This window comes from Schistocerca gregaria, chromosome 3, assembly GCF_023897955.1.
Source record: "Schistocerca gregaria isolate iqSchGreg1 chromosome 3, iqSchGreg1.2, whole genome shotgun sequence".
Lineage (NCBI taxonomy): Eukaryota > Metazoa > Arthropoda > Insecta > Orthoptera > Acrididae > Schistocerca > Schistocerca gregaria.
This window is the reverse complement of record NC_064922.1, coordinates 535,314,514-535,373,076: the sequence shown is the minus strand read 5'-3', so window position 1 is coordinate 535,373,076 and position 58,563 is coordinate 535,314,514. Positions and strand designations below refer to the sequence as shown.

At 39.1% G+C, this 58,563-nt stretch overlaps 1 protein-coding gene across 1 annotated transcript; it reads left to right on the top strand.

Annotated features, from left to right (window-relative positions):
- The first annotated feature begins 22,435 nt into the window (after positions 1 to 22,435).
- Positions 22,436 to 58,191, top strand: LOC126356136 (uncharacterized). The gene is made up of 12 exons (XM_050006845.1): positions 22,436 to 22,591; positions 39,446 to 39,577; positions 43,625 to 43,756; positions 45,017 to 45,205; positions 46,757 to 46,905; positions 47,591 to 47,817; positions 47,914 to 48,124; positions 49,922 to 50,063; positions 52,165 to 52,359; positions 53,480 to 53,669; positions 55,476 to 55,652; positions 57,658 to 58,191. The coding sequence occupies exons 2-12, from the start codon at positions 39,446 to 39,448 to the stop codon at positions 58,038 to 58,040; spliced, it is 2,127 nt and encodes a 708-aa protein (XP_049862802.1). The 5' UTR covers positions 22,436 to 22,591; the 3' UTR covers positions 58,041 to 58,191.
- The last annotated feature ends 372 nt before the right edge of the window (positions 58,192 to 58,563 follow it).

The window sequence follows — 58,563 nt, the reverse complement described above, 5'->3', positions numbered from 1 at the left end:
CATCGAGTATAGATTTATGTATCAGGAAGTCATTTTTGAATGTATTTGTTTGGAGTGTAGCCATGTATGGAAGTGAAACGTGGACGATAACTAGTTTGGACAAGAAGAGAATAGAAGCTTTCGAAATGTGGTGCTACAGAAGAATACTGAATATAAGGTGGATAGATAGATCACGTAACTAATGAGGAGGTATTGAATAGGGTTGGGGAGAAGAGACGTTTGTGGCACAACTTGACTAGAAGAAGGGATCGGTTGGTAGGACATGTTTTGAGGCATCAAGGGATCACAAATTTAGCATTGGAGGTCAGTGTGGAGGATAAGAATCGTAGAGGGAGACCGAGAGATGAGTACACTAAGCAGATTCAGAAGGATGTAGGTTGCAGTAGGTACCTTGAGATGAAGAAGCTTGCACAGGATAGAGTAGCATGGAGAGCTGCATCAAACCAGTCTCAGGACTGAAGACAACAACAACAACAACAACAACAAAAATGCTGATACATGGTGCAACAACGCTACGGTGGGCGGTTTACGGCTTTATATTACATCGGGGTATGACAATGCAGTGCACTGACCTGCGGTCGTCGCACGGTAGCGCTGGCAGCAGTCCACATACACAGAGGTGAGTTGGTGCATGTCAGAGTACAGTGCAGCGAGTAAGTGTGCAGACGTTTTCAGACGTGCTAATGGTGACTGTGTGTTGAAAATGGCTCAAAGAACACATATTGTAGACAACAGTTCCTGCAGATGACCACAGAGTACTGCAGGTAGCCATGCCTGGGACCTTATCGCAGCCACTGGAACAGTTATCTCCAGACACACAGTCCCATAAAGCCTGGTGTCAAGAACACAGTACATGATCATTGGAACAGTGGCCCAGGTTATGTCCATGGACGAGTCCAGGTATAGTATGAACAGTAATTCTCGCCAGGTTTTCATCCAGCGTGAACCAGGAACCACATACCAACGCCTTAATGTCCTTGAAAGGGACCTATATGGAGGTCGTGGTTTGATGGTATGGGGTGGGATTATGATTGGTGCACGTACACCCCTGCATGTCCTTGACATAGGAACTGAAACAGATCAGGTGGACCAGGGCGTCATTTTCCACCAGTATGTCCACAATTTCAGGGGTGCAGTGAGTCCTACCTTCCTCCTGATGGATGATAACACAAGGCCCCACCAAGCTGCCATCGTGGAGGAGTACCTTGAAACAGAAGATATGAGGTGAATGGAGTGGTCTGCCTGTTCTCCAGATCTAAATCCGATCGAGCACGTCTGGGATGCTCTCAGTTGACGTATCGCTCCATGTCTTTAAACCCCTACGGCACTTCAGGAGCTCCGACAGGCTCTGGTGTTTCTTTAGGATCCATAAAGAAATTTTGTGGGAAGGGGATCTTACTCCAATTTTTACTTCTAGTTCCAGTGCTGGAAATGCTGTTCTTAGATGGCCTGACTATAACAATGCTGGAGTTGAAATAACAGATACACTTCCAAAAGAATGTAAAATTGTAGTATAATCTGTGGAAATTCGTGTACTTATTGTTAAATGTTTACCAAATTATGAGCTTTAACAATGAGAAAATATACTGAAAAATCCTAAAATTCTAATATCTTTCTATGAACTACAAACAGTTGAGGTAGCAGGATTATGTGGGAAGAACAATTTCTAGTTAGATACCACTAATTACTACAATTCAGTAGAGTTTGATATGCCTAATTTTATTTTTTTGTGTTTGAAGCCAGCCAAAAAAATAATCAGTTGATTTATTCTTCATTATATGGTCACATTAACTTGAGAACATGTATATTAAAAATGAAACAAATGAAAGATATCCTTAAGAAATTAGTAATTTGTATCCACCAAATAGTTGTCTGAAGGCATAAGATGCATTTCTTGATTTTAAATGAGTTAGCATTGTAGATATAAGGCCATTCAATTCTGTAACAAACTATCATAGATATTTGATTAACATGACTTGCAGAAAGAAGATCGTTACAACTCAGAGGACTACTATGAAATTATCTGCAACATTCAATGATATAATACCAAAGAACACAACCGACTACTTCATCATATATGGGAAGAAAAATCTGACATTTGATGCACATCACAGAAATTAATTCAGAATTTTTAAACTGAAAAATTTAGTATGTAACGATTTTCGATTTTATGTGTTAGTATTTTTGTGGATAGCCCCTTTTCATATAGATTATGTTAGCATTTCGAATTTTTCAAACTGGTTAATATTTGGCTGAGAAATTAACAACAGTGAAGATTCTTTTTAACTCTTAATCTGAGGAGAGTCCAGCACCAGAAAGAAAGTGTAGTACCTTCGTCTTCAAGACCGCTAACTAGAATGGTTTCCACAGGAAGTATATGCAAGATATATAGCCACAAGCGCCCATCTCTCGTTATCTAGCGTCGCCACCTTATCACGATCTCTCTCGCGTAGTAGATGTCGCACTTGCATAGTGGTGGCACACAAGGAAGTGTATGAAATTTTGATTATTTGATGTCACCAGCGTAGTGAAGTTTAATATGAAGCTTTTACATATATTGTGCCTATTTTTTAGCCCACATCAATGTTTTAAACCTTGAATTACTACTTAAGTGGTTTACTGTCATTGTCTTAATAGTTAAAATTCAGTTATCTCTAAAAACAAAAACAAATTTCAGAGAATCTTAGACCTATTCATAAAGTTTAAATGAAATACGAGTATAGGAGAAGTGGCATCCAGCATGCATTTTTAACTTGGCAACAGAAGGCTTTGAGTTGGCTTCCATTTACATTAATAATGGAAGATGCTTCACTTTAAACACAAATTGTCCTTTTTATGTTAATTTGAGAATTTTAATTAACATTATATGTTATACACATTTTTATATTCAAATAAAATACAATAATGTGAAGAAAATGATTTTTTTGCACTCAAAGTACTCTGTTGAAAATAGCTCAATTTCAATCATTCAAATACCAACAATATACACGATTTGTGAACGTTATTTCCTTGCCCTGATTAGCTATAGGACTGGTTCAGCTAATCAATACTATTGTTATTTGCTATTGTCATCCACTGCTCGAGCCCACCTGCAAGAACATGAGAACATCCGCCATCAGTAGCTCTACCATCAACACAGGTTATTGTCAGGACCCTGGCAGAAGTAGAAGAAGATGGGTGGAAGACAGTTAGTATCCAAGTTGCAGACCAACAGCAGCATTCAGCAAAGAAACCCGATGGGGTAATATTAAATAAGGTGAACCCCATTAGAAAAAAACGGCCAGTTTCCTTTCAAAAGGCGCCAAAAGTTTTGCTGAAATGTTGTATAATTTTCAGTCTCCAATTATTTTTCAAATTAATCTAGTGTGCTCGAAAAAATGATTTTTTTCAACTAACGTTTTATTTCATTCTATATGGGTTTTTATTAAGAATGAAAAACTTTCCTATTTTTTTAAAAAAAATAATCTAGGTCGCTCAGAATGCCCATTGTTTTTAACTAAATTTTATTTCATTCTGGTGAGCTCAAAACTAATGTGAATTTATATAAGTGGGTACATAGAGTGCATTCGCCATGTTTTTAATGCACTGCCAGTTTACGAATTAATGAAATTATTTATATTATATTAGATATGTTATATTTATAAAGCTTTTTGCTACGAAGATTGCTCATAAAATTAAAAAAATCTTGTCACAATAAGAAAAAGTAGCACACTAACACACTGTAAGCAAGTTACAGTCATGCAGATGCTTATGTCCAGATATTTTATGATTGGTGCTGTTTCTAGTGATTTGTAGTCAGTGGCGTAACAGAACATTAGCAGGTCTCTTTGGCTACTTCAGATTCCATAGTTACATTTATTTACATTAGGCTCCAACCCCCAGCAACTGTCAATCTTCTGAAAATCGCTAGAGCCTACTGATGCCACAGCTATCCTACACTCCAGAGCCTACGTCTAAATACATACTCCACAAACCATTGTGCATTGCATGGTGTGAGCTATATCGCACAAGTACTACCGATATTTTCATTCTTATTCCACTCACACAAGCAGTGATTGAGTAAAAATGATTTTATGCTTTGGCACATACCCTAATCTCTTCTTTGATCGCTACGCCAGATACAGGTATTTTAATGGATAGAGCAACAGGGAATAGTTCTCCAGTGCAATGGCTATAGCTTTAGTATACGAGGACCGCACAAAGAAATGCAGAGTCATAACATTTCCAATTTTTCGATATAGAATGATTATCTATAAATATGTATCTGTATGTACCCTTATTTCCTTTACCATATTCATAAGAATGTTAAGTTTCAAATACAACAGCATAATGGATCAACATCTTTGTTGAACACATAGTGTTTTTCGAGAAGTGCAGAGTCTTTTGCAAATGGGATATACTGACGTAATACAATTTCTTACAGTATCACAAAGCTTCCAACATCCAATATCCATTGGATCGTTTATATTGGTGCAGCTCATTCTACTTCAGGTCTCTCGAAATGCTTCCTGCTAGGCACTGTACTGCAATTAATTCTTCGAGCGACAGTTTATCGGATTTCTAGTCCTACTAATGTGCAATAGATTTATGTACGTTAAGGTCAAATACTGGCCCCATCACAGGTCTTCCCACCTGCTTGTATATGATTTCATCACCTACGAATATCCTACAGCTACAATAAATACACCTCAGGCCATTGGACAGTGCAGGGTGCAGAGTACATCGCACTAGTATAACAATTACACACCAGTATTGTCAATTACCCTTTCATTCTATACTCATACACTGACAGAGTAAAAAAACGATAGTCTTTATAGTTCCATACATATCCTAATCCACCCTTACGTTTTTGGGAGAAATACATTGTTTTCTCCAGAGCTTTTCTTCTGACACATATTTGAATGGAGTTTATCAACCTATACAATCATACCAGCATCAATATGATGCATTTGCTTCACATATCAGATATGTAATACGAATGGGCGTAGATTCACACGACGTTCAGATGGCAACTATGTATTATTTAGCCATAGAATCGATGTTACTATTCACAAGCATGTATCATTTAACCTCTAATGTCAGGATAGCAGCTGACTATGACCTCACAGCTATAGTGGGAATTGAGGTTGTATGGTGACGTATGAAGGTGGAGCTCATTCAAAGAGAGTGGGAGAAGCTGTGCAGCAGACTGACATATACCAAGGAGCAGCTGATGACTAAATACAGCACATCCTGCTTCAGCATCATATCATTGATAGAAGCAGTGTCAGTGTGTCAGTACTCACTGTGTTTGGATTTTCGACTTAAAAATTAACAGCTTGAGAGTCGTCACAGAGCATATTTTTAAAGCATAAAAGTGTCATGAGTGAACATGGCTTTGGAGGAAGTGGTATGCACTGCAGTGGGGCGAGAGTAAATCTCTGGTAAATTTAGAACGCAAAGACTACAAAAAACAATTTTTTTATTTATGTTAGGGAATGAAAACCCATGAAATCCAGATCGCACATGAAATGTTCTTTATTTCGATGGGTTATAGTTTTAGCTAACAATCCATCCACCCTCAGATCATAAAACATTCTTGATTAATGTTGGTGCCATTACGACTTCACACATTGTGGCTCCTTGGTGGCCCTTTAGTGTGGTTGTAGTTCCTTGGGTAGCTTTGTTGACCACATTGGCAGTCAGTCGGTCGTAGTCAGGGAGAAAGAGACAGTGGGACATGTGATGTATGGCGGGCTTTGTATGGAGTTAATGGGAGCACGGTTTTCTAAGCGGCTTGTCGTCGCTGAAGTCGTGTTGGTTGTCAGTACTTGGGCCTAATGTCAATGCAGCCATTTACTTTGAATTAAGGAGACACATTTGCTGATATGGATGTTGGAGTGCTGTTCATTTTCTAATGACGTCTGCTCTGCCTTTGGGGTGAGATCCTCATTACTTGACGAAATAAATCTCAGGTGAACAGCCTGGTATGAGTGTGGATAGGACACAATATTTCGGCAATCTACCACGTTGCCATCATCAGGTGCGCTGATGTACTGACTGGCGGTGCGCCTGCGCCAAGTATATATAGGACAATCTCCCTCCTCCCTCAGGTGCTTCCTATGAGTCGGTGCGGTCGGCGCCCCGCCCGCGGTCCAGGTACAACGTCCGTTCTCCCTCCGTCTCGCCACTGACCTTAGGTCTTCTCGTTCAGGAGGATCTGCCGGCACCGCTCTCGTTATTCTTTCCTCCTCCCTCGAGGTCGGTACATTCTGGGAAATATCCGTTTTCTTCTTAATCTGGGTGATCGCAGATTCCCACGCCTTGCTAAAGATCTAACCGCTGTCACGATTTAGTTGTGGCCCCCTTACTCTAATCTCTATGGCTTCTTTGATGACACAGTCCCAATATTTGGAAGTCTGTGTCAGGACTTTGGTTTGGTCATAATCCGTGCTGTGGTGTTACGACAGGCAATGCTCAGCGATTGCCGACTTACTGGGCTGTTGCAGTCTAGTGTGCCATTGATGTTCTCGGCATCGGTCCTCAATGGTACGAATGGTCTGACCTATGTATACACTCCCGCATTGGCAAGGTATCTGATAAACCCCTGATTTATGTAGACCAAGGTTGTCCTTGACACTACCAAGAAGGCTCTTGGTTTTGTTTTGAGGACGGAAGATGGTTTCCACTTGGTGTTTACATAAAATGCGTCCAATTTTTCCGGATAAGGCCCCACAAAACGGAATAATAGACAAGGGTGCCTCCTCCTGAGGTTCATCGTCAGTTTCCGCCAGTGCTGCACGTGTGGGATGTAGAGCCTTCCGAATTTTCCCTTCCTTGTAACCGTTCCTCCGAAACACGGTCTTCAGATGGTAGAATTCTTATTGGAGACTGTCCCTGTCGGAGATGATGTGAGCTGTGTGTAGAAGAGTTTTGAGCACGCCATTCTTTTGTGCCGAGTGGTGGCTGTTATCCACATGTAGGTACAGATTGGTGTGCGTCTTCTTCCTATACATGCTTTGGTCCAAAGTGCCGTTAGCTCGTCTTCTAACCAAAACATCTAGGAAAGGGAACATCCAACCCGTTTCGACCTCCATGGTGAACTTAATATTCTCGTGTCTGGAGTTGAGATGTGTGAGGAAGTCTGCCAGCTTATCTCTTCCATGTGGCCAGATAACGAAGGTATCATCCACATAACGAAAGAAAGAAATGGGTTTTAGCTGTGTTGATTCAAGAGCTTCCTGTTCATATTTGCGACAACGGTTGAGAGAGTGTTCCCCATGGCTACTCCTTCTGTCTGCTCGTAATATTCACCGTCAAATAAGAAGTAAGTTGATGCCAGAACATGTCTGAAAAGGCTGGTGGTCTCTTGGTCAAATTTCTGGCTGATGAGTGCCAAGGATTCTTATAACGGAACTTAAGTGAATAGAGATACCACGAAGAAGTTCACCAGTATGTCAGATTCCTTAAGCGTAAGGTTGTTGATGAGTCCCAGGAAATCCACGGAGTTGTGGATATGGTGTGTACATCTCCCAACGTAAGGGCTAAGCAGTTGTTTGAGGTGCTTGGCGAGAAGGTAGGTTGGGGCGCCAATATTGCTAACAATGGGACGTAACTGAATCGATTCTTTGTGCACCTTTGGCAGTCCGTAAAGTCTAGGAGGAAAAGCAGCTGTCGGGCGTAGCTTCTTGGTAATCTCGTCAGGGAAGACGGAATCCTTGAGAAGCGCCAGAGCCTTCTTCTCAACCCTCTTGTTAGGATCGGTGTCAATCTTGTGGTATGCGCTGTCACCAAGTAGGCCCCGCATCTTCTCAGCATAATCCTGTTGGGATAGGATCACTGTTGCGTTGCCCTTGTCTGCAGGTAATATTACTATGTATGGATCTTCTCTTAGCTCCCATATGGCGGCACTCTCCCTGTAGGAAATGTTCGGTTTCATCAGCTTTGTTTTGGTTAGAGCTCTGCAGGTTTCATGACTAACTTCTTCAGCAGCTTCAGGTGGAAGTTGAATCATCACATCTAAAACCCATCTGTTTTTTTAGATATGCGGATGATACCTTCGTTAACTGGCCACATGGAAGAGATAAGCTGGCAGACTTCCTCACACATCTCAACTCCAGACACGAGAATATTAAGTTCACCATGGAGGTCGAAACGGGTTGGATGTTCTCCCTTTCCTAGATGTTTTGGTTAGAAGACGAGCTGACGGCACTTTGGACCAAAGCATGTGTAGGAAGAAGACACACACCAATCTGTACCTACATGTGGATAACAGCCACCACTCGGCACAAAAGAATGGCGTGCTCAAAACTCTTCTACACACAGCTCACATCATCTCCGACAGGGACAGTCTCCAATAAGAACTCTACCATCTGAAGACCGTGTTTCGGAGGAACGGTTACAAGGAAGGGAAAATTCGGAAGGCTCTACATCCCACACGTGCAGCACCGGCGGAAACAGACGATGAACCTCAGGAGGAGGCACCCTTGTCTATTATTCCGTTTTGTGGGGCCTTATCCGGAAAAATTGGACGCATTTTATGTAAACACCAAGTGAAAACCATCTTCCGTCCTCAAAACAAAACCAAGAGCCTTCTTGGTAGTGTCAAGGATAACCTTGGTCTACATAAATCAGGGGTTTATCAGATACCTTGCCAATGCGGGAGTGTATACATAGGTCAGACCGTTCGTACCATTGAGGACCGATGCCGAGAGCATCAATGGCACACTAGACTGCAACAGCCCAGTAAGTCGGCAATCGCTGAGCATTGCCTGTCGGAACTCTACAACACGGATTATGACCAAACCAAAGTCCTGTCACAGACTTCCAAATACTGGGACTGTGTCATCAAAGAAGCCATAGGGATTAGAGTAAGGGGGCCACAACTAAATCGTGACAGCGGTTACATCCTTAGCAAGGCGTGGGAATCTGCGATCACCTAGGTTAAGAAAAAAACGGATATTTCCCAGACTGTACCGACCTCGAGGGAGGAGGAAAGAATAACGAGAGCGGTGCCGGCAGACCCTCCTGAACGAGAAGACCTGGGGTCAGTGGCGAGACGGAGGGAGAACGGACGCTGTACCTGGACTGCGGGCGGGGCGCCGACCGCACCGACTCATAGGAAGCACCTGAGGGAGGAGGGAGATTGTCCTATATATACCTGGCGCCGACGCACCGCCAGTCAGTACATCAGCGCACCTGATGATGGTAACGTGGTCGATTGCCCGAAATATTGTGTCCTATGCACACTCATACCAGGCTGTTCACCCGAGATTTATTTTGTCATAAAATACACCTGGCGAAATTGATGAATCATACTACTCATTATTTGACTGTCACATGTGCTCCTATGTTGAAGTTGCTCCCGCTATGCTACATTGCCTGTGTTTGTCCATCGCCTTGTTTCAAGAACTGAATTTACCTTTTGATGCTTTTCACATTATTTGAGCGCCACATTTGTGTGTTTTAAAATTTCCTTTAATTACAATTTGTTCAATGTCTGTTTTTTTTCAGCTGCATCTGAAATTAATGGCCATATGTTCTAGGCGGCCACTTGTGTTAGTGACCACTGAGATCGACATTGAGTCTCATTTGTAATGGAAGTTGCTTCTCTGACTGATGTAGCGACTATAAAATTGCCTACAGCTGTTATGAGCAAACGGTAGTGGCCCAATGAATCTTGGCCCTTGTGCAACTGGTTTCCATTACTCTGATGAGATTTATCCTTACAGGAAAATTAATATTTATTGTTTCAGGTATGATTACGATTGTAGTTTTTTGAGTGCTAGTCTTCAAGTTTTGCCTGTTACCTTCTAAGCCACTTTAGTTAAAGTAACCTAAGGCTGTGTGTGACTATTAGATTAAATTGTTGTATTTATTGTAAGATTAACCAGTTAATCATTAATAATTATTTTGTGGTATTCTGGTTGTTACACAAAGGGTTTGGTTGGGAATTGGGGCCACACTCACATTGAGTGTTGGTCTTGGTCAGAGAATTTTCATATGTTTCATGAGTATTATGAATGATTTATATCCAGAATGAGATTTTCACTCTGCAGCGGAGTGTGCGCTGATATGAAACTTCCTGGCAGATTAAAACTGTGTGCCCGACCGAGCGCACACTCCGCTGCAGAGTGAAAATCTCATTCTGGAAACATCCCCCAGGCTGTGGCTAAGCCATGTCTCCGCAATATCCTTTCTTTCAGGAGTGCTAGTTCTGCAAGTTTCGCAGAAGAGCTTCTGTAAAGTTTGGAAGGTAGGAGACGGATACTGGCAGAAGTAAAGCTGTGAGTACCGGACGTGAGTCGTGCTTCGGTAGCTCAGTTGGTAGAGCACTTGCCCGCGAAAGGCAAAGGTCCCGAGTTCGAGTCTCAGTCGGGCACACAGTTTTAATCTGCCAGGAAGTTTCAATGATTTATATGTTTGCTTGTTTTCTCTTGATCTTCCGAGTTGTTCGTAGCTTTTGGAAGCTCTATTCTGGGATCTTATTTGTTACTACCAGTCCACCAGGCGAAGCCAGTCCACTACGCATGGGCGGCATGCCTCTTCCTGTCTCACCATAGCCTCTGGGACATTGCAGCCTCCTGGTTTGCTACGGCGTCCTTTATAAGTTGAGTTTCTATCTCATAGCAATCAGGTCTTAATTTACCCAGTAGTACCCCATAATTTTCCATCTTATTCAGACCTGGCCTGGTTTCCCCATCTGAAGATTTTTTTAGCATAAGAGTCTTAATATTTATGTAACTCTCAGTTGTTAAGTGCTGTTTTATTATTTTCCCAAGGCACTATCTTCAATGTGTCAAGGAGCCTTTCCCTGATTGATTAACTATGTTTTCAAAATTATGTGATTCGCTGAGGCCAGTGTGATAAAAAAATTTATCCTTTTTATTTAATAATATTGAAGCTATTGTGTATAGTTTGTCTGTAAATTTGAATTCAGTAGTTTCCCTTTTTAATGTATGTTTCAGTGTTTTTGTAGTGGTAAGATGAAGTAAAAGAATTTAAAAGAAAGATGTTTTGCCAGGTGGCCTTCTCTGATTGATCAAATATCTTTTCAGAATTGTGAGTTACGTTTTGCCAGTGTTATAAGTAACCTAGTGGTGTTCTGTTTACCTGTAAATCTGAACTGAAAAATTTCCATTTTTAATGTGTGTCTGAATAATTCTCTATATTTGTGGTGGTAAGGTCGAATAAGAGGACTCAGTGGGAATGTATATTGGAAGGAAGCTGAATTATAAGATTTATCTGTGCAATAAAATTTTGTTGAACTTTCTCAGGTGACAAATGACTTATGATAAAAAGCCTGCACCTACCCGTGCCAGTCTAGTCATTCCTTATCCTGAGTCATCCACTGATATTTCAGCAACATTGAAGAAACACAACATTCAGCATTTCTTGAACGTTGTAAAGTACACTAATGGGACTATAAGTCCCTTACACTGTCACTGGAAGCATTAACTGCAGTAAAATGCCTAGCAGCAAGCGTTTGGAGTGAGCTGAAGCAGAATCCATATATTAAAAAGGGAGAAAGTTCCTAATATTCATGTTCTACCAAGCATAAATGGAAATTTGTGTTAATGTTAGAAGGCATATATGTTGTTGTTGTGGTCTTCAGTCCTGAGACTGGTTTGATGCAGCTCTCCGTGCTACTCTATCCTGTGCAAACTTCTTCATCTCCCAGTACCTACTGCAACCTACATCCTTCTGAATCTGCTTGCTGCATTCATCTCTTGGTCTCCCTCTACGATTTTTACCCTCTACGCTGCCCTCCAATACTAAATTGGTGATTCCTTGATGCCTCAGAACATGTCCTACAAACCGATCCCTTCTTCTAGTCAAGTTGTGCCACAAGCTCCTCTTCTCCCCAACTCTATTCAATACCTCCTCATTAGTTATGTGATCTACCCATCTAATCTTCAGCATTCTTCTATAGGACCACATTTCGAAAGCTTCTATTCCCTTCTTGTCTAAACTATTTATCGTCCATCTTCCTGACATTTAAATCTATACTTCATGTTAACAAATTTTTCTTCTTCAGAAACGCTTTCCTTGCTATTGCCAGTCTACATTTTATATCCTCTCTACTTCTACCATCATCAGTTATTTTGCTCCCCAAATAGCAAAACTCCTTTACTACTTTAAGTGTCTCATTTCGTAATCTAATTCCCTCAGCATCACCTGACTTAATTCCTCGTTTTGCTTTTGTTGATGTTCATCTTATATCCTCCTTTCAAGACACTGTCCATTCCGTTCAACTGCTCTTCCAAGTCCTTTGCTGTCTCTGACTGAATTACGATGTCATCGGCGAACCTCGAAGTTTTCATTTCTTCTCCATGGATTTCAATACCTACTCCGAATTTTTCTTTTGTTTCCTTCACTGCTTGCTCAATATACAGATTGAATAACATCGGGGAGAGACTACAACCCTGTCTCACTCCCTTCCCAACCACTGCTTCCCTTTCATGTCCCTCGACTCTTATAACTGCCATCTGGTTTCTGTACAAATTGTAAATAGCCTTTCGCTCCCTGTATTTTACCCCTGCCACCTTCAGAATTCGAAAGAGAGTATTCTAGTCAACTTTGTCAAAAACTTTCTCTAAGTCTACAAATGCTAGATACGTAGGTTTGCCTTTCCTTAATCTAGTTTCTAAGATAAGTCGTAGGGTCAGTATTGCCTCACGTGTTCCAATATTTGTATGGATTCCAAACTGATCTTCCCTTAGGTCGGCTTCTACTAGTTTTTCCATTCGCCTGTAAAGAATTCTCGTTAGTACTTTGCAGCTGTGGCTTATTAAACTGATAGTTCGGTAATTTTCACATCTGTCAACACATGCTTTCTTTCTTTGGGATTTGAATTATTACATTCTTCTTGAAGTCTGAGGGTATTTCGCCTGTCTCATACATCTTGCTCACCAGATGGTAGAGATTTGTCAGGACTGGCTCTCCCATGGCGTTCAGTAGTTTGAATGGAATGTTGTCTACTCCCGGGGCCTTTTTTCGACTTAGGTCTTTCAGTGCTCTGTCAAACTCTTCACGCAGTATCATATCTCCCATTTCATCTTCATCTACATCCTCTTCCCTTTCCATAATATTGCCCTCAAGTACATCGCCCTTGTATAGACCCTCTATATACTCCTTCCACCTTTCTGCTTTCCCATCTTTGCTTAGAACTGGGCATATATAGGGCTCAGATTCGTTTGCAGGAATCTTAAGTAAAGTAATCCACGCATTAAGAACTGACAGGTCGAGTTATGTGTAGCAGGTGACCGGCCACAATTCTCATCCCTATTTCACCTAACTAGCATTACAACTCAGACTGTCATGTAACTACTGAAAGGTCTGTTTCTAAAAAATAAAGTACCACTATACATATGCAAACTGACTACTACTCTAACTAGGACATAATATCATGGTCAGTCCATTCTCAAATGGCATGTAGGGTGAAAAATAAGCCATGCTGTCATTGAACCCTAAATTTTCTCCTACTGTTACAGTAGATCTGAAATGTGCATGGTTGTGAGAACCAGCTGTGCAATGTAAATGAATCAATGGATAGTGAGCATTGAAAGCTCTGCGACACTGTTACAAATGCGTTATCCAGGTATATTCCATTTGAAAAAAGGCTATGTATTCCTCGCAAAATGCTATGCATTCAATGAAGATTCTGATACCATTATGTTGTCATATGCCTAGTGTAGTGATTATAGGAATACGATAAACGAGATTGTGACCAATGAATGAAAATAGCCTGTGTTGTCCTATAGAGGGCAAATGCCTTCTACAATTAGGGGCAGCTGCTTTTAAAGACTCACGTGGTGAGCTAGTCTGTGTAAGAGGGTACTGCACTTAATGCACACTACACATTGAATTACATTTGATCACTTAATTGTAGTTATAGTTATTTCCACACCTTTCTGTTTCTGGCTGTGCTGGTCCACATTCTTCCTACTTCTTTTCAGAATAAGTCCGACCATTTGCGTCTTGGTCTTCCTGGAAGTCTCTTGCCGATGTAGGAGTCCTTTGTGGTATCTCATGCTGTCCATCTGTCGTCTTGCAGCCTCTCCACAGGGCCACCCTATTTCCATTTGGTCTTCGTAGCTTGTGGTGCTATGTCTGTTCTTGCTGACATCTTGTGTATTGACATGTTTCATATTCTATTTTTCAGAGGGATGCGAAGGATCTTCCCCTTCATTTCCCTTTGGGATACCTGTAGAGTGTTTCTCTCTTTGGCTTTGAGAGCCCATGTCTGACATCCATATAACACTGGAAAAACGCAGCTTTCGAGAGCCTCCATTTTGAGCCTCCTATTCAGGGTTCTGTCTAGCAACATAGCCCAGAAAGCTTTCCGAGCTAAGGAAGCTCTTCGTTTTATTTCTTTTCCCATGTTTTTGTTAAAGTAAATTATTTGGCCTGTGTATACGTATTGTGATGCACACATTAGGTCAATTTCTTCAAGATATATTGGGGTTTCTAATCCATTTGTGATTACTTGCGTTTTAGATTTGTTCATTGTGAGTCCTGCCATCTTGCTTTGTGTGTTAATCCCCTGGAACATTGATTGCAGTTCTCTTGCAGTTTTGTTGAAGAAGACTATGTCGTCATCAAATCTCAAATTTGTTAGTCTATTGCTGCTGAGACATATTCCTTTTTTCTTACTGCATTTTAGTTTCCTGAATATGTCCTCCAGTATGCAGGTAAATAGTTTTGGGGAGATGGGATCTCCTTGTCTAACTCCTTTTTCCATGTGGGTACGTTAGCCTTTCTTTTCAGTTTTAACTCTAGTGAAGCTGTTGTTTTGAGTGTTTCTTAGTAACTGGATGCGTTTTGCTTCTACTCCTTGACTTCTTAGTGCTTCAAGTATATTTGAGTGTTCGATGGTATCGAATGCTTTGCTGTAACCAACAAAAGCAAGGTATATTTTGAGGTGGCGAGCTTCCATTTTTTTCTATTATCTGATTAATGGTTTAAATATGGTTGACTGTGCTAAATCCATCGCGGAATCCTGCCTGTTCTGAGGGTTAGTTCTCGCTTAGTGGTTTTGTAATCGCCTTGTTAGTATTTTCGTGAACAGTTTATATAGGTTAGACATCAGCCTGTCTGCTTCGACAGCTGAGTGGCCAGTGCAGCAGATTGCCATGCAAAGGGACCTGGGTTCGATTCCCACCTGGGTTGGAGATTTTTCTCCGCTCAGGAACTGGGTGTTGTGTTGTCTTCATCATCATCTCATCCCCATCGACAAGCAAGTCGCCGAAATGGCGTCAACTAAAAAGTCTTGCACCAGGTGACAAAAAGTACAATGGTACTTGATTTCCACTGGCCAGGAATGTCTTCGGTTTATATGATTTTGTTGAACACTTCTGTGATGATTGGTGTTAGGAAATCTTAGGCTTGTTGTAAGAGCTCATTGTACATGTTGTCTTCTCCAGATGACTTTCTATTTTTCAATTCAGTGATGGTTGTTCTAACCTCGCCATGTATTTATCAGATATGATTTAAGTGGTGTTTGGGTCTGGATCGGCAGGGTTGCGGTCTGTGGCTTTGTTTGGTAGATAACTTGTGTATGTTGCTTTGTAGAATTTTGTTGCTGATTGGATTATATTCTCTCTTCTGTTTGGATATTTTCCCACTTGATTCTTCATTCCTAGTATTCAAGGCTTCCCACCTTGGGAGCTTTTCCTCGCTTTTCTGATTGATTTGTTTGTTTCTAGTATTTGTCTCGTTGCTGATCTGTGCTCATGGATATCTTTTTGTATTTCCGCTTTCGTTATTTTGTCTAGTTTTATTCTTTATTCCTCTCTGAAATATCTCTAGTTTTTAACATTATCGATCTGTGGTCGATTAGCTGTGTGGTACTGTGGCTTAATTTGCTTCGACTATTCTGCCTTTACTAGTATTTGCTTGAGTCCTCATGAGGATGGTATATGCATTTTTCTAGCGTGTTATAAATTTCTTTGTTTTGTATTGGTACTTGCTTGTTGTAGTTGCATCTGTAGTCCTTTTTTAAATTTGTCACTGTTCACTTTTTCTATTTCTGGTTTGCTTGCTTTTCCTCCATTTCTTCATTTCTTTGGAATTTTTATAAATGGTCTTGAAGATTTATTATCTCATCAGAAATTAAAAACAAAGAACTAGTGGATGCTGGTGATTTTAATATAAGATGTCCTGAAAAACATTGTCAGTGAACAATATTTCAAATCTGTTACATTGTCATTCAATTTAATTTATACTGTAAATTTCCCAATTAGGGTATACAAGACTGCCATTGATAATTTATTTATAGACAATTCTAGGCAAATAGGCCACATTACAGAACCAGTAGTAAATGGGCTATCTGACCATGACACACAACTCCTAACACTATATTTTGAAAATTGTCAGGGTAATACAACTATAAGAACTAAACACAGAAGGCCAATAGACAGTCAAATACTGGGAAAATTTGGAGATTGCTCAAAGAAATTAATTGGATGGATATTTACAGCATCCAAGACACAAATGGAAAATGGAAGACAGTCATTAATAAAGTTAGCACCTTATTTGAAAATTGTTTTCCCCTGAAAGTAACTCAAATTAAGCAGAAGTCTAATAAGAAACCATGGATCACACAAGGGATGAAGGTATCATGTGAGACAAAAAGGAAACTCTATCTGATATGAAGGGACACCTTTGATACTAGCATTATAGCTCATTACAAAAATTCCTGCAAAATATTGAAAAAGATTATCCAGAATTCTAATAACCTTCATTATGAGAAGAAGAAAAATACATCCAGCCATAAAATAAAAACAATATGGCATATAGATAAGTCAGAGACAGGTAGGACCAGAAACAAGGAGGCACAAATAGCTCTAAAAATACACTCCTGGAAATGGAAAAAAAAACACATTGACACCGGTGTGTCAGACCCACCATACTTGCTCCGAACACTGCGAGAGGGCTGTACAAGCAATGATCACACGCACGGCACAGCAGACACACCAGGAACTGCAGTGTTGGCCTTCGAATGGCGCTAGCTGCGCAGCATTTGTGCACCGCCTCCGTCAGTTTCAGCCAGTTTGCCGTGGCATACGGAGCTCCATCGCAGTCTTTAACACTGGTAGCATGCCGCGACAGCGTGGACGTGAACCGTATGTGCAGTTGACGGACTTTGAGCAAGGGCGTATAGTGGGCATGCGGGACGCCAGGTGGACGTACCGCCGAATTGCTCAACACGTGGGGCATGTGGTCTCCACAGTACATCGATGTTGTCGCCAGTGGTCGGCGGAAGGTGCACGTGCCCGTCGACCTGGGACCGGACCGCAGCGACGCACGGATGCACGCCAAGACCGAAGGATCCTACGCAGTGCCGTAGGGGACCGCACCGCCACTTCCCAGCAAATTAGGGACACTGTTGCTCCTGGGGTATCGGCGAGGACCGTTCGCAACCGTCTCCATGAAGCTGGGCTACGGTCCCACACACCGTTACGCCGTCTTCCGCTCACGACCCAACATCGTGCAGCCCGCCTCCAGTGGTGTCGCGACAGGCGTGAATGGAGGGACGATTGGAGACGTGTCGTCTTCAGCGATGAGAGTCGCTTCTGCCTTGGTGCCAATGATGGTCGTATGCGTGTTTGGCGCCGTGCAGGTGAGCGCCACAATCAGGCCTGCATACGACCGAGGCACACAGGGCCAACACCCGGCATCATGGTGTGGGGAGCGATCTCCTACACTGGCCGTACACCTCTGGTGATCGTCGAGGGGACACTGAATAGTGCACGGTACATCCAAACTGTCATCAAACCCATCGTTCTACCATTCCTAGACTGGCAAGGGAACTTGCTGTTCCAACAGGACAATGCACGTCCGCATGTATCCCGTGCCACCCAACGTTCTCTAGAAGGTGTAAGTCAACTACCCTGGCCAGCAAGATCTTCAGATCTGTCCCCCATTTAGCATGTTTGGGACTGGATGAAGCGTCGTCTCACGAGGTCTGCACGTCCAGCACGAACGCTGGTCCAACTGAGGCGCCAGGTGGAAATGGCATGGCAAGCTGTTCCACAGGACTACATCCAGCATCTCTACGATCGTCTCCATGGGAGAATAGCAGCCTGCATTGCTGCGAAAGGTGGATATACACTGTACTAGTGCCGACATTGTGCATGCTCTGTTGCCTGTGTCTATGTGCCTGTGGTTCTGTCAGTGTGATCATGTGATGTATCTGACCCCAGGAATGTGTCAATAAAGTTTCCCCTTCCTGGGACAATGAATTCACGGTGTTCTTATTTCAATTTCCAGGAGTGTAGATGAAACCCTAGGAACAAACTCATGTTGTGTTGCAAAACATTTAAACAAGTATTTTGTCTCTGTTACCGATAGCATGGGAATGTCAGGTTCAGTAAATAATGCAATGGAATATCTGAGACCAGTGCACACAAGCAATCTCAGTAAAAATGGAATTGACACTTACTTCACCCAAAGAAATAGAATCCATCATAAAGTCCTTGAAATCAAAGTATTCTAGGGTTATGATGACATGGCAACAAAGTTAACAAAGGAGCGTTCATGTGAGCTTAGTCATATCTTAAGTTATTTGTGTAATCAGTCACTTACGACAGGAATATTCCTGGACTGGATTAAATAAGCTGAAGTTATACCTCTCCACAAGAAAGGGGACAAAGAAATGCTGTCAAATTACCGACCTTCTCACTTTCGTCAGTTTTTACAAAAATCTTTGTAAAGGTTATGTTGAAGGGTCTACTTAAGCTCCTTAGTAAAAATAACATACTGTCAAAGTCACAGACTGGGTTTCTTAAGTGTTCTGATATTGAGAAAGCTATTTACACTTACAGTGAAAATGTCCTTAATTCATTAGACAACAGATTAGAGGCTACTGACATATTATGTGACCTGTCAAAGTCTTTTGACTGTTTGAATCACAGCAATCTTTTAAGTAAATTCACTAGTTGTGTATCATAAAAGAGTCTTCGTTACTCCTCCCAGCGGTTAATCGAGATTTCTTAATCCAAACCCCTAGTAACGAGGCATTGGCTACCTCAAGAGAGTCATAGTTATTCCTAGCAATTGCTCACCAAGTCTCCCATTTTTTCTTACTGCGGCCAGATTACCAGAAGCGATATGTCATAAGTTGTGTATCATAAAAGAGTCATCGTTACTCCTCCCAAGGGGTTATTCGAGATTTCTTAATCCAAACCCCTAGTCTTTTGACTGTTTGAATCACAGCAATCTTTTAAGTAAATTAAAATATTATGGCATCACTGTTAGTGCTGCAAAGTGGCTTCAGTCATATCTTACTAATAGAAAACAAAGAGTGCCATTACGTAACACTGACTGGGAAGAAATTAAATGTGGTGTTCCCCAAGGTTCCATATTAGGTCCACTACTTTTTCTGGCGTTATTAATGACCTGTCATCTGTTACATTACCAGATGCCAAGTTTGTCTTATTTGCAGATGATACAAACATTGCAATAAATAGTAAATCAAATTTAAATTTAGAAAGGCAGCTAATCAAATTTTTACTGACATTAATAACTGTTTCATAGCCAATTCACTGTCGTTAAACTTTGAAAAGGCCCGCCATATGCAGTTCAGGACTTCCAAGAGATTTCCTTCTAGTTGTGTATAAAAAATGATGACATGGAAATAGGAGAAGTTGAGAGCGTAAAATTCTTGGGATTACAACTTGATAATAAATTCAGTTGGGATCGACATACTGCTGAACTGCAATACTCTGTCATACATTTGTAAAAATCAGGTCATTACTTCTAGATGCTGTACTAAGCAGGATATTTGAAAATATCACCTGAATTTACTGACGCTGCTGTTGCTCGAGTGAGGTCCAAGTTAAGAATGCCAGTATTAGGGTGTTGAGGACACTAAGGAGGGCTGGGTAGCAGTGGTGGGTTGATGGGCAATAGCAGCACAGTAGTGGTGGGGGAGGAGATATGCTTTTTTTGGGTTATAAGTTACTATAATTAAAATACTGGTACCGTCATGTTTAGTAAAAGCATGTGGACATCTGGGTAAAAATGAATGCAAGTCCATAACTAGTCACCACCTTTCCCATAAATTACAGTAATTAGCTTGACAGCTATTGACCATCAATTACCAATGTCATGCCTGTTATTGTCTATTAATTATGTCATAAATAAACAAAACATGTGCCCAAGTAAACAGTTTGTTTACATACAGATCATTCAATTAGATGAGGGCAACTGGGTAGTTTACTTACCAAAGAGAATAATGGACCCCTTTGTTTCACTAATGGTATGATACATCTACTGAAGTACTTTGTGGTATGACATAGGGCTTAGGGTCTTCCTGTTGCCATCTTGCTGAAATCAGATAATCGAGCACAGCATCCCCAACACTGCACGAAAATCTGACAAATACCACACAAGGTACTACGAGGCACAAGTAGGAACTTAATCTCCTAATGTTACATAATAAATCATTGATCATCAAAATCGAAAGTTTGTTTAATTGTTACTCATATTATGTCAAACTTACAATATATAAAATTGACTCATTCACATTTAGTAGTGAGAGTACAAAATATTTGAATGAAAGAAGACAATCAGTGCAGTCTTCTGAAAACCAAAATTTTGAAATTTCTGTATCTTCACCCATACCGCCACTATGGCGGAGTAAATTCATCAATTAACAATACACTTGGATATAGAGAAAGTTTATTTTAAATTTAATTTTCTTTTTTTCCCTTGCAAAGCCACAAAATTCACATAGCTTTCAATAAATAATTTCGCAAACTGACTCAGTCTTATTAATGGAATAATACCTATACATAGAAATTGTCTGTTATAATGCATTGCATACGTACATTTTTATTCATTGCCTGTAGCTCCAGTTTTGTCATAACATTTTACAGAATATATTACTCCTTCTTTGAGGTACTTATTTGATCTGCTTTATATAGGTTTTTTACTTTTCACGATTATGTAGTCGATTAAGATATTGTGCATATCCACACGAGATCTGGGTATCATTATTGTAAACAGTATGCAGTAGTCACCTGCATGTTGTTACCTCTCAGGTTATTCTGTGAAAACAGGCTTTATATTGCATATAAAAGAACGTTTCGCAAATCTGAATTACTGAATATGAATTTTACATGGAAGTAACTTGTAGGTCACTACTGTTTGGGCTCTCCTGTAAAAACAGCTTTGAGAGTGCACCTAGAGATGATTTCACAAGGTGAAAGTACTAACTATGGTCAGAAGGAAGACAGACTGGCCTCCCAGGGTCGGAAGGAAGAAAGAAAAGGGAAGATGAGGAGTGTTAGAACCAAAGAAATATAGGAAATAAACCACAAACATGGATATCATTCCCACCTCTCGCCCCTCACAAGAGTCACCTGGGCTTTTTCCAGTCACCTAGGATTGTGCTGGGCAAGAGATTTCTGATAAATGCAAGCTAAGTAAGGGGCTAAGCCCCCTCAAGAAACAGCATGAACTGTTATGAGATGGAGTGGGTCAAAAAGTCTAATCCTTGAAGACAATGATGATGATGATGATTGTCTATAATTGTACTGCTGTTTCTCTGAACTCTTGCTAAAAAGTGTACATACTATACCAGGCTGTAAGATTCATGTTATTCCATTAACATTTCATCTGTCAGAAACTTTATATTGAAATCTCTACACATAATTAACTGCATCTCTTTTTTATGGACTGAACTTAACACAGAGTCAAGCCTGGAGAGGAAAGCTCTGTTGTCTTATCTGAATGCTCAGGTTTTTTTTTTTTCCTTGAAAATTCAGGACTGAACTTAATACAGAGTGAAGCCTGGAGAGGAAAACTCTGTTGTCTTACCTGAATGCTCAGGTTTGTTTTTCTTGAAAATTCAAAGTCTCTCACACATATTTCGAATATTTAATCTTAATAGGTTTTCATGTGTCACTTCTTTTGAATGGAAAATTGCATTTAGCGCAAATAGCCACTGTTCCGGTCTGCAGCGAATTCTGAACACAGATGTGAAATAAAGTTTATCATTCCAAAGGAATCCTTAATATTTCTCCAATAATCAAATTGCTGTGAGATTCAATTAATATTTGAATCGATTTATATTAGCAGTGCAGTTATTTACCTCTAATATCCACAGTATTTTGGTGAAATTGAATTAATAATGAACAGTTTCTTCAATGGTGCCTATGTGATTGGGAGCATAGATATATGGATGAGTTTGATGGTTGATAAAAAAAAATCCGATTACAAGTTTATATCCGCCTTTGATACTGAGCCTTACCCAAACAACCTCACATGCAGTCTCAGTTTCTGTGTTTGTGGATTTGAGTTCCTCGGCTTCTGCTACAATGTATGAATAATACAATGATCCACGATCCTCTTTGTGAACATATATGGGATCGGTGGACAAGTCGCGCGATCTGACGATACTTTGTTGCAGTCACATTGTTTGATTGATAATATCTCTGGTGTAAGGAGAGTGTCTTATGTGTAACTACTTTGCATTCATTCAGGATAGTTTACGACTTGTGTACAGCTGAGTTTATAGGAAATTGTAACATGCTGGTTGTGGATACCGTCTTTTACAAGGTTTTGGCAGGGTTTCTTACGTGTTTTGACGCAAAACAACTGAGTTGTAAGTATGTAAATATCTTTATTAGTTTATAAGATAATCAGGCATTTTTATGATGTGCGGTGTGTTCTAAATGTTAAACGACAGCAGTCGTCATGTAATACACTGCTTAATGACGGCTTTCAACGTTAATTATCATCATCCTGGTCGCCATGTATCATTGTGTCGGTCAGCGAAAGACGTTTACTAGTAAATATAAACAATTTTCGAACCCCTGTCTTTTGTTTCTGTAGAGTGTACGGTTTGTCAACAGGAAGGTAGACAACATATTTCAGGTCGCGTGATGCAAATTGCCCATGGTGTAGGAAACCTAAAAATGTCACACACTGTGAAAAGTACTCTGCTATGTAGTTTACGGTGGTTTACTGAGTATAGTTGTAGAGTTAATAACGCAATATGTTACTTGACAACAAGCGTCTGACGGTTATCTATTTTTTATGCTCAACCAATATTCGCACACTTCTCGAGACGCCTCGCACAACTATATTTTTACACTGCATGTTTTAGTGGGGATTAATTACTGTCAGCAACGACGTACAGCGAAGTTCGATTATTTAAGAAGTGCCATCTATTTAGGGGAAAAAAGTGGACAAAGAATATAATCACATGTTATGCAATACATGTGACAGAGGAACAATTTGTATTTGTCCTGTATAACGAGTGGGTATAATGCCGAAAGTGATAAACTACACACACATACTCCCTCCCCCCTCCCCTCCCCACCCCTCCCCTCCACTCCACTCCCCTCTATGATATTAACTGTCGTCCCCCTCCCCCTTCAACACACCATCTCTCTTCCCTCCAATACAAAGTTTGTGATCCCTGGATGGCTCAGAAAGTGTCCTGCCAACCAATCCCTTCTTTTAGTAAGGTTGTACCTCAAATTATTCTTCTCCCCAATTCTCTTCAGTACCTCATCAATAGTCACATAATGTTTCCATCTAATCTTCAGCATTCTTACATATTCTATTCTCTTTTAGTCTCAACTGTTTGTCGTCTAAGTTTCATTTCCATGCATGGCTACACTCCATACAAATATTTTCAAAAAAGACTTCCTAATACCTAGATGAATATTCAGTGTTCACAAATTTTTTGTTTTCAGAAATGCTTGTTTTTGCCATTGTCAGTCTACCTTTTTTATCTTCTCTACTTCAGCCCTCATCAGTTGTTTTGATGCTCAGGTAACCACACGCATCTACTACTTAGTGTCTTATTTAATAATCTATCTATCTCAGTATCATCTGATTTAGTTCAACAACATGCCATAACCTTGTTTTGTTTTTGATGTTGTCATGTTATCTCCTCCTCTCAAGGCACTATCCATCCCGTTCTACTGCTCTTCCAAGTCCTTTGCTACTCCCCACAGAATTGCAAGATCATCGGTGAATGTCAGAGTTCTTTTTTTTTCCCCTGGACTTTAATTCCAGCTCAGCTTTTTCTGTGGCTTCCTTTACACTTGTTTAATGTGCAGATTGAATAACATCAGGAATAGGCTACAACCCTGTCTCCTCCACTACTGCTTCCCTTTTGTGCCCCTTGATTCTTATAATTGCCCCCTGGTTTTTGCACAAGTTATAAATAGCCTTTTGCTCCCCATACTTTACTCCTGCTATGCTCAGAATTTCAAAGGGATTATTCCAGTGAACATTGTCAAAAGCTTTGATTGATCTGTCTGATAAACCTTGCACACCATATGCAAGAATTTTGTCATGGCTGGCTCTCCCAAAGCTATCAGTAGTTCTGACAGAATGTTGTGTACTCCCGGGGCCGTGTTTCGACTTAGATCTTTCATTGCTCTATCAAATTTTCGTCACAGTATCATATCTCCAGAATCATCATTTACATCCTCTTCCAGTTCTGTAATGTTGCCTTCAAATTCATCTCCCTTGTATAGAACCTTTGTATACATAATCTCGTGCATACGGTATCTTCCCCCATAGTAAAATCTGCTTCTACGAGGCTGAGTCAAATGAAAACCTTAAATTCATAACAACAAATCAAAATTGCGTGCCATTATCCAGTAAGTTGGTAAGCGCGCTACAGTGTGCGGAATAACCTGTTGGTGCAGCATAGAGCAGATGCACACATACTGTCGCAGCATCAGTATAAAAATGGCCACCCCAATTGCAACTTGCACCAGGGAAGAACAGCGTTCTGTTATTCGGCTTTTGCATAGTGAAGGTGTGAAGCTTATTGGGTCATTCCATGTCAATTCAACCAATTTGAGAAAATGTTCCAGCTGATAGTCTCAGATTTGGCTGAAATTTAGCACGCAATTGCTACAAAGTGTGGAACACTCAAGTACAAAATTTAAGTTCCCCTGCCAATTAGTTCCAAAATTATGGCTCATGAAAGAAGGTGGTGTGACCCGGAAATTGCAACCTGCATCTGGCAATCACTTCAGGTCTAAATAACTTTGGAACTATTCCACACAGTCCAGTGAAATTTTTACAACCCAGTAACATCCACTTAGAGAACACACTCTATGAATCAAAACACCAACAACATATTTCTGAGGGAAAATTCCAAAATGCGATTAAAAAATGTAATATGTTGAAAGGTACTTATTGTAGGTGCCCTCTATGCCAAATATAATTCACTCAAAAAGGGTATAAATTTTTTTGTGGTAAGCTAAATGTGGCCCAAACACACGTGGAACTCATCTTGTCCATATCAGTCACACAAACAGAGGTACATACACACAAAAATACAAAAATTTGAAAAATTACCTGAAAAACATGGATTATCTAAGTGTGGTAGCACAAAAGGGACAAGTGATATTCAAGCCAAATTTCAAACGCTGCATAAGTAGACCATAATATAATATGTGGCAAAATTTCAACTTGTTGTTGCAAGGCATTTGTGTACAGTAAAAGTTGACAGAGATGTTTCTTTTAACACGATTTAGCAAGTAATAATGGTGATGCAGATAGCTTGTTTCAGATAAAGCTGCAGCAATTGTTGCGAACCATTAGGCAACAGAAAGTTAAACAATGGTGGTTTTCAGGGACAGAATGAGTCAGTTAGGCAGGAACAACAAAGGGAACAAGCAACAATTACAGGTTACTCATGTTTTTAAGATTCTAGTTCAGAATGGTCAGTACTGATGTGGAAAGGCAGAAGAGTGTATTAGTGGTACTTTTGTTCAAACAAGTTGCAGTATTGGTAGAGCACAAGCATCTGAATGTCATAAAACAATATATGGAACAAAATGTGGCATTCGATTTGTTCTGTATGATCTGGATGAATCGGACCAAGATTTGTTGATATGGAGATCCGGGGTACACCCTGTGGGCACAAGAAGTACAGTTCCAGGTAACATTAGTGTTTGTTATAATTATATGAAAGTGTTTCTGGATAAGTATTCTTTCCTACAAAGAAGTTGTTTTGATCCATTTTGGATGCATAAGAAGACAGTGAAGTGTAGCCTCAGAGAAACTGATATAAAATCAGTATTGAAAGTGAATCAGTGCATGGGACTTAACATGAAACCAGGACAAAATTTATATTCCAGGTGTGTTACACTGCTAAAAAATGAATAATAATCTGATAATTTACATGGCAGTGATGAAGAGTATCAGCCACCTACAACCACAACGGATGAGCAATTAAATACTTCAGTGACAGCTCTTGGTTTGTCTCCCATGCAGACACACAAAGTTGGGAAAAGACACAGGCCCAGCTATGGTAGAAGAAAACTACAAGAAGCTTAAATGGAATTAAAACACAAAATAGCTGACACAATAATGGTGGAAGAGGAAGAACTATCTGCTCCAAAGGAACAGAAATCACGCCAGAAATGCTCTGATTTGGACAAAATTGTACATGACTTGTAAGAAAAATGTGCCATATCCACACGCCAGAAAAAAGTAGCAATTCTTACCCTTGCACCTTCCAACTGGTCTATTGACTACACTGCAAAGGAATTCAATGTTTCTACATATATGGTAAAGTAAGCTAGGAAAATAAAAGCAACCCAAGGAGTACTTCCACAACTTCAGCAGGCTCAGGGTAAGCAATTGAGGTCAAAAATAAAGGTGCTAGTGTCGGAGTTTTATGAGAATAATGACTACAGCTGAATAATGCCTGGAAAAAGACTATGTAATGGTGAAAATGGGAAATGTGCATCTAGAGATGCAAAAAAAGACTGTTGCTATGCAATATATCAGAACTATATGTAGAATTCAAGGAAAAGGGCCACACACAATGTTTGTGTATGTGAGACCTATCAAAATGCTTAGCTGATGTTTGATGCTATAAAGGATTCTGGTCTGGATTACAAAGGTGCAGTGAAGCTGCTGGTGTGTGACATCAGTTACTACCAGTGCATGATACACAGGTGTGAAAAGTGTCCTGGTAAAGCAAATCTTGCAGAACACATGAATAACAAACTGTATGGTGAACTCCTTATGGATGATGATGAACTTGTTTTTTATAAACAATGGACACACATGGATCACACAAATCTTGAAACAAAGCAAAGTACAGTGGGAGATTTTGTTGAAATGTGTTTTCAAAAAATGGACAAACTGACCACACACAGCTACACAACAACAGCACAATTGGCTTATCTCCCGTTTTGTAAGGATAATTTGAAACAAGATTAAACTATAGTAATACTAGACTTTTCTGAAAATTATGCATGTATAGTTCAAGATGTCATCCAAGGATATCATTGGTACAACAGTCAAGTAACTCTTCAGCCATTTGCGATTTATTATAGGGGTGAATCAGGCAGTGTGTCCTGTCATGAACCTGTGCGTTTTTAGTGACTGTTTAATTCATGATGCCATTGCAGTTCATGCCCACATTCGCACTCATGGCATATGTGAAAAACAAGCTGCCTCACATACATTTTGCGTAATACTTCAGTGATGGGGCAGCTAATCAGTACAAAAACAGTAAAAATCTCAAAAATTTATGCATGCATAACCATGATTTTCAGATTCACACAAAATGGAATTTTTTCACAATAAGTCATGGTAAAGATGTATGTGATGATGTTGGTGCAACCGCAAAGTGCATGGCATCACGAGCTAGTCTGCAGCACACTACAGGAGGTCACATTCTAACACCTCTTCAGTTATTTACCTGGGTACAGAAAAATATCTCTGGCATACAATCATTCTATGTTTTGAAAGATGAGGTGAAATCAGTCGAAGAGTTGCTAAAAGGCAGACTAGAACACGTTAAAACTGTTTGTCACAAGGAGCCATCATCACTTCTCTCCAGCAGACTCTAATAATGTGCAGATGAGCAGACTGTCCGGTTATAAATATAGGTTCATACACATGTCTTCAGTGTGTGTCTGACTCAGGCTTCAGAAGCAAAAGCAGCAACAAACAATGAGGTTGTTATGTTATTACTGTTTATGATGACAAATGGTACTTAGGATGTGTTGCAGAGTGCTGTAAAGCAGAAGGTGATGTATTTGTGAACTTCATGGCACCAGCAGAACTAGAAAGATCATTTCATTGGCCACGTTTGGCAGACAGGTGTTGGATTCCTCTTGAACATATTCTTATGACAGTTCCAGTTCCTACCACAGTGTCAGGAAGACAGTACAATTTGCCACTCAATGTACAGAGTACTGTAGCTAAAGTGTGGGAGAACTTCTGTTCGAAGCACAATCAACTGGTTTTTAGCAGTTAAGGTGCAGTAAACATTAATGATAGGTTGTGTTAATGTGTCTATATGTTGTTGCTTAGTGACTAAACAGTTGTGGGAGAGGATAAGAAGAGGCAGAACAATTTACGATATGTTTTTACAAAATTGTGTTGTGGAACAATGGCCACATCACCAAATACATCTGTCAACTTCCATTGTACACAAATGTCTTGCAATAACATGCTGAAATTTTGAGATATGTCATTATGGTCTACTTATGCAGTGTGTGAAATTTGGCTTGAATACCACTCGTCCCTTTTGTGCTACCACACTTCGAAAATCCATGTTTTTCAGGTAATTTTTCAAATTTTTGTATTTTCGTGTGCATGTAACTCAGTTATTGTGACTGGTATGGGCATGATGTTCTGTGTGTGTTTAGTCCACATTAAGCTTGCCACAAAAAGATTTATACCCCTTTTTGAGTGAATTGTTTGGCATCAAGGGCACCTACAATATGTACCTTTTAACATATTACTTTTTTTTAATCCTATTTTGGAATTTTTTATTTCCCTCAGAAATATGTTGTTGGTGCATTAATTCATGGAGTGTGTTCTCTAAATGGATGTTGCTGGCTTGTAAAAATTTCACTGGACTGTGTGGAATAGTTCTAAAAAATAATTAAGACCTGAAGTCAGGTCTGAAGATAGATTGCCAGATGCGGGTTGCAATTTCCGGGTTACGCCACCTTCTTTCACAAGTCATAATTCTGGAACTAATTGGCAGGGGAAACTAATACTGTGTACACAAGTGTTCCACACATGGTAGAATTAGTGTACTGAATTTCAGTCAAATCTGAGACTATGAGCTGGAGCCCCTGGTTGAACTGATATGGAATGACCCTATTGAAATTCATCGACAAATGAAGGTTCAGTACGGTGATGCATGTTTGTCACAGCAGCAAGTTTACGAATGGAATAGGAAGTTCACAAATGGTGTGACTTCAGTGGAAGATGCTCCTTGTCCAGGTCAGGCAGAACGAGTTGTGACTCCACAGAACATAGCAGCAGTTGAAGCCATAATGAAGGAAAACTGCGAGTGACACTGAATGACATTGCAGCATGTTTACAGATTAGTCATGAGTCAGCACACCACACTGTGCATGATGTGCTCTAGTTTCACAAAGTGTCTGCAAGATGGGTGCCACGGCAGCTGACTCCTGAAATGAGAGAACGACTTGTTGATGCTTGTGAAGAACTTCTTCGGCACTTTGAACGAGAAGGTGATGGCTTCCTTGCAAGAATTGTTACTGGGGACGAAACCTGGGTTCACTTCCACCAACTGGAAACAGAGAGCGAGCAAGGAATGGCGCCATTCCTCATCACCAAAACCAAATAAGTTTCAAACAGAACCATCAGCAGGAAAGGTTATGCTGACTCTCATTTGGGATGAAAAAGGCATCATTTTGGAGCATTACATGCCCAGAGGGACCACTGTCACCAGTGCATCATACACAGATCTCCTAAAAAATCATCTGCGACCTGCAATCAAATCTACATGTATTGCTGTCAGCAGGTGTCCTTTGGGAACAAGACAGTGCAAGGCCCCACACTGCCCGTACAACAGTTGCAACAATCACAGACCTGCATTTTGAGTGTCTTCCTCATCCACCATACTAGACCTTGCCCCCAAGCGATTTCCATATGTTTGGACCACTCAAAGACACAATTGGAGGAAAGAAGTTCTGTTCCGATGAAGAGGTACGCCACACGGTGCACGAATGGTTGCGCGGACTACCAAAAGAATGTTTTCCAAATGAATTTATGCACTTTGTAAGCACTGGAGGATTTGCATTGAGTGTAGTGGAGATTATGCTGAAAAGTGATACAGCTTTGTACCACTTCTGCACAATAAATAATGTTTAAAAAAATTTAAGGTTTTCATTTGACTCACCCTCGTAAAACTTTCATTTTTCCTCTAGCCATTCTAGCTCTTTGTATTCCCTTCTGTCTGCTTTTTTAGGTGCATTTTATATTTTCTTTCATCAGTTAAGCTCAATATTTCTTGTGTTGTCGGAGGATTTGTACTGGGTCTTGCCTTTTTATCTAATTTGATTCTTTTCTTCCTTCACTGTGTCATCTTTGAAAACTACATGGTTATCATCTACTGTATTCCTTTCCCCTCTTCTAGTCAGTCATTGCCTAATGCACCCTTTGAAATTCTTAACAACCTCTTGGTTTTTCCACATATTTAGACCCCATTTCTTTCTACGTGTTTGCAGTTTCTTTAGTCTTAATCTGCAGTGCATAACCAAGAAATTCTGGTCTGTTCACATCTGCCCATGGAAATATCTTAAGATTTAAAACCTGGTTCTGAAGTCTGTCTTACCATTATATAATCAATCTTTGCAAAATTCTATGAGGTGGCTTCCTGTTTCGTTCCTTTCCCCCAGTCCATATTCAGTACTACTATTCGTTCTCATCCTTTGCTACTATCAAATTTCAATCCCAACTCACAATTAAATTTTTATCGCCCTTAACTATCTGAATAATGCCTGCTATTCCATTAAAAATTTCTCTAATCTGTTCATCTGTGTAGCTAGTTGGCAGATAAATTTGTACTGCTGTGGTGGAAGTGGGCTTCATGTCTGTCTTCAATAACACATTCAGTATGCCGTTCATGGAAGCTTACCTGCTTTCCTATTTTCTTATACATTATTAAATTTACTCTTACATTACCCTTATTTGATTTTGTATTTATAACCTTGTATTCACCTGACCAGAAAGCCTGTTCCTGCTGCCACGGAACTTCAGTAATTCCTGCTATATCTACCTTCAACCTAGCCATTTCCATCTTCAAATTTCCGAAACTACCTAATCAATTAAGATATCTAACATTCCACACACCGATCGATAGAACATTAGTTTAGTTTCTTCTGATGCCAACATCCTCCTGACTGGACCCTGCCCGGAGATCCGAATGAGGGACTATTTTACCACAAGAATATTTTACCCAAGAGGATTCTATCATTTAACTGTGCAGTAGAGCTGCATGCTCTTCGGGAAAATTACGTCTTTAGTTTTCCCTTGTTTAAGCAGTCTGGACTACCAGCACAGCAAAGCCGTTGTGGTTAATGTTACAGATCTGTCAATGATCCAGACTGTTGCCCATGCAGCCACTGAAAAGACTGCTGCCTCTGTTCAGGAGCCACATGTTTGTCTGGTCTCTCAACAGATACTCTTCTGTTGTGGTTACAACTATGATATGGCTAACTGAATCACTGAGGCACACAAGCCACCTCACCGATGGTAAGCTCTGTGGTACATGGGGGGAGTAGATGTGAATGCATCAGAATTGTACAGTCTGTAGTTGTTAGTGTAGTGGTGTAACTCGTAGAGGTGCAAACTGAGAATATGAAAGTTCAAATCAGATGGCTCCAAGCACTATGGGACTTAACATCTGAGGTCATCAGTCCCCTAGACTTTAGAACTACTTAAACCTAACAAACCTAAGGACATCACACACATCCATACCCAAAGCAGAATTCGGACCTGTGACCTTAGCAGCAGCGTGGTTCCAGACTGAGGCGCCTAGAACCGCTCGGCCACATTGGCCGGCTATGAAAGTTCCCAAAGCCTTTGTATGTTATTTCCCACAGGGGAAAACCATGTGTTTAATACTGTCTGTTGCTCCATGGGTTTACTGATCGAGCAACTCGTCCATTCTGAGAATATCTGCTTACCGAACACAGCTCAGATAACTCACTTTTCCACAGTTACAGGGTCTTTTTCGGCCATTGACCTTTTTTTTCCCTTCCCCAGCTATTGCACACCCAGTTCAGTGGGAAGTGGTTTCAGATTTACATTCTACTGACAACTTCCCAGTGTGGATCCATCTGCCCACTAGGACAGTGACTAACAGGAGACCATGCATGTGGATGATACAAAGGGCAAATTGGTTACAGTACAGGTGATAGACTATTTTTGAACAAAAGGATTGTGCACAGGAGGCGGCGGCCCATATCACTCATGAGAGCCAAAGGGCTGCCGCAGAGTCTATCCCCAGTCTAGTAACTACAGCCAGCCTTTACCTTGGTGGAATGATGACTGTAGATAGGCAATCAGGGCCAGGCAGACAGCTCTGCGGAGCTCACTGTCCAACTAAAGACAATCTTCCTGCCTTCAGGTCTGAGAGAGGACATGCAAGGCAAGTGACCAAAGAATGGAAGAGGGCTTCCTGAAGGGAATTCACGACTTCCATTAATCGGTCCATTTACACTGTACTTGTTTGGGAATCAATAAGACTGATTTCAGGCAAGAGTAGGACATGTTCCCTTACAGCCTTGTCAAATAATGGGGTCACATCTTAGCAGAATACTTCTTTATTGTTACTACATCATCCAGACAAGCTCCCACATTCAGGTATTCTGCAGGACTGCAGAGAAGAGGTAGCTCATTTCTTCTCGCATTATGAGGACATTTACAACCTTCCATTCTCCATGTGGGAACTGGAATCAGCTCTGTCTGCAGCCCGAGACACTGTTCCAGGACCTGATGAGATCTGTTATGCCATGCTTCGCCATCTGTGTCCTGAAGCGAAAGGACAGTTCCTCTCTTGTTTCAATCAGATCTGGTTTGAAGTACAGTATCCCACGACTTGAAAGGAGGCAATATTAATTCCATTCGGGAAACCCCGCAAGGACCGTAGCGCCCCTAACAGTTTTTGGAGTGCCGCCCTTACCATTTGTATGAGTAAGACTCTTGAACGCATGGTCAACCACCGTCTCGTCTGGCTGCTAGAGTCCGGAGGTCATCTGAGCTGCTCCCAATGCCGTTTCTTGACCTCGAAAAAGCATATGACACTATTTGGGGGTACAACATCCTTCGCCAACTTCATGAATGGGGACAAGGTGGACGTCTGCTGCTTCTGAACCAATCATTTCTCGAGGACCGGCATTTTCATTATCATATTGGCAATGCCATGTCTGATTGCTATGTTCAGGAGAATGGTGTGCCCCAGGGCAGTGTCCTCAGTGTTACATTGTTTGCCATTGCTATCAGTGGCATTCCCCCCCCCAGTCAGGGGCCCTGTGAAATTCTCTGTTTGTGGATGACTTTGCAATCTTCTACTCTCCTCTGATCTTACAATGACGACGAGGAAGCTACAGATGACCATTAAGAGGCTGGAAACCTGGGCCCGGACAACTAGTTTTTGATTTTCACCAGAGAAGACTACAGGTGTCAGTTTTAATTGTGCTTGTTGGGGTTTTAACCAGCCAGTGCTCACAATGGGGGACAATATTTTACCTTTTCAAGACACTGTGCACTTTTTGGGTTTATTGTTTGTTTCAAAATTAACATGGCTCACACACCTGAAAGACCTACGAACAAAGGGTTTCCAGTCATTGAATATTTTGAAATGCCTTGGGGGAAAACCATGGGAAGCAGACAGGTCCTGCCTCCTGCAGTTTTATAGGGGATTTGTTCAATCTCGCTTAAATTATGGCAGCTTGGTCTACGGATCGGCTCATCCTTCCTACCTCCTGATGTTAGATGCTGTCCACCATGAGGGCATTCGTATATCGACTGGAGCCTTTCTGACCAGTCCAGTTTAGAGTCTATGTACCGAGGCTGGGGATCAACCACTCTGGATTTGACGTGTATCCTTTTTTCTCGATAGGCACTGAAAATCTCAGCGTCACCTCAGTCATTGGCATTTAGTTCAGTGGTTCAACCCACCTTTGAATGACTGTTCAGGAATCAGCCTTAAGCAACCAAGCCGTTTGGTATACATGCTACAGACTTTCTCAAGGATCTGGATCTCTCAAACATGAAAATACACACCCAGGGATGGAACACACTGCCACCTTGGCATCTTCAGAGGCCCAAAATGCTTTTAAGTTTGACACAATACAAGGAAACCTGTACTCCAGAATTTGTTTTTACAACTATGTTTTCGTCTATTTTAAGTATGTACCATAGTTTTTTATCGTTATTTATACAGATGGATCCCAGCAGGAGAATGCTCTCGGTTGTTCTACTGTTTTTCCTGATAGCGTTTGTAAAGTGCATCTTCCAGAACAATTCATGGATTATGATGTGGAGTTCTATTATATTCTGATGGCACTGGAGAGGGTTCACAGACATCACTGTATGGATTTTCTTGCCTGTTCCGACACTCTTAGTTCACTGCAAGCACTTCACCAAATGTACCCGGTAGATCCACTGATTCAGCTCATCCATGATCCCTTACAGTTTCTCCAACACCATGTCAAGGATGTGATCTTTTGCTGGGTTCCTGTTACAAGAGTGGTGAAATTTTTTGAACTGTTCAGCCTCATCCCTAAATTTGTGAGGAAGAGTGGCAGACTTTAATACGTTCTAAACTGCTCCTCATGTGGGGACGGCCTTTGTCCCCACCCTTGAGATCTGCATGCTGACTTTTTGTCAGGGTGCTGATGAACATGATGTCAAGTGCCTCCTCAACCCAAATCATCATCATCCATCATCATCATCATCATCGATACTGTCTGTCCACTTTGACCCATGATTTCATTAGAAAAGTGGAAAAAAGTGATTCTTATAAATCCAATATTGTAACATGGTGTCACTCATTCAGCTGTAATAAACACTCGCCACTTTTTTTATAACTATACATTAAGAATAATAATAACTAACTAATTGCACACTCTTGGGAACTTAGAGTTTTTAATGAGGGACAAATTGGGCAGACAGCTCTGCACTTCTCTTCCACAATAACCAAAAATGTCTTGAAATTAAACAATAAATTAGTGGTCTCCCATGTCGTCAAACCTCCAAAAATATCACTAATAGATATCATCTTCAGGTTACAAACCAGACTAAAAAAAGATAACACAAACCACAAAAAAATTTCACAAAGAACCACACACCCTTAAGAGCAAGAACATAAGTCTGATATCATTAATTTCGACTGACATTCAAGGTTCATTGCAGAAGTCATGACCATTATTTTTTGTCTTGAAAATGGTAACAAATTAAAAAATTCTGAAATGTGCAAATGGAAGGTTAGCTCATTTGTAAACATTACATGTACCGCCACAAAGACATAGCATGAGAAAAAATATAAAACAAATTTTGTTGCTTCAAACATATTTTACTGTAATTGCAACCATACACAGTAGTACAGTACAGGAACATGGTTGTCTGTCATCTTAGAGAGGCTCTCAAAATAGTCTCCCAACAAATCCCTCACACACTGACATTGCTGTGGAAGATATGAAATTTTTGTACCCTCGCCATGAGTGGAATTTTGGATCTCACGTGTCACTGCTGTGGTAATGTCTTCACGTGTTGGAAAGTGTGTTCCATGCAATGGCTGCTTAAGTTTGGTATATGGTCATAATTGTTAGGTGATAAAATCTGGAAAATATGGTGAATGCTCTAGTACTTCCATATCCATTGTGCGAACTGATTCTGCACACATGCTGCAGTGTGAGCTTTCGCTTTCACTTTATCCTGAAGAATTAATTTCATGTAGATGTTTAGAATGTTTCTCCCAAATGGCCCCTAATAGGTGTCATCGTAGAAAAGTACGACATTAGTACATCGCATTAACAGTTTGTCCATGTGGTATGAAATGGCACAAAATCACTTCTCTAATGTCGTAGGCTATGACGACCATAACTTGACATGAGACGGAGTGCAATGAAATTTCTTCCTGCATGGTGAAACTGGGTGGTGCTTTTTGTTCTGGCTCATATGCCCTGGTGTAAAATTCATCTGTGGTGACAATTCTCACTGGCATATTGTCTTCCTCCTCCTCGTAACACACTAGGTGCACATAACAAGTTTCGTAATGTGTCCACTTTACCACTTCACATAGTGCATGAAGTGCCCACTGTGCAGCAACTTTACATATGTGTAGCTCATCACATAAAATCCTGTAGGTTGTTGTCTTCTCAATACAAGTATGACACTGTAATTCCTATAATATCCATCATCTGTTATTCTCCAAGCATTGGATGATCTGGTCACAAGCACAAGTGGTGTAAAATGCCTGTGCATTTATAAGTAGGGGCATTTTTGCATTTTAAACATAGAGACGTGGTACATGTAAAAAAAAGTTTAAGCTAATATTTTGTATTGGAAAAGGTGTTTTGCAATACTGATTCCTTAGTGGTTGTGTAACCAAGTTGAAAAAGCTGCTTGAGAATTAGGGGAAAGTTATTAGGAAAAATAAATTGGACTGTAAACCTAACTTTTTATGTCTTTAATGAGGTCAGTTGTTGGAGTAGTGCATAATAAAATAAAGAAAACAGAACTCAGATTTAAAAGTAATTTTTGAAATAAAGTATAGTTTATATTAAGAATCTAGCCTGTTGGTAGTATTTTCACTTGTACTATATTACTGCAAGAAGTTCCAACTCTGCTTCGGATTCTCCTAAATCTGATTCCTGACTGATCAATAGATTCCTTTCCATTTCGTCTTTGCTTAGACAGTTCAGAATGGCTTTTTTTCCCATGAAATGAACAGGCTGATGTCATGTTCCTGCCCCAGCCATCAATTTCCAGTTGTAGGAGAGGTAGATTGGTTTTAGTTTTGCAGCCCTCTCTGATATAGTCTACTTCCCTCTCCCCCTCCTCCTCTTTGGATCCACCCAGAATTGCTGAAGGAACACACAGTAGCAGCAGCAGCAGCAGGTGTACCTGGTGTGCTCTGAATTTTTCTGCCAATTCGCAAGTCCCTCTTAAATCTTGCCGTCACAATAAAGGTTTTACATACTGATATTTATCTTCCTGAGAATGAGTATGTGCTTTTTCCCACTCAAATTGCCTGAGTCAAATTCCTTGTTTGTTCCTATAATCAGCCCATTTCTCTCTAACCTGAATAACATAGAGTCCAGTGTTCTTTGCTGTGCCACAAACAAAGCTTATTGCATCAAGCATCTCAATAGGCTTCAGGTTACTACCATGTACTGCTCTATCAATATGATTAGCTGCAAGGTGTGCATCGATTCTTTGTTATTAAATCCATGTTAGTGTTTTCATTTTGTCTTCACAGCAGTGCAGTCTTATGAAAGCAGATAAAGAAAGGAGCAGAACAGAAAACTATAATCTGTTCGAATGTTTTTACATCTGACAATCGAACATTTTTTTTTCTGACAACAGTTTTACAATTAAGAAAAAATTTATCATCAAGAAACACGTGCCATTTGTTGGTTCTTAGTAGTAAAGGCAATGAATGATATACATAGGTTTAAGTGAAAACATTTACTAACTTTTAATATCCAGAGTATCATCTCATTCCTTATTTTAATTGGTAAGTTATATGTAATGCAGATGAAGTCCCATACTCCTTGACAGAGCATAGGGGAATGATGCAGGAGACCCGCACCGCTGTACTAGGCAAAGTCCTAGTGGAGATGGTTTGCCATTGCCTTCCTCCAACCATAATGGGGATGAATGATGATGACAATGACAATGACAATGACGACACAACACCACTCAGTCATCTCAAGGCAGGTGAAAAATCCCTGACCCCCGCCAGGAATCGAACCCGTGACCCCATGCTCGAGAAGTGAGAACGCTACCGCAAGACCACGAGCTTCGGACTAAGTTATACATCTTAGAAGCTAAAATTTTAAAAAGTACTTTGTTTATAACTGCCCAAACTTCAGGTATTTAAAACAAGCTTTGGGCAAACCCACAGGCAAATGCACATTTATACATGCCGTGCCCACTGGGCATTTTCCTGGCCCACGTCAGTACTCTGTATCTAACCCAAGCATCTCACATGATCCAAAAGCTGAAAAAACAGACTTGAACCATATACTTGGCTACAAAAGTACAACAAAATTTAGACTAATAAAAAAAAATCCCCATTCAGTGTACAAACCATACACAAATAACTAATGCAATCAAACAAAATAACCACCTGATCTCCATTCTCTCCTCCCAACAGAAACCTTTACTTACCTCCACCCTCATCCCCATAAAAACTGATGTCTTTCCACCTTCCACCAACCAGTATCCATGTTCCTGCGCCAAACACCACCCAAACTAAACTAACTTAAAAAACACTAGTGTCAAAATAAAAACATGATCATCAGAAAATACATAAAATTTAAAACTTCCCGCACTGCCCTTCGAAACTAATCAGTAACTGAATTATCACGCTCAAACATCTCATGGGCTCAAAACCAAACAGATGAGTGACAATAAATATAAGTCAAATAAAATTGCCTGCTTAGATTTTCAGCCTGAATTCAATGCTGAATCAACTGTCATAAATTGTGCTCCTGGCAGCACAAGTTAGCATCATCACTGCTACAGGAAAGAGCCACTTTAATTAGTTTTTATATTTGTTACAGCTTATATAGTCTGCCAATACATCGTGTTTCTGAAGGAAAATTATTGTGCTACTCATGTTACAATTATCCTCTGTCAGCATGTAGCTGTTATTTTTCAGCGTCGAATACATCACAAAATTGACACTTACGACATTTCTCAAGTAACACTTCCAAAAACTTTTTGACAGTGATACTTGCCACAAATGTCCCACACGAAGCAGAACACCTGTTACAAAGTTGTTTCCTCACAAATGCCAATTTTAATACAGTGTCCGTATGTGACATCACATATTACAATATTATGACATCATAGATCGAAGCCAAACTCCAGTTGACCATCCTGCAATGTATTGGCTATGAATCTCAGTAAGCAACAAATAAGTTATAGAATGTAATATTAATGTTTTCTACATTGTGATTTGGAATTTAACCAGTGTCCAAAATTCATTATTAATGTTGGATATTAACAAACTTGTGATGGTTTTGTTGAGGAATGGTTAAAAAAAATTTAATATGGAAAAAAGCAATGTATTCAGTACAGAAAACAGACAATAGAATAATTGAGACAGTCATTCCAAGTTGATTTTTTGCAGTTTTATTCTTATTTTCCCAATGAATGCTTATATTTTTCCTTAATTTTGACATAAGTCTTTGTTGAGTAGTTTTACAGGGGCAATGCATGATTATATAAGAATTACAGTTACTGAAACCTTTAGTAGATTATTGGTAGATACATAACATCCACAAAAATGCAACATACTCTGCCTGCCAGAATGTTGGTAGGTTTCCTGTTTACTGGTATAATTTTTGGATACCTACATATTGTTACTTTGAGAATGTTGGATATTTCATATCTATTTTGTTACCACTAAATAATTTAAAACAATATATCATAATTCACTGGAGGAAAAACATTGTTGCAGATGAAAACAGACGGTGCAGTTCCTAACAGTGAACTGAAATCCATCGACAAAAAAATGAAAAGAAAGCAAAATAAACTGAGAAAAATGTCTGCACTATTGGAAATAACAAGATTGAATGACAAAGACAGAGAGGTGAGAATTTTATTCAATCTTTAAAATATTAGATGTGTAAGTCAAAAGTAAAATAAAAACTGAAATTTTTTGGCTGTTTTCTGTTGATTGTTTGCTGTATTGAAAGACTTGACATTACTAAACTAGATATTCTTCTATGGAAATGAAAACTTCAGAGAGCCTGCTACTGACTTGTAATCTTAAATTATGGCAGTAACATTGTTTCATTTTGATTTTAATTCTAATGTGAAGATAATGGGCTGAAACATTCTGATAAAATCTTCAGAATGTTATATTCAAAATTTTGTAATAATGTAGGCATGCAAAGTGTGTTTGAAAAATGACTAAAGTAGTGTAAAATACTAATTTTATCCAACTTAGATTCTAAGTCCCTGTATCCTTCAGAGTGCTCCTGTACATTCACTATTCTGCTCCAGAAGTATTTCCATGTGTTGTGGAGTCCTGAATAGCTCCTACTTTGCCCATTAAAATTTTTTCTTGCTGTCATCAATAGTATCTAAATTGTGCCCTTAGAGGACAGATTTTAATTCTGGCCTAGAATGCCATATGAATTGAGATTGGGGGTGAATTGGGTGGCCACTGGTTAACAGTCACAGACACAAAACACAGAAACTGACAAAATGGATATGTCAGGCATATTCACAAGGTGAGGGGACAAAGAGTTGTTTTGTAACAATTCTGATAGTTCTGTAAACTTTCTCTTGCAAGTCAATTTTGTGGTAATTATTTAATAGTTTGCTCTTTGATGTCCTTGAAGCAAAAATTGAGTTTCAGTTCCATTGCTATCACATTGAAATTAGTCAAAAGATGTAGGGATGTTTGCTGGCACGCTCATGACTTGACTTTCTCTTGATGTTGTATCTTTAAAAACATTATTTTTGTATGAATATAATCCTCAGCTTGTTGAAAGAGTTCTTTGTAGACATTCAGTGCTTCTGTATGCTTAACGCCTTAAGTTTTCAAATAAGGAGCATACTTCGTAGCAACTTGATGTGCTCACATGTTCAACTTTCACTTGAAACCACACATTGATACCAATTAATATTCCAACTTCTTCTGCAACTTTTCTGATGGCTGGTGCTTTCTGTGCACAATATCTGTGATTTCTCTGAATTTGAACACAAACAATTGAGGTAAGAGACCTTTCTGTTCAAGGATCACTTTAGTTGTAATGGAGAAGGCTATTCATAATATTAGGTTCAACTTAATGTATCACAACTGTAAGCTTACCTGAAAACTTAAGATGTATCTCTTAACATTTTCCCATATATACACAAAATTAAACTATTGCAATGTTGATCCAGTAACAATAGCTCGGAAACTATACAAGATATCAACAATGTTATGTAGGATTGTTTGATGAAAAAAATGCTGTCAATAGCACCTGTGTGGATGCTCCATTGACATGTAAAAAAAGTGATATTACTTTCTAAACAAACTTTATAATATGAGAGTAAGTTATTAATAAGAGTATTTTTGTACCCTTTTTGCAAATGTAATTTCATAAATGCTCATATGAATTGTCAGTTGGGCGCCTCTGCATGCATTATACTTGCTCTATCTGTCCATAAGTTTGCAGATGCTTCCACACCAACCCTAGGTGGGGGGGGGGGGGGGGGATTACTTGGCATCTGCTAACTTCTGATCCAGCAATTACTCTTTCGAGCATCAAAACAAATGCAAAAATGGATCATACTTTATCTGAGCTGTGTACTGATTTTTTAAGCACCTGTAATTTCTGATCAAATATTATTTCATCATATGCATAGCTGTGTGGAGGAATGTTTATTAGTGAAGCAGTAGTATTTCTAGTGAGAGAAGTCCTCAGCATTTTGGTCTTATGGTAAGTTTCAGATGCCTTAACATAATGTCATTTCAGCAAGCATTTGAACCAGATTGGACTACCTTCTGCAAATGCATTAATGCAAGGCCCCACATGTATGCAAAAGTCACCAAAAGGATTATCCCAGTAAATACCTGGGTTCTATTGACCTGAGAAGTGAGTAAACTTTGTTATGAAAGATTCAGTCTTCATTAAAACTGAATAAAGTGTATCTTGATTATTTCACACATACAAATTATTTTTACAACTAAAAATTATCTGTGAAGTCTGAAGCCAGTAAAATATCTCATTCATTGTGTATTGCAGTAGTGTTACAGCAATTTTTCCCACCTCATTTGAGCAAGTGGCATACCTAAATACCTCTTCATAAAAGTATGGGACACTGAAGCATATCTATCTGCAAAATGTGTTTTCTGTAACTAAGTGAGTACAGTAACCCACACCCTGCAGACAAGGTCCCAATATCACTCTGTAGTTCTGCCTGTACTTCATGGTAGTGTTGAAGAGAGTACAAGGCTCAGTAACAAGTAAGCTGATCAGAAGCTGTGTGTGTCACAGATACACTGAATATTCAAGTCAGGTGATTTAGGTGCAGAAGTATAAATCTTGCTAAACTAACTTGGTATCAGTTTCTCATCTGTTCCCTCCAATTAGGTTCAGCTGTGAAGCAGAGTGAAGAGGAATAAATCTAACTGGTCACCGTCACCCACCTTGCAATGTAGAACACCACCCGGTATACAAGAGTCCATTCAGGAGCAGCAGCAGCTTTCAAATTGACTCATCATTCTCACTTGAGTTTCCTGTATTTTTTCTGTAGTTACAGTAGGCAAATTTGAACTGTTTCTTTGAGACATTACTGAGCTCCCTCACCTTGGACAGTCTGTTTTAATACTACATCTCTAATGGCTTTGAACTTGATGGGATGTTGTAACACGAATAAAGTAACTATGTGGTTGACAGATTGTACTGATGAGGGACAGTGTTGCTGGTGTACAGCCAGATACACGACTGAACTGAATGGGCTGATAATTTGGTGGAACATTGCTAATATTAAGTTCATAGGTCTACTGTCATTTTCAAATTGATTACTAATTCAGCATGTGACAGTTTATTAAATGTCAGTATAAACATCCAACAAAAATGTGCTAATTACAGCACACTGTTGTCATGCAGGACCTACAATCCAAGAGGCCATGCTCTGCCAAATGTGTTGACAATTTCAGGATTGCCACAGCTGGTTCTTAGCATTTAGGTGAACATGTGACTGTTCAGCTGTTTGCTCAGTGTTCACACAAAATACTGAGGAACCCTTAAATAAATCCACAGGAATACAGGTCTAATTGTGTGCTTTTTGACATCTGCTACCTTGTTTCTAGAAATACCTCCCCTTTACAAAGTTTATGCCTAGCGGTCCACAGAAATTAGGAGCAACAAAGTGGTGGATGTGTCAGCAAATGATATCCACTCAATACCTACATTGGCACAATGCAAAGAGCTGCCATGTGTTGTGAAACAGGCCATCTAAGTGTTGTGTAGTTCCTTTCAGTTAGAAAGGTGAAACAGTCCTCCTCATGTGCCACAGGATTGGGAATTCCCTCTGATGCATAGATTTCTGACCCACTGAAAGGATCCATCACTGTGGGGTGCTTGTGGAATGTGGCAATATATATATCTTACTTGGAAGAGTGCACTTGTTACACACAAGGGAAGTCTTTAGTTTGTCTGCATAGTTGTCCTTGACATTTAGTGCAGCCATAAAATGTGAAACAGCTTTAACAGTTCTCTGACGTTGTAACTTCCACCACACACAGCAGTGCTCATGACATCAAAGGGTGTGAGCCCACACAACTTATTTAGTGTTCCTAATAAAAGCAAAGTACCATGCCCCGTTACTTCTATTGAGCATCCACACAGTTGAGCTTCCATGCAAAAGAAACCTCTTTCAACACTGTTCAGTGAAGTCTTACATAAAAGTAAATTTTACAATTGCAAAGGCTTTTACCTATGTTTAATTTCTCAAATAGAAACTAATAATCAGTTGACTGGAACTTTAGTTAAGAATTCTTTTAAATAACTCCCAATCCACCGAACATCATGCATCACACAAGAAATTGGTTGCCAGTTTCATATTTTAATTTCGTTGATTATGTTGTTAAGTATCTCTGTAAAAGTTTTCTTTGTAACTGGAGATATCTTATTTTCAGGCAGGAGCTTTAAAACAACAGAAAAGGGAAGCTGATGCTATAGAGGATTCTTTTTCAGAATGGCAGGAAACAGGCCAAATAAAAAGCAGCAAAAGGTTAAAAGTGGAAGATACAGAGGAACAGTCCAAAACAGTGAGTGAGTTTGTTTTTGTGACTATTTTAGTCCCAACATTTTTTAGTATCTGAAAAAGTTTTGTGTGCTAGGTATGTTTTGCTGTAGCTTAAGGCTGTAATATCTACATTACAAAAAGTATGATCTTTTAATTCACAACTTTTAGACTTTGTAGTAAGATAACATCTTGCCATCAGACTTGTTGAAATTTATTTGGGTGATTGGGTGGTGTAGTGCTCATTATGTTGATAATTTTCATGAATTAAAAGTGCATAAACCCAATTACAGTTTTTAACCAAGTGGACTCAGTTGAGCAATTTCACAATTCACAATAATGACTCAGTCCACTGTAGCATGGATTTTGAGAAGACAAGCAGCTGCACTAAAGCAAGACCTTGTAGTTAAATGTGCTAACTGTGAGATTTCTTGTGTTCTGTGTGTGTGTGTGTGTGTGTGTGTGTGTGTGTGTGTGTGTGCGTGCGTGCGTGCGTGTGCGCGTGTGTGCGTGCGTGCGCGCGTGCATTTGTGCATGTGAGAGAGAGAGGGGGGGGGGGGGGGCCTTGTCACATTCACATTGAACAGTGCCTCCTTGCTGGGTAGGTGGTGGCTAAAACGTTGTAGCTGGTTTCAGAGGATACTACAAAATTTAATCACGACTAACCAGGCCTTATATATTTTAGGTATAGTTTAATTTCTTCGTGGTAAAAATTGCTTCATTTATTAAAACCTTGCAAAACTGGGGTATTTAATTGAACAGCAACCTGGAAACCACTAAAACTTGACAGTACATTTATCACTGGTTTGAATCTGCGTGGGTATTGAAAAAACACTAATCCTTTTTGTAGCAGTTGTTTTGTTAGTAGATACAACTTTTCGTATAAGCAGATTGCATGTTATTACTAGTTCCTAGTGTAAGATTGTAATTTCAGTTTTCCACAAAATCATAGTGGGCAACCTGTTATTTCGCTACTGTTTTCAGATTACACGAGTCTTCATAACTTATGTAAATAACTGTAAAAGGAAATTGTAAGATTAAATCACATAGGAATTGATTCTAGATGTAACATGTTACATATGTGTGCCGTTAGCATGTAGATCATTACCAGTATGTAGGTTAAGCTAGTAAATTTGGGTATATTATATGTTTTGTCTTGATAGCTGGCCAGTTTATAGTGTAATAAATATTCCAATTTGAGTTGTTGTTGTTGTTGTTTTCATCTCATTGTTGTTATCGTTATCAGAGCACTAGGATACAATGAAATAAAGTTTACTTTTTGCAGGTAAAAGACATTGAGAATTTAGCAGCAGAAGCCAGTAATTCAAAACCCTCCAATCACAGGAAAGAAGGGAGTAATGATAGCATGTCTGATAGTTCTCACAGACTATCAAGGACGGGAGAGAAGTTTCTGTCTGGTGAAGAATTCAAAAAACTCAAGGAGGAGCTTAAAGAGAGAAAAAGACTACTTAATGTAAGTTTATTCTGAAGCATTGAAAATTTAATCCCTTTACATTACAGTAATAATTATATTGATCTTTTGGAGAGACTTCCAATTATTTTAACAAGAAATAAAAATATAATCTTCCTCCATGAAATGGGCATAACAGGTTAGTCAATATTATTTTCATATACACATATGAAGTCTGTCTCCCTGCCTGACTGAGCGTAAGTGTTTCTGAGAAAGGAAAAAAAAGTTTAGATCTTTTGTTAACTGTATGTAGACTGTTTGGTTTCAGATTCTTGCTCAATCTTCTGTCATTAGCAAAATCTTTCCTTTGGTCGGTTACTTTCATTACTAAGAAAAAATGGAAGTACCATACCCTGAGGCATTGCCATATTTAATGTTCTCCCATACTAGTTTTGTATTATTTTTGTTTAGTTTATTAATGAAATTCACCAACTGTGGAAAAGGGTGCCCCATAAATTATTTCATCTCAATTGTATCACTAAAATTATAATATCTACAAAATTCAAAATGTTGCAAGATCACAACCTATAAGTAAGAAACTGTTTTTGTTGACCAGTTTTTACAGTTACTGTTCATTTGCTGATATTCATTTTTGTAAAATAGGACCCATTACTGTATATATCACTCTTGAAAGAAATAGTTTCAGTGTTATGGTCTTACTGTAATTTTTAACACCAAATGTTATTCTTATCCTAAGTTTAGGATGTATAACAGTCCTCATTTATTAAACAAATAGTGTCAACTATTAACAGGTCATAAGAAATTATTAATGCTCTTAGAGTTAGCAGTTCCACTGTGAACATTTGTGTCACTGTTACAAAATATACACAGTTGCTCACAAATGTAATATCTTCAAGCCGGCTGCAGTGGTCTCGCGGTTCTAGGCGCGCAGTCCGGAACCGTGCGACTTCTACGGTCGCAGGTTCGAATCCTGCCTCGTGCATGGATGTGTGTGATGTCCTTAGGTTGGTTAGGTTTAAGTAGTTCTAAGTTCTAGGGGACTAATGACCACAGCAGTTGAGTCCCATAGTGATCAGAGCCATTTGAACCATTTTTTAATATCTTCAAAAATTATTCGTAATAAAATGAATTGACAAAGTCAAAATTTTAGTGAACCACCTATTTTGTGAGAAATATGCGGTCAAAGTACAGTTTACACTTATTGTACCAAGGTTACAGCCAAAATGTTACTTTTTTGTGTGCTCGTAAGTTTTCCAATAAAATAAGTTGACTTCTGGTTAATGGAGACTGGTAGTCTGCTCTTAAGCGTGGATGTAAACAAATTGCTATTTTAGTTTAAACCATAAAATTCCAAATGAAACCTTGTTGTTCTGAATAGCATTGTGAAGGGTATCAGATTCAAAACACAATCAATATTTCACATTACAGTCATCAGATAAAACTGATGACACTTTGACACTTGTTTCTTGGGTGTGTGGCGGTGGGGGTGTAGACAACTGTGCCTTGTACAAAAGTATAATCTTCGAGGGGTGCTAAGTTAATTTCTTTGTCAATGAAGGAGATCGTTCATTGAATTTATTTTTTCTTTTTCAGCGCACTCCAAAGTTCAGATTGAAAGATGCTGGTGAAAAATCTTCTCTTAAAACCTCAGAGCAGGATCGTACTCCCATATTTCTCAGTGATGTACAGCATTTACTTTTGTATTCAGCACTTGGACATCACTCTCCATATTGGCCATCAAGGTAAAAGTTAACTTGATATTGCATTACTATAAACATAAAAATCAACTTACACATTTCTCTATTACATAATTCATTGTCTTTGCTATAACCTCAAACTCTTACAGTTTCTGTGTAATATATTGAACATGTTTAGACTCTGCTTGATATGGGGATCAGTGGGTATAAACAGGCAATCTACTCATAACATTTTTAATGCTCTGATAAGATGGTATAAGCTTGTTATGTTTTCCAAAAATATATTAAAGTAACTTCAAAGTGGTTATTCTTTCATAGACTCTGAAACCTCTTAGTTGAAACTTCCTAAATGTATTTCCTGTCACTGTTTCATGTAATATTAAAAGATTTTAAGGATGATAAAGATAATGATGGTTAAATTGTTATGGTAGTTAGGGTTTGTATCTTACTAGAAAGAAGATTCCACATTTTTGTACATACCATTTTCTCCACTTTCCAGTATGATAAGTTCTACAACAATAGTAGATGCAGGATGACGTATTGAAACTGCTTCTGAGTAAAGTGAAAAGATGTTCATAAAAGAAAAATTATCTGGTAATATGTTTCTTGGCATCTTTCCTAAATTCAAATGTCCCTCCATACTTAGATATCTTTTATTGAAGTTCCACTACTTCTACTTTTGCTGGTGCAGCAAGATTAAGTGAAAACAACTTAATTCTCACAAGTACAGGTGGTGTCATCTGGAAAAATACAACCGTTTGAGTCATGTAGTATTGCTGGTGGTTGATGGCTTTTCAGTGAATGATTTCATTGAAAATGAAGACAAGCTCTCTGATTTGGCTAGTTTGTATCCAATAAAGGTGGAAGTTGTTACACCTGCTGCCTACAGAAGCTGTCTTGTACAGGATATTGCAGCTGTACCACTTACAGGTGTTCAGAAAACCTCCCTTGCTGCAAGTAGGTAAAAAATTCTAATTTTTTGTTAAAATATTAGAGTTGTTTATGGCAGCTTTAGTTATTATAACTAATGGAAAATTGCTTTTTATATTTCAGAATATGGTAGCATGGAATCTGCTGTTAGTGGTGGTAAAGTGTATAAAGTAATGAGAGCTTTCTTTCCTATTGTTGTTCCTGAAGCAAGTAAAGAATCTCAGGAAAACCTCCATCCAGCTGACAGATTTCCACGTACACATCTTCTGCTATCTGTTTCACAACTTCTTGAAAATGGATACCCTTTGTGTATGAAGGGGGAGAATGGCAACAGGTGAGAATCAAATGGCAGGAAGAAAACTGGCATAAGGGCCAAACAACTTCATCATAAGACTAAAGATAGATAGACTTTAAAAAATGTATTCTATAGAGAGTTCGCTGAATAATAAATATTTGAGAAAGTATAAAAATATTAACCTGAGCGATGCTACAGTGCATCAAATCCTCAAGTTGCATTTATTTGGATTTTCGTAGTATCTTTAAACCACTGTCATCATATGTCATAATGGTTCCTTCACTGAAGAATAACTTTCTGCCCCTCATTCTTGGCCATCTGAATTATTTCATTGGTATTGATCTTGATTTCAGTGAGATATTAGTCTCTTCCTGTGTTCTAACCAGTATGATGTGGAATGGAAAGCTTGTGCCAGCTATGAACAGAAAGACATTTACAAGTAGATGTTGTTGCCACTAATGGCCATAAATTTGTTAGAAAACCCCTGTCCCAACCATACTGCAGTCTGTTGCCATAATGTAGAGTTACGTCCTTCTATAGAACAAGTTGCATCTGCAATGCCACCTTATAAAACTAGTAAAAATTATCACCACTTGGCTCTGAATGCATTGCAGAGCTATTCAGTCTGCTTCATGTCTCACTTTAGGTGTATGCCATGCAAACTCCCCACTGTATATCTTCACATATACTCCAGGAGCCATTTTTTTGTGTGTGATAGAGGTACCAGAGCTGTGTGGGCAAAATAACTGTTAATATACTTCTGTATGTGCTCCAGTCTTTCTTGGAATTTTTGAGAGGTATATGTAGGAGCAATTTGATAATTGACTCTTCTAGGAATGTACACTCTTGGAACTTTTGAAACAATAAAATCTCCTTGATGTACAATGCCTTTCTTGTAGCAATTGCCACTGGAGTTCCATGAACATTTCCACAACACACTCGTGCTGATTAAATGAATTGGTGGTGAAATGCACCACCCTTTCTTGGATCTTCTCTCTCTCTTCTGTTAGTTCAACCTGTTACGGGTCCAGTAAATGGTAAAAGAACCCATGTCAAACCGATCGATCATAGTCTTAAGATTACTTTAAATGGATGCTAAGATTTGGTATTATTTACATTTTAAATTTTGTGGCTAACGATAACGCACTTTAGTAACAAGTGCTCTTCTATTGAACCTAGTGAACAGTTGCTTTGCACCCTAAGCCTGTCCTGGTCTTGTTCACACCTGAGACACTTTCCATGTCTTCCACTGCATCTCGTGTCCTGTTCTGGATCCTTCATAACCACTCATTGTCTCTGCCACGCCCCTCCCCCCTCCATCTCTCTCTCTCACGTGCACACACACACACACACACACACACACACACACAACTCTTTTATTTTATGTCATATATTTAGACATTACTTGTCTCATAAATGTGATGTACTGACCTATGAGTGACCAAATCAAAAGATTAATTTAAAATGAAACATGATGAACTGTTAGTAGTTTGGAATATCAACAATGTAGGAAAAAACAGATTGCTACTTACAACAAAGAGGACATGCTAAGTTGCAGACAGGCACAATTAAGACACTTAAACATAAACGTTTGGCCGCAGCCTTCCTCAGAAAAAGAAAGAGAAACACACACCGTTCATTCAAACCGGAAAGCACAACCCACGCGCACAAGTTTGTGTTTTTCAGGAGGAGGAAGTATATGTAGATGGAATGCATGAGACATTTTTTCTTACTTGTCCGTATTTAATAAGAATGTTTTAACAAAACAAGTGACTTAAACCAATTTGCTTCATACTATAATTTTTGTCTACCCAGTCATGTTTCTGTGTTATGCAGATATTTAGACTATGTGTATACAAAAGATGTGTACCAAGAAGTAACACCTTTATCACCAATGTATGCATTAGACTGTGAAATGTGCCAAACAAATGAAGGAATGGAACTAACAAGGATATCACTTGTGGACGAAGAGTTAAAGGTGAGTACATTGTGACGGAAAAGATTTTCAAACATATATCTCTAAACTTTTCAGTGTAATACGATCCAGTATTTATATTTGTGAGACTACAAAATATTTATAAAACATTCTGTTAAGGTGTTCCTGTAGTTCATTATTTAGTCTGGGAGCAAGAGACGTAAATGTGCATTTTATACTATGTGATGTTTCAGTGTGTTGTTGTTGATGCCTTAACAAACAAAATCTTATTATCCAGAAGTTTGGACTCGTGGCATGCAACACTCTCACTCTTTCAAATGTGTCGTGAAATGAAATGTTCAGAACCTACCTTATACTAGCTAAACCTTTTTTTGTGCACAATTTGCAATATAAATTATTGCTAAAGAGTCAGCAAGCACCTAACTGGGACTGACATTATCAGCAACATTCCAAAGGCATGAAAAAGTGTATATAGTGCAACCATTATAAACTCTTTGAGACCTTTGTGTTTTGCTTCGTTTCTCACCATATTATTATTTTAAGAAATAGGAATTTTTTGGGATGTGGGCAGTCAGCAGTGTTGAAAGTGAAAATGCACACATGATGCATGCAGCATCTATTTTTCTGTTTCTTTATGCCAAGTTTTTTATTTATATCGATATAGCACTTTTCAAGTTTGTTTGATTAAAACATTTATGAATATGATCAAATGTCTGTTATTAGTATAAGTTTATTTTTTAATATTTACAATGCAATATTGCTGGTATTAACATCATTTGTTACAGTGCAGATTGTTTGAATAGTATACAGCTTGCTGAGATTTTCTATCAACAACTTATATTGCTAATAATGCATAAAACGTGAAAGCTAGTATAAGGTAGTTTCCAGACATTATGTTTTATGTTCTTCAAAAGAGCATGGGCATCACATGCCTAGAATTTAAAATTTTTGGTTATAGGCTTTCATTTGTTAAATCATCAATGTTTTACATTCAGGAGCTTCCTGTTAAAAGATAAAATTATTAACAGATTTCATTTGCATTGCTGATAGCTGAAATACAGCTAATCCAGTTTTCTTATAATACAAATGGATCAAAAAGTAATGCCTCCTGTATCATAAAAAATTTAATAATGAACATATCACAGCAGAACTCTGACAGATCATAGCCTGAACTGTCCTCTACACAACACTACCATTCATCATAATCACCATGCATTTATACACATTTGTGCTGTTGTTGAACCAGGCATCAAAACCAGTTTTGAAAAAGTCAGGTTTTTGTTTCAGAAGACCCATGATTTTAAGCTGTCTGAACCTCATTAATTAAGAAAGTATATAAGGACACTGCAACAGGCATTAGCAATGTACAGTGTTGTGTGAAGTAGTTTGATAATGGAGAAATGGATGTTGCAGATAAACTGTGCAGTGGCCAGTAGGCATCTATCACAGGTGCCAGGATGTGCTGATGAAGTGATTCGAGGAGCCAGACATGTTAGAGTTCACAATCAACAACTTTTAAAATCATTCTGAGAAAAATACGGTATATGTTCATTATTCAGAAAAATGTTGTAAATGTTCATTATTAAATGTTTTAAGACTACTTTATGGTAAAAATGTGAATAAGTTGTATAGGCAGCATCTCTGTTTTTCAGTGCCCTGTGTAGATCATAAATTTTCAAAATTTATCTTTTATTTATTATGAGAGAAGTCATACAGATTAAAACTATCTCCAGACTGGAGGTAAAACCCAGACCCTTTCCCTTTGTGGGCAATTCTTACATACCGTCTGTCCAGATGTGCTTTTGCATCTTTTCCATCTTCTTCTTATCTAGCTGTACTAGCACATTAGAATCCATATCATGTTAACGACAGTTAATAGTACTAGTTTTGCGTGTACTATGTGACAGTGTTGTTTTTCACAGCTGTGGCCACAAATTGCTCTGTTTTACATGCAGCCATCTGCAGTTGTTATGGAAATGTCAATCTAATTTTTTGATTGACATTTTGAGACAAAGATTTGTCTTCATCAGTGAACATCTACAGTAATTTGGATTTGTTTTTTAACAAATGTAAATCAACCATATCTCATTTTGTGTACTGTTGAAGCTCTATATAATATATAACACTGAACCTTTATGAACAGGTGTTGTATGATACGTATGTGAAGCCTTATAATCACATAACAAATTATTTAACAAGATATTCTGGTGTATCAAAAAAGACACTTTCAAATGTGACTGTACGTCTAGCAGATGTTCAGGAAAAACTGAGGCAACTGCTTCCTCCAGATGCCATTCTGGTCGGGCAGTCTCTTAACAATGACCTGCATGCTCTTAAGGTAAGTAAATGTTAGTTTATAAGTTCATTCAGTCACTGATGGTGAAATAATTTCTTAATCCGTTGTTATCAGAAAAACCAGTCTGTTTATGAAAATAGTATAGAATATTTGGGGAGTTACTTGTGTTGAAAGAAAAATTTAATCGACCGCAGACCCACAACGCTTTAATGAGCGTGCACGTGGCATGCATGGGTACTGAGCAATTGCAGTACTCCTTTCCTGTATGGCAATTCCTGCTCTTCTTCTTCTTCTTCTTCTTTACTTCCCCACCCCCTTCCCACTATTACTTAATTTTTGCTCATTGCCCTGGTTTTCATATAGGTTTTTAACTCAACTTATTCTCGTGATCCCCTTACATTAAATCTTACCTTTTTATTTTCGACACTCCCCAGGTTTCACCTCCATTCTTCCTCAAATTCTCCAAAGTGAGGATTACGCAGGGAAGGACTCTGTGGTACTTGGGTACCTGAAGGGTATATTATCCTGTCAATCTGCCATGTAGTAGCCAGTCCATTGTAGGAGGGTACCTACACAGTCATAGCCCTTTGACAATGCATGGTTTGCACTGCTATAGTTGGAGTCGTGAATAATGATGGTAGAGTTTAGGCTTGTTCTGCATACCACATGACACTTTCTACAACAGTCATTGATAATTTAGTAGTATCTGAATGCTCTGCTGTGGATATTATATGCAATGCATGAATTATATATAATCATAGCGAGTTATTTAGTGAATTTTTATTCCTCTGGATGCAATTGTTATGGCTGATGGTGGTGGTGAATGACAAATTCTGCACAGGCAAGAGAGAGACATGATTTGCAGGACACAAACACTTTCATCAGGCACTAAGGTTGTTTATGCACATACAACCACTGTCACTTGGAAGCAGAACAATGCAGTCCTTGTCATTGTCTTGACTGGTGCAAACTACCATCATTCATGGGTTGGATTCTAGTATCTGCACAGTAAAGTCTCTATGCATGCCAAGGAATAGGTGCCCATTCTCATTGGGCTATTGAGAACCTGGCACTTATCAGGCAAATTTGGAAAAGGTAAATTAATTTTATATTCCTTGTAGGGGGAAAAGGTTGTACATTAATTCAACACCTATCATTTCAGATGCTTCATCCATATATAATTGATACCAGTGTAATTTTTAACCTCACGGGTACTAGATCCCGAAAAAGCAAACTTCAACATCTCTCTGAGAGGTTTCTGGGAGAGGAAATACAGGTTAATAATCAAGGACATTCTTCTATAGAAGACAGCCAAGCATGTATGAAACTTACACAACTAAAATTGGCACAAGGTTTGTTTATATTTAAATTCAGTGTTGAAATACATTGTTGTATGAATTTAATTGCTACTTTTACAGTTTATAGGCATGAGAAGACTGTTTTAATTGTACATTACTCTTTGTTTATTCATTTCCCCTCTTTTGTACACTTACACACAGGCATCATAATATTCTGTCCAGTGTGTAAATATTAAGAAGCCTACATTATTATGGACCCATCTACTGTATACTCCTCAATCATTCAACTGCTTATTTCATGCATAGAAATAACAATAATTGGTATACATGTATTTAATGTATTTAGTTAACCACATTGATACACTGAGGAGCCAGAACATTATGACCATCTACCTCATAGCCAGTATGTCCACCTTTGGCACGGATAACAGTGGCAGTGCATCGTGACATGAAAACAAGGACGCATCCGTAGGTCGTTGGAGGGAGTTGGCGTCTCACACACACACACACACACACACACACACACACACACACACCACCTAATTCCCGTAAATTCCTAGGAGGAGGGCCATGAGCGAGCACCATGTTCAATCACATCCCAGATGTCTTTGATCGGGTTCAGATCTGGTGAGTTGATGCGGCCACCACATCAATTGTAACTCATCACTGTTTTTGGAACCAGTCCTTCGCTCTCCTGGCCTTCTGACGTGGCACATTATCTTTTTGGGAAATGCAACTGCTGTCTGGAAATATGATCATCATGAAGGGATGTTTGTGGTCTGCAACCAGTGTATGATACACTTTGGTCATCATTATGCATTGCATAAACTCCACTGAACCCATGGATGCCCTTTTGAATGTTCCCCAGAGCAGAATGGAGCTGCTGCCAGCTTGTCTTCATCCCGCACTACAGATGTCAAGAAGCTGTTCCCCTGAAGATTAAGGATTTGCAACCTCCCATCAACATGGTGAAGAAGGTATTGGGATTCATAAGACCATGCAGCACTCTGCCACTGCACCAACGTCCGGTGCCAGTGATCAGCAGGCCATTTCAGTCATAGATGCCAATGTTGGCATGTGCATGGGTCATCAGCTATGAAGGCCCATCATAGGTGTGTTCAATGCACTGGGTTTTCACACACATTTGTATTCTGCTCAGAATTAAAGTTGGATGTTAGTTTCGCCACAGTTCACCACCTTCCTGTTTTACCAATATTCCCGGCCTACGATGTTCTGACATCTGTAATGAGTTTGTGGCCAACTGATCCCACAATGTCTGGATGTGGTTTCACCTTGGTGTCACCACATGTTCAATACACTCACCACAGCACTCCTCAAATACCTGACAAGTCGTGCTGTTTCCAAAATGCTTGTGCCAAGACTTTTTGTTAAGGGGTGAGGGGGGGGGGGGGTGAGGGGGGGGAGGGGGTGTTCAAATGTGTGTGAATTCCTAAGGGACTAAACTGCTGAGGTCATCAGCCCCTAGCCTTGGACATAACTTGAACTAACTACTTACACTAAGCTTGCCCCCCCCCCCCCCCCCCCCCACACACACACACACACACACACACACACACTACATCATATGTGCGTGCATCTGACTAGCATTCATCACTCACCAGGTGACGCTGCCATCACCTGAATGGTTTATATTGATAGTAGGCAAGTGGTCATAATGTTGCGGCCGATCAGTGTACATTGTGACTGAAATTTTTCGTGCATTTTTGCCTCAAATTATGAAAGCTTGTTATCACCTTTGGAACAGCAGTGTTATTGTTAGTCACGTCAGTGTGCCTTAACATTTTAAAAAAAATTCTATCTCCCTTTGATAAAAGTTACTAATGTGGTATCTGTTGTTAGGTATAGAATTTGGTGACGTCATACATGCTGGATGCTTAAGGGCTGAGAGCCAGCGACAAGAAAATAGCTCTTCCACAAACTCACAGGCACAAGAATTAGGCATTAATATTAGTCATCATGCATCCAATCAATATGCTGCCAGTCTGTTCAGCCATGTAACTCGCGTAGACAAAACAGGTAAAATATTATTGTTGTTGCTTCATTGTAATTGCACATTTTGTGAAGAACACACTTTCACTTTCAAATCAAAATCCAAAATCAGATGAGGAATAGTGATTCATTCACAATCAGTGAAAGAGTTTCACAAAGTATGCTCAACTAATTCTGCTGGGAGATGTTGCAGGAAAGACGGTGCTTAATGGACAGTCTTACTCTCTTCAATTCTAGTAACATGTATTTCAAGAATTTCAGTGATCTACTTACAACTTACACAGCAGTGACTGCAAAATTATGAATTTAAAGTTATGTGGTGGTATGCCAAAAATATTTCTTCCTGCCATTCCAGTGGAAAATTGAATAACAATGGGAAACGAATACTGGTGCACTTTATACCTTTTATTGCGCATCAAATTCCAGCTTGTGGAGTACACCAACCAAAACACTAATTGGGTCTTCAGAATCCATTTTCATGGGGTAATTATTTTCTGTTGTTAGTCGACATATTGCACAACTCTCTTGAGTTTTAAAATAAGTATTGATGAGGGACATTTAAATCAGTCACAAATAATTATTAGTGGCTCGTTGTGGTCTGTGTCAACAATCTTTAATTGAATAATAGATTTCAACATCAATCATAAATAAAAACACCTATGTGAAATACTTGCTGGATACATTTCAGAACAATTCTGGTGGATATTATTCTTTCTCTTTCAAAAACTGAGAGTTTCATAACTTCTGTGCTGGCCCTAGCTCATTGTTGCCCATTTGTGAATAAAGTTCTGGGTTTGGTGATTCATAGAGTGAAAGGAAAAAATGTTAAATTCAGAATTGTTACAGATTTCTGCCTCATGCAAATGTACATTTCAAAATATTATGCTTGGGAATGGCTTAGTGCCCAAACTGCAATTGTAAAATAAAACCTTCAACAGCTGAAAGCAAGATGAGATTAAAAAGTTCAGAATTACGTTGAATCTGTTGAAGTGTAAACAGAACTGTATCCCAACCTACATGTTTAGTTGCTTTTACTGTGTACAACAGTTGTGCTGCAGTGTAGATTGATGTTTTTAAAGAGGCTAAAAAATTTGTCAGACTTCCTGAATATGTCCTCAAGATTGCTTCCAAAATAAATTTTCATTATTATACTGAAGTCATCGGAGCAGATGTTCAAAAGTTCCCTAATTGCAGTGATTCCTCTAGTGTCATTAAAGCGATACAGTGTGAATTCCTTTTTTCCCCTACATAAATAGGGAAGGAATGGCAGACTGCTGCATACCAGATGTAGTGGAAATTCATGAAAATGAGATCATCAATGAAGCAGCAACTTGAGCTTCCTGTGTGGAAGACAATCACAGCACAACGTGTACCCCTCCCCATTTGGGGTGGGAGATAGAGAGGTTATATTCATAGAGCAACTTGGCTGTGGAGTCCCTCTTCCCAACAGTTGAAGTGCAACATCATTCTGAAGTTTTCCCATAGAGGGCTTTGCCATTTGACCAGTTGATCTATCAACATGTGTGGAAATCTGAACACAATAATTTGGAAGAATGTGTTTAGAATTGTGATTCGAGGGCTGATCAGTCAAATTTTATCTTGCAGCGAGACAAGTATGGCATTAGCTTTGAGACTCTTGTGTTACAGTGTTAAGTACTTTTTCACATATTTTTAAGGTAGCTGGTTTTGCATTCTTTTTTGTGGATGATCAGTTAACCATGATTCACATTTGTTTATTGTGGCAATATTGATAATGTTTTACAAGTACTTCAACACTAGTTCTTATTTAAAAAATAAAAACAAAAATTTGTGATGCTGTGAGAAAGACATGCTATAGGAAGTGAGATGTGTATTTGAATTTAATAATTGAATTTCATAAAATGCAATTATAAAGTATTTTGAAAGAATTTGTATGTAGTAGTAGTAGTAGTAGTAGTAGTAGTAGCAGCAGCAGCAGTGTTACAATTTTTAATAATAATCACCAATTCTTATTTACTGATAGTCAGATAAGATATTCCTCTTCTCTTTTCAGCATCAATTATCGGCTGTGGTGAAATAATTCAGAAGTACTCGAATTATATATCTGACTCACTTTTGAAACCAAATATAGGCACTGAAGATGCTTGTACTAAACAGCTTAAATGTGAGGTACAGAACTCGGCGAAGGATGTTGTTCGACGAACTTGTGAAACTATGCTGGAGAACTTCTTCACTCTTGCACATGTAGAAATTGCGAATACAGATGATGAGATTGATAGCTCGTGTAAACGTCTCAATAAATGGTGTAGACGTTTGTTTGAACATGTTGCAGTTAATGGTTTATCAGTTGTGTTGTTCAGTGGCAAAAGCAGTGGTCCAAATGGTGCGTGTTTTATCTCGCTCAAGAACCCTTTCACAAGAATTAAAACATGTTAAACTTTCTTGTTCATTGTGTGGAAACTGTAAAGGAGGAGAAAAGTCTGTTAAGTGAGAAACCTATGTAAGATCAATCGACCGACCAGCCAGCCAGCCAGCCTGTTGTTGTTCTTGGTGTATAAGTCCACAAATACACAAGTTTCTCTGTTAACCTGTTGTGTGGTTTTATTACATAGAATTGTGTCCTTTCTTCATTGTTTTTGATTCAGTGCAGTCTAATATGAATCCTGATGTCGGTCCAAGGATAAGAAGCTTTGAAACGAACGTGACATTCGTACCACAGAGGGTATTGCCAAGATAGCAAGGGTTGCTATAAAACATGTATGGCTATGTGAAAGTCTATTTAGACACAATAAAGATGGCAGTCTTTTCTAGAACAATCTAATATTCTCAGGGTAAAGCATTTTTATCTTAAAAAAAAAGTAATTCCATGTGTTTAATCTAGAATCATAATTTAATTTTATTGATTTTTGTGAATATAAGATTTCAAAATACTTAATATTTCAAAGAGTGTCAACTATAT

Excerpts from the sequence above, each read along its gene's own strand:
- LOC126356136 (XM_050006845.1), top strand. The coding sequence starts at position 39,446 with ATGAAAACAGACGGTGCAGTTCCTAACAGTGAACTGAAATCCATCGAC. Across the intron at positions 45,206-46,756 it reads AGAGAAAAAGACTACTTAAT|CGCACTCCAAAGTTCAGATT; the intron begins GTAAGTTTATTC and ends TTTCTTTTTCAG. Across the intron at positions 52,360-53,479 it reads ATGACCTGCATGCTCTTAAG|ATGCTTCATCCATATATAAT; the intron begins GTAAGTAAATGT and ends CTATCATTTCAG.